The sequence below is a fragment of the Lonchura striata genome, chromosome 2, assembly GCF_046129695.1.
Source record: "Lonchura striata isolate bLonStr1 chromosome 2, bLonStr1.mat, whole genome shotgun sequence".
In the NCBI taxonomy this organism is placed as follows: domain Eukaryota; kingdom Metazoa; phylum Chordata; class Aves; order Passeriformes; family Estrildidae; genus Lonchura; species Lonchura striata.
Window position 1 is genome coordinate 106,305,341 of NC_134604.1, and position 72,089 is coordinate 106,377,429.

Below are 72,089 nucleotides of genomic sequence, written 5' to 3' on the forward strand. Positions count from 1 at the left end.
GAAGCACAGAGGTTTGTGAGCGGGAAGGCGCTGAAGGATCTCCGGAGTGTGTGACCCGAACCGGCAGGGGCACAGCCCCGGAGCTGTGGGGAGCTGATGCCATGGAGAACACAGCCCTGGAAGGTGCCTGCACTCACACTGTGCACTTCCACCTCTCCACCCTTTCCCAGAGCAGTGCCTTGCCAAGAGGTGAGAGCAGCACAGGGACTCCCGTGGTGCTAGAGCAGGCAAAGCTGCCCTCGGTGACAACCTTCTGCCCAAAGTAAGGCAGAAGTGCTGAGGCCAGCCTCACACTCTGAACGTGCTACCTCCTGCTTCCACACCAGAAGCTGCACAGAAGATCCATCATCTAAAATGGGATTCCTGCTCCTTCACATTCATGGGAACAGGATTTGGACCCAGTTAAATATTCAGCAAATGCCTAATGATCAACAAAACAAAAACCCCAAAAGCCCTGAAACAAACTTGCTACAGCTACAAGTCCAAGTGGGAGACCAGAAACAATCAGGCTATGAAGGCCAAAAAAGGCTGTACTTTAAAAATGTTTCCCACTACATACAAGAACAAATGCAGGATGTGATGTTTGTTTAGTTTTATTAATTTATTTTTGCAGGAATCTGCAACTTGGAGTATGCACTTTCTGGAGGTACCATGCATGCATAGCCTCTGAATGCTTTTATACAATTTCATCTCTTAGTAATAAGTTCATTCACAGCATACACAAATCTAGAATGTAGACACCATATATACAGGATTAAACAAGATCGTGTCTTCTTCTTTAATGAAAAAATTTAACAGGGTTTCACACAGCAGGAAGTATGGATTAGATACACTGGTGCCACCATAAATAAATAAGTTTCAAGAATACAGTTTTTTAAAATTGGTTTCAAAGATACTGGAAATCCAGGATTATAATATTGCATTTACTCCATTGATTTCTGATTATTCCAAGAAAAATATTCGCATTTACGGACATATACAGCAATGAAAACCCCAACTGAAGAAATGTGGCAAAACTCAGTCATGTCTGGGTTCATGTAAGACTGACTTTTTGAAATGAAAACAAATGCAGCTGCACACAGAGACAGTACTGACTGTGAGATGTGATATCTGTGCATGCCTTCCTTGTGGGATTTGGAGTCACTGCAGTACAGGGCACAATTCTGTGGTACCAAATTGGCTGTTGAATTGTTTGTGTCCAACCATCCACTTCTCATCAGGATAGTCATGTTCACATTCTAGGGTACACCACTGGATTTTAAAAGAAGGACTATCGTCCTGATGACAAGTTTGTTTTTAACATATATAATATTCTCACATTCTTTTTAAAAACATTCTTTATTGTTTTTATTTTGTCCCCATTTAAACTCAAGTATTTGTATTTCAGTTTCAAGGGATTTTACAATCAATATTAAATGTAGAAGTATTTAGAAATTGAAAAAGTATTTAGAAATTGAAGTGAGAGATGTATAGCTGGGAGAGATAAAGTAACTGAGAGAAAAGCTGGGTTTAAAAAAAAAACTAAACATGATTCAGTAGCATATCATAATCAGAAAGTACTGAGACCAGCTCTTTTAAGAATTATTACACCTTTTCACCACACCTCCCATTTTTCAAGGGAAACACACACATACCACAGACACACAGATACACAATTCAATCTGATCTAAGACTACATTTTACAAAGTACTTCCTTTCCTTTTCCTTTCCCACCCCCTTCCTCTTCACCCAAACAAGACCAATAATTACATCAAATTAAAAGTAGATCCAAAGTTCAGGATTTCTTTTGGTTTACTATATTCTGAATAATTTTCCACAAGCCCCACTCTAAATAAGCTCTGAAAGAACTACAGTAGTATCCTATAATTAAAGGGAATTCATCTTAATAGCACAGTAAATATAAAATAAGCTTTATAAAATTTCAATGAACAGTGAGATCATTTTGAATAACTGAATGTCCAAGTCAGTTACAATCTAGTAGCATGGTTGAGGGAAAGCACAGTCATTAAGGAAAACAGAAAACACGAGTAGTGCATTAACTCAACACAACAGCATCAGCATCCCAACATCCTCTCACACACACACACAAGTTTTATACAATACAGTGCATTTTGTTGCCAGCTGACATTAGCGTTTTATGTGCATTCAATAAATAGTCCATAAACCAATCTTTTTGGTATAATCTACAATTCAGTTGGGGTTTGAATGGCATCACCTGCTTTCAGAAGCAAAATGGATCTTCCAATATTCGAAATACAATTACATTCTAACAAACTAGAAATATTCAAGCACCATGTCAAGTCTTTACTATTAACGTTTGAGTATGGGCATTTACAAGTAAAAGAATACAAAAGAAGGGTGTGGTGGTTTTCATTGCTTGTACAAGCAACAAATGAGAGTAACTGAAAAAACCTAGTAAAGTCATTGGTACAAAGGACTTATTTTTCAATTTAATGGTGCTCACTCACTCTTCCAATGACTATCTTGCTGTGGTGGCAGCCCTCCTCTTCCTCTGGTGAAGCTTGGACTAAGATTTGCAAGTCTCCATGTAAGGTTATTGCAGTTCAGGGCATTTTTGGACTGAATGCATATTTGCACCTCCTCCTTTGAAAGCAGCATCTATTCTGTCTGAAAATGGCACAGCTGTATTTTTGCATGACACCCCTACTCTCATTTGCTGTCTGTCACTTCAGTTGCTATCTTTTTTGTAATTCCAGCAAAAACAAATGCTTTTAGAACTTCACCAGAAGTACAAAGGAACAGAAATTTGAAATAATACAATGGCAAAGGCATCAGGATAGAAAAGCCATGAAGTTACTGGCATTGTTTGGAGTAATTTGTTATACAGCTGATAACAGCAATGCTTCTGCTCATCTGTTTTCTAGTTCTCAGTTTTGTCAAATTGTCCACTGACATGCACAAAATTAATACCTGGCTTTTAACTTCAGCTGACAGTAACTTTCCTACCCCCTTCCACATGTGATAAGCTCCCCTCACAGCAGTGTAAATCACTAGGAAGAAAGGAAAACTGTCTCTGATGCCTTTGACTTAGTTTTGCTCATTAGTGGTGCACATTGATTTCTGGAGATCCTTTAGCTTATTTTAAATTTTGAAGATTTAGTGCAAGAACATATTGAAAAATGCCAGATAAAATATTGGTTCCTCATCTAAGTTCAACAGTTTGGGTCTTACTGTTGTCTTTATAAACTGTGGGGAAAGAAGACACCAGATTGAGCAATGCAGTCAAGATGAGTTTTTCTCCACCCACCCCTTGCAAATGCTGCTTTATTTTAAATAAGGATTCAGACATATGATTGTTCTGCCACAGCTTAGCATGTTACCACACATCGAGTGAATTGTGGTAATTGACAATATGGATGTGGCTGCCATGAGCTAAGAACAGCTTAAAATGAAGTTGTTTTAAACTCTCATGGTAAGTTAATAGCAAATTTTGCTTTACCAAGTCAATTGCCATAATTCAGCTGAAGTGCTCAGCTGCATCTCTGAATTGTGATGAAGTTATACCATAAAAACTCAAATGCACTGTACCAGCCTCTGACCAGTACACAGAACACCCTACACAGCCACACAGTTGTGTCACAGGATCATTCAGCTCCCCAAACCCAAGTTTGATCTCAAAGTATCGAGTGCTTTATTCCAGCCGCCTGAAGTATTCAGATTGAACATCACCTTTAGAATACAGTGTATCATAGGCAGATAAGTACCAGTAGAATTTTCAATTGCAAGTCTTGTGTTCTTTAACCTATGACAAATATAATCCTGACCAAAATAGAAAGAATGCAGTGTGTAATTCTTCAGGATCTGGCATCTGCTATTTTGTACAGGCTGGTTTATTATAATGTGCAAATAAACCTTTACTGAAGAGCTGATTAATTATTTTTCAGCTAACTTTGATCTGGGGCACAAAGTACCTTCTGTGCTGTAAACACTATGAATTCTTCACAAATTAGAAGCTGAAAAGGCCTAAGGAACTGGGTACGAACTCTTCTCAAACACAACCATGGCTGAGCCCAAGTCTTCCAAATGGAATTTGGAGTAGCCTCTGTTTGACATATCTCACTGTGCTGCTGCACAGCACAGGCTCAGAAGGTTGTACAGAAAAGCATCCTTTGAGCTTGGAAACATGACGGCCCAATGAAAGCATGCAGCAGGATTTTCATCTGCAATGTGGTAGAATTCATTCTCGGTTTATTACCAGTGTTGACACAGCCAGGTGGGCACTGTACAAGCAAACAGGATTGTAAGAAATTTCTCTGATTACACTCTCTGTAACACTCACATGGTTCCTCACTGAATCACCTCAGGTCACTATTTCAAACAGCAATTTTTTGTAGACATAAGTTACCCTGAAAAAAAGCAGCAATTACAAATACCCTTCTCCTTGTTTTTTTTTTTTGATACATTGCAAAATTTATCATTGCATTTACCTGTCTTCTTTTTCAGTAGCTTACAATCTAGAAGTACAGGGAGCCTTTGTTTTCCAGCTTGCTGTGGCCAGGTTAAGTCAGCTCTGGCTCTTCAGTTTTTCTGGTTAAGTGTAACACTTCACACCATTACTAAGAGTCCTATACTTTTCTTTTAAAAAACAGTAGGTTTGGGTTTGTTGTTTTTAGAGCCACTAAGCAGTAACTATAACCACAGGAATAAACACCAGTAGTTACTTGCTTTCCTGCATACATTCTTCTCAAAATTAATCCTTTTACATTTTCAGGTTTCATTTTCTGCTTTGCTCACAACAATGGGAAGGAATTTAACCCTTAATTCATTTATTTTCTAGTGCAGCAGAAGCAGAAACTTCCTAACACATTACTCCCACCCCTCACAATATGAAGATTGTTGACTGGCAAAGGCCGGGCAGGTGGACTGAAAGGTTCCCCATGTTTCCTTCTCTTACAGCTGTTGGCTTGAGAGCCTGTCTTCAACCCAGTGCAGCCCCTTCCTGAATTTCAGGTGTATCGTGGCATTTCACACTGTTCACAGCGATTTAGTGCTGGGTGATTTAGAAAGGTGCAGCTACCACAATTCCATGGGGCCCCTTCAAAGTCTTCATCTCTTGGCTGAGTCCGTGGAGTCTGTTTGGAGCTGTTTTGATGCTCTAAAGAAAAATCAAAAGAAAACATTTTATTTCAGAAGGATTAATAGTCAAGGTCACCTAATTAAACAGACTATCTTAAAATGAACATGGGAATCTTTTCCTAAAGCACTAATAATTCAGTATGTGAAATCTGAATATTTGAAATATTTAACTTCTGTAAAGAGCCACTTACCTGTAACATCTTAAAACCAACAGAGAACTCATCCCTGTTAGATCACTGATACTGCTAAAGGTTTAATAGCTTAAAGCATACAAATTTCTTACTGGCACTGCAGCACCATCCTGTTAAGATTTACACACAGCAGTTTATTTCCAAATATTTAACAACAATAACCCTGCTTCACCTGAAAGGGAAAACTACTTCTAACTTAGCTGCTTCAAGCAGTCTTATGTAAGACGTATTATTTCTAGCATTAATTCAGGCTGAAAAAAAAATACAATCTAAAAATAAAATGACAGGCCTATTTCAAAAAAGACAATTGTTCCCCATGCCTTTGAAGCAGGGATATATGTACGTGAATCAGCATTAAAGTCAGTTTTCACTCATAAAGTCAATATGTATACAAATCACACAACAGGCCTTAACCCACAGAAACCCACAATTTTCCATGTCTCCTGACACCACCTCAACACCTCAGGTTATTTACTATAACCGTAATTATCTACTATAAGTAAGGAATACTCCCAGGATGTGGTAACACATTACCTTAGAAAATGTTGAATATTAAACTATTAAAATATTTATTAACATTTACACATACCTAGAAGGTACAGCTAAGATACCAACTGCTAAACATCTGTGAACTCACGTCTAACAAAAGCCAGTAATTTGTAACTGCACACAAAGTAATTCGCAGTTGCTGCCCCACCTGCTAAGAAATGCAACAGACCCTGACAACAGTACAGTGCAGATAGTACTTAAGTCTTCAGAGACAAACAAAGGAAATAAAAGTAACCTTTTTGCTTAGGTGCAGTCTCCAGGCCAGAAGCTGCACAGTCACATCAGCAGGGCTTGACCTCAACAAATTCCTGGTAAGCCAGGCTGTGTGGGCACTCACTGCGTTCCACCGACTGGCCAGATGGCAGCACAGAGCACACCCTTGTCTGCCCACACCCGTCTGTCTGCCCACGCTTTCAACAGCTCAATATTAAACAATATTTATTATTTAAGAAAGAAAAATTTGATGCCTCCGTGTAACAATCCAAGCTCTAAATACAGTACAGCAGCCAAAAAACTGTAATAAGCTGGCAGACAAAACCTGGAAGCCTATTGTACAAATTCTTATGAGGCACTATCTTCCTAACTGCCAAATAACTTACTTCACATGAGTTTTGCACATTATTTTGCTTTGAAATAATACTTCAAATATGGTAGTGCAATTAAGTGAATGTCTTCAAGCACCACAAAGTTAACAATTCCTCAATCAACTGCATGATGACTGCAATTTAAGGTGACTCCAGCCAGGCACACCATGGCTCCCCTGATGCTACTGCTTTTCTGGACACCACCACCTAATGCAGGGAACTCCACCCAGTATTATCTTTTCTTTGAGCCACAAGCAGCAGTTCTAGGCCTTCTGTTTCTTTCAAATTTCCACACAGTAATAATTTTATTACACTGAGGGGTAAAACACTTGCTTCAAAAGAGCGGGAAAATTTCCTAATATAAATTCAAAATTCACCTACAGAAACCTTTGTGGAGTGTTATCAGTGACCAGAACTCATTTACAAACTTTGGAGTGTCAAGGAGACTGTAGGATTACTGATTCAGAGGAGCAGCTTCCTTCCACTAACAAGTGCAGTACATGCTAGTTACAGCAAGAGGAGACACAATATTATAAATCTTATGCCACATAACATTTTCAGGGAAAAGAATAGCTGTTTTTTCCATATCAGAGCATAGGATTCCACACTGATATTTCAGCTCTTTTTTCTAGAAGGGAATAGCTATTTATAATCAAGGTGGTATTAACAGAACATTCATTCACAACAATCTGCCTGAGGAAAACAAGTTGTAGGCAGGATTACTGCACTTATAGAAAAATTTTCTGGTTTGAATTACAGACAGAAAAGTTAAACAAGTAGAGCTGCTTCCTGTCACCACAGGGATTGCTTAAAAAAGAAAAAAAACTCAATGCAAATTTGGTGACGATGCCTGTTTGTTGACCTACCTTTTTTATATGGCTTTGGTGGCACAACAGGACCAGGCTCTATGTTATCATAGAAGTTACATGTGGCTTTCGGATCAAAGTTTCCTGTTGGAAAAGAAAAAGAAAGTGGAACTTGAAGATTATTTAAATGCCTATGCCAGTGACATGAATATCCAAAGGCTTCTTATTTTATAAATCTTCTTATTATAACATTCTATCTTAGCTTTTTCACAAGTTTTGTCACATATTTTTAGTTTTCTGTCAATCATAGTAATTTTTAGCAGGGTAATCCCATACTGAAAAATCAACTCCAGCTCAACATTTTGTTTTGCTGTGAAAACATGTGAATGTATGTCTTCCTACAGGATACTTCCTTGATAAGAAAGGACTGTTCATATCCTAGTCTGTTTGATTCTATTTAAGACAAGTTTCTGTTGCAAAAAAGACTTCTAAAAACCCTAATAAATTTCTGTTTGCCAGTCTTTTGGCTGCAACTTATCATTCAGCTCTATAATACTTGGCCATAGCCTTTGTCAGCAAGAAGTTAAAATTTTAAGTAAACCATCTCCACAAAGGAGGTCTTTTTTTTTTTTAAATGCTCTTGACAAAATCATTTTATGTCACCACTTTCTTGATAATGGAATTTAATTTGGCCAACAGAAGAATTATCAAGTCAAGTTTATTAAGTTGCAACTGATGAAATACCCACCTTTCAGAGGGAAGTTATCACTGTTAATATAAATTGAACTCTAAATAGTCACATTTAAGTACATGCCATACTAGAACCATAGGATCATTTAGGTTGGAAAAGACCACAAAGATCATTGAGTCCAACTGCTATCCCAGCACTGCCAAGTCAATCACTAACCCTTGTCCTCAGGTGCTGCACCTATAGCTTTTTAAATACCTCCAGGGATGGCAACTCTACCACTTTCCTAAGCAACCTGTTCCAATGCTTGACAACTCTTGCCCTGAAGACATCTTCCCTAATATCCAATCTAAACCTGCTCTGGTGCAACTTGAGGCTGTTTCCTCTCATCTGTCACTTGTTACCTGGGAGGAGAGACTCCACTCGCCACAGCCTCCTTTCACATTATTGTAAAGGGCAGTAACATCCCCCTGAGCCTCTTTTTCTCCAGGCTGCCTCAGCCTTTTCTCCTATGACTGACTCCCCAGACCCTTCCCCAGCTCCGTTCCCCTTCTCTGGACTCACTCCAGCCCCTCAATGCCTTTCCTGTAGTGAGGCCCAAAACTGGACACAGGATTTGAGGTGTGGCCTCACCAGTGTTGAGCACAGGGGGACAATCCCTGCCCTGGTCCTGCACCCACACCATTGCTGATCCAGGCCAGGTGCCATTGGCCTCCCTGGACACGCCTGGCTCATGTCCAGCTGCTGTTACCCAAACCCCCAGCTCCTTTTCCCCCAGGCACCTTTCCAGGCAATCTTCCCCCAGCCTGTAGCTCTGCCTGGGGTTATGATGCTTGTTGAACCTCATAAAATTTGCCTCACTCCATTGATCCAACCTGTCCAGAGCCCTCTGCAGAGTCTTCCTAACCTCCAGCAGACTAATGTTTGTGACCATATCCAAATGATGTTTTTTAAAAAGTATCAATTCAATACCTCTAGATTGAAGGAGATCAACTTCTTTCAGTGTACAGTCAACATTTATCTGGAGTTGTCGGTTGAGGCTTCTCAATCTGGTCATTTCCTCAGGCTAGAAAGAAACATTCCAAAATAGTAATTGTGGGAAAGTCAGCATCTTATTTGAAATAGAAATAACATTGCTATGTCTTTGTTAACAGCTTTACTAAAAATTGAGTATAGAGAAGGCACTGAAAGAAGTCCAACTGTCTGGCCTACTACCCCTAACTCATTTGCCCTCAAAAAACATTCTTCTATTGGCATGTGAGGAGGAAAACAGACAAGTTACTTAATATTAAAATTCATTAGAGTAAGATGACACAGCTGAGCTCAAGTTTATAAAACCACACATTACTAAATTCTGTATAAATGGATGACTTACTACCCAGGTTTGCATCAAGATAATCAAAAACAGAATACAAACTGCAGCCCACATTAACTATTACTTGCTTATAACTGAATGAGGTCAAAAGTTTATTCATTTGCATAAACCCAAGGAACTCCAAGAAGCCAAACCTTTTAGCCCAGTATACTTAAATCATTCAGTGATGAAAGATTGCAATTATTCTTAACAGCATAATCAGTTATTTAAGTCCATATATTTGCATATCATTAAGAAACCCTAAGTTACTGGAATGCAAAGCTTTCTTAATGCCAGCATCATCAATCACTAACACTTTTAATCCTAGGATACATTTCAGCATCAGTCACAAAATCACAGAATATTCAAAGTCACAAGGAACTCTGGAGGTCATCTAGGACTTTGCGTCCTAGAAGTTTACCAAATTAGCTTGGCTTCCCTTTGGAAAAATCTATGTGACTACTGCTGACCACTTTCTTGTCCTTCATGTGCCTGGAAATGGTCAGCAGCATTAGCTGCTCAATCACTTTCCCAATGATCAAAGTGAGCTCCAGCCAGTAGCTCCCTGGGTCTCCCCTTCTTGCAGACATCAGTGATATTTGCTCTCCTCTAGCCTTTGGGAACTTTCCCAAACACCATTAATCAACCAAAGATTACCTGCAGTGGCCTTGCAATGACACCTGCCAGTTCCCTCAGCACTCATAGGTGCATCTCATCCAGGATTATGACCTTGTGTACAACTGCTTTGCCTAAGCATTCCCTGACCTGATTCTCTTCCTTTAAAGTTGTACTTTCTTTGCTTCACACTTTTCCCAGGGTGAAGCCTGGGAACCTGGGATTCCTGATGGACTGTAAAGACTGAACCAAGAAGTCCACTCAGTATCTCAAGCCTTTTCCATGTCCTACATAACCATGACCCCCAACTTGCTGAGTCCACATTTTCACTGATCTTCCTTTTGTCACCTGAAGCCTTTCTTTTGAAATCCTGTGCCAGATTCACCTCCAGTTAGTCTCTGGCTTTCCTACCCTCATCCTGGCACACTCAGCACCTCTGTACTTCTCTCAGCTACATCATTGCCAAATGCTACCCTGAAACAGGTGAGACATAGAACAGCCATAGTAGGAAAGCAGCCAACAGCCCTTCTGTGCCTTCCAGCCTACACCTGTGTGCATTGTTTGTGTCAATACAGCCAGTAAGTCTGAGCTGATTTTCTTAACAACTACACATAGTGGAAGCTATTTTTCAGCCAGATGAATTCCCTTATCAGAGCCACACACATGTTTGGGCTAGAGTCATTTGCAGGTGGAAGTCACACAGATAAGAAGAATCAACAAGGAAAATAGATTTCCAACTATTTCAGGCAACACTGCCACTGAGAAGTTATTTGGCACATCCTGCACATACCAAAAGAGAAATACTGTCTATGAGAAGCAACTACTCAAACAATAAAATAGCTTTTTAGAAACAAAAGTTAAACCTTCCTGCATGAACACCAACCTCTATATGGCTAAGTCTTATTGAAAAGACTTGGACATATTTTTATTGGCTGTTGAGAGACCAAGTATATTCAGCTCTGTGGTCCACAAAAGCACATGCATACAACTTTCTGAAATTTTGCTGGGAACACCAAGAAAACTACAGACATATCCATTTCATCAACTACACAAATTAGCTTATGACAAGTCAAGTACTTAAAATAAAGTGTTCCCAGAGACTGAAGACTTTTTTGGAACAGCACTTTATTTTCATCAAAAAAGTGTATTTTTAATTAAAATACTAACAAATTGCTTACTGTGGGAATTGCAGTTGTACAGCTGACTCTCCGAAGCCGTCTCTGCATCAGATCATGCTCCATGCCGTTGACTTCAGTCTTCAGGCGCTCAAGCTCTTCTTTCTCAAGCTTCAGTTCCTTTGCTAACCTCTCCATCCTTGCTCGTTGATGTAACAGCAAGGCTGATGTTTTACATAGAAGAAACAGTTACTAGCACATAAAAACCTGAACACTGAATTCTTAACTTATGTGTAAGGTTCATGAGTGACCCTTTTGGAAAAAGAAAGGTGATCGCAGACATGCAGCCAAATATCAGTGTGAAGATGCTTCCATGCCAAATGAACTACAATTTACAACAAAGGTCTTCCAGAATAAAAACACATTTTATACAGTAACTTGAAGTTGTTATTACCATTTTGGTCAAAGCTTCTTTTTTTGCATTTGGTCTTTCTTGTCTCAAAAATACAAAGGCACCTGTACAAGGAGACAGCTTCTCAGGATGAAACAGCAACCTAGTTATACTAATACTCTACTGACAAAAAAAAATACCAGAGGTAAGATCAGAAGGTAACACACACTTCATACCTGCTGCTCAATTGCAGCTGACACATCAGCCCTGAGACATTAGCCAAATGTCAGTCCCAAACTGTTTTTTTTTTTCACTACTATTACAAACTGTGGTGTAACTTTTAAGTAGTCTTAGCTTTTCAGGGAATATTGCAATCCTCAATACTGTAAGTCCCTAGGGTTCAAAGGTAAAACTATAGAGCTTCAACAAAATAAACTAGACTATCCAGAAAATAAAAAGTTGAGTCAGCTCAGGTGCTTCAGATCTTCGTTTTATGACAGATTGATTTCTCCAACCTCTCTCTGCTGTTAAGTCACTCACTTATTTTCATCATGGTACTGAAATTTATGACTCTCAGTCACAAACTGATGTTGGGGTCCCAGAGAACCAAAGAAAAGAATTTTGACTAGCTAGAAGATAATATTAAATTTCCTAAAGAAGAGCATTTCTCAGTATTTCATCATGATGCAAAGCTGGCAAAGTCAGTGTGATGCTTAATCCTTTCTGATCAGGCTGGTTTTACCTGACTGAAGTCTGCTAGGACAGAGAAAAATAAGACATTTGATGTGGGTATTCAGACAAACATGCTGCTCATATAACAATGTTCCAGCAAACTGTTCAAAGTAAGGACGCTGTACAACCTGCAAAATGCTACTTCATGAAAAGTTCCAACCAGAACGTGCCCTTTTCTTCACCTCATCCAACAAAGGCAAAGGAAAAGCACATAATATCCAAGAATATTAACATATGAGCTAAAAAGAATTAGAAAAATAAGTAACAACATAACAACTTACTGCAAAAGAAGAACACCTCAACCTGTTAGAAGCAGATTCAGCATTCCACACAAAAATGTAGCACTGTAATTTGGATTTTGTATGGATTCACCAATTCATGGCCAAGGAATAAACACCAAAGAGCCTAGCCAAGAATAACACCAGGTGTTTTTACACTACAGGCACCAGAATTATTGAACAGAACTATTCTCTACTTTTTCAAGTAGCGTAAGTCATGCAAGCAGAATTAAGAAAAAAAGTACAGATATCAGACTGAATGATTTTCCACTATTGTTATTAAACCCTGTCTCTGTGTGATTCCTTCAACTTAACATGGTGTGACTACATAAAGAGCTTCACATTATACTCTAGTACAACTCATCAAATATGACTCATATTACAAAGAAGTAAAGTACAGACACCAGAATGAATTTCTGGTTACACTCTTTACAATGGCTCACATTCCAGTGAAAATGAAACAAACTTGTTCCCTAAATTAAGCTGTTAAATATACTCTTTTCTAGGACTCCTTTGTAATAGTAAAGAATAAAATGTTTATTCTTCTATAATTTATTTCTATCAAGAGTTCAGAGTGCAGCAATAAAAAAAAGCTCTGGTAGGTATTGCCACAAATGCAAACACCCCAAAAAGCATATACTAATTAGTTTTATTTGGTTTGCTTTTCAGAGACACAAATCTAGTGGAAAGCACAAAGGCAAAAACAGGTTTCACATTTCAGAACATGTTTTTCACAACTATGTGAAGCTACTGGTATTTTTCTCACATAAATGACAACCTCTGCTGAAGCTGTAATAGTGACACTACCAAACAAAAGACAAGGCCTCAGTGCTTTGACATACTGGCATTCATTTTTACAGAAGAATTGGGTCTACAGAATTTCTAAGTGGGTCTAGGAGGTACAGAACAGCTTTGTTGATGAGTTAGAAGAGCTCAAAACGCAGTAAGTGAAAGAAGAAATCAAGAACTACAGAGCAGCACTATAAGCTCTCACTTCAGCTCTCTGAAGTAAAACAAAGGCTAGAAGGAACAACAGAGGAACAGACTCTTCTTTCGAAACACAAATCCAGAAAATACCTGTTGCAGGTTATCACTCTGTCATTACCCAAATGACTTCTTTGAATGCTTGCAGATTGATTCACTTGTTCAATTTTAAATGTTTCAAATCTATACAGCTGATTACTCCAAGAAAAGCAGTTTTCAGTTTAGGGCTGACTTTTTTTTTCTTTACTGAATTGACAAATTTTTCATTTATATATGACATTAAAACTGTTTTATCCCTGTGCAGCAGAATACACATCCTAAAATTTGTCTGCCAATCTTTTCTTCCTCTTTGAAAACTTGAAGTGGAAGAAGTGAACTTTTAAGTTCTTTGAAATAATTATTTTATTACCTTTAAGAAGTATTTTTATTGACAAAGTTTTTTTTAGCTGCATTCTTATATGTCTCTCTTCTTTTTCATTTAATATTATTCAATCTAAACCAAAAGCAGAAGCTAGTGCTTCAGGTGCTCTAAAACACTTAAATATGGAACAAATACAAAACATAAAAATCCACATGTAAATTTATGACCCAGTTCTTCAATGCAGAATTGACAAAACTGACACACAGTACATGAACAAACTCCTTATCATTGTTAATTGCAGTGTTTTAAGAAAGTCCCCTAACGTGAGAAGTACAGCAATGTTAAGTCCCTTAGAAATTTTTTATGTATTAAACTGAAATTTGGCTATATTAAAAAAAATCAGAAAAAATGGTCTGATTTTTGACACAGTTTCTATTTTTTTCTGTACAAGTTTAAAAATTCTCACTAAGTAGCAAAATCAAGCTGAAAATGCATTTTACAACACTACAATTTGCAGGGTGAAACATTTACCTTGAGTGTAAGCATAGTCGTCTGATCCAGAACTAGAACTTCTCTGATACTTATGGCTTCCTTTTTCTCCTCCAGATCCTGGGATTACAGAAATAGGCTGAATAGGTTCTGGTGCTGCAGAACGCTCTTCTTGGTCCACTAAATTTAAAAGATTCTCAGTCGGTGCTCGACCTACTGTGATTTTAAAAATGGTTGGGTTTGGCTGAGACACCATTACCCGAGGAGACTGTGTTGGTGCACCTGCAGGTCCAGCTGGTTGAGTGTAGGTAATATATACTGGATTAACACTAAATGGAGGTTTGGGTTGTCCCGACATACCTCTGGATGGAGAGCTTGAAGGAGGAGTAGTGGCTGCGTACAGCGGGTGCTGGTTTCGTTGAGATGGTTGATTACTTATAGGTGAAGGGCTTCTGTTCATTGCAGTCCCAGGTCTTTGCGGTGGCTCAACTGTAATTTCTATTTTATTCATGGAACCTTTGGATAAACTAGGTCCAGCAAAAGGAGGAAGGTATGATACAGAGTGACCACCTTGCTTTTGAAAAGTCTGGGATGCCTGCTGATACGGATGGGGTGGGACAGTGGAAGGACTAGGAGGCATGAAAACATGTGAACTCTGGTGACTCAACTGAGGAGGTTGAACTTGGTGTTGAGGAGAGCCAAAGGGAGAGGGACACTGGGATGCCGGTGGGGATCGAAAAGCCGACTGAGGGATCTGGGGTTGTTTTGGAGAATACTGAGAAGGTTGGTAGTTCTGTTGATGCGGATATACAGGTAGAGGACGAGGAGTATAATGTGGAACTGGGCCCTGTGGCGATGAATGCCACTGTGTGTTCTGAGGAGTCTGTCGTCCAGAAGAACTTTGAGATGTTTGTCTAATATAAATAGAGCCAGGAGTCCCATAAAGATTGCTTGGAATCTGTGGAAGAATTTGTAGAGCTCTGGGTACACTCTGTCCAGAGGGGAGGTTTTGTGATACTGTAACAGTAATGGGATTTGTACTGTACCGAGGTATGTGCATATACGTGGGAGGGCCTTGCATAGCAGACGTGTTCATTCCTGGTTGTATGGAAGATGGCTGTGGAGGTGGCTGTGGAGGAGGAGTAGCTGCATTTCTATTCTGGTCATTCACGAAAAATGGATTGTAACTAGGAGAAGCTGCCACAACGGCGGGAGCAGAATGTGGTTCTTGAACTAAGCAAATCAGCTGTTTACCTGCCGTGCGCTGCGGGTCAATGTGTCCATCGCTTGAGCTGTGTACCAGTGTACGACCACCATTAAGTTGAGCTCCATCCCCCGCGTGATAGCTGGTATGAGGATGAATACCCAGATTGATGTGCAAAAGGCTGTTTCTATTCATTCTGGTGTCATCAGGGCTGTGGTACTCCATATACAAATACTTGCTGCTCTCCTGTGCGAGAGCTCGACAACAGGCATCGAGGTTGTTGTTGTTCTAGGAGCAAGAACAGACACCTATTACTGCCACAGAGCACAGGAAAGAACTCAGCCCTCCGTGTTCAACATCCAGCTGAGGCCACAACCAGGGCTGGACACAACTAGGGGTAGCATTTCATACACAGGTTTTGTGAAATAAAGATGACAATTGCTACATGGTATATGAGTAATACATAGCTCACATTGCGTCTGGCAAAATGCTCTGGTAACATTAGTTACACTAGGACATATCAAAAAAAACCCAAGTCCAGTTTCAGAAAAGCAATGGTTACAACTCTCTGCATGCTCTTCAAGGAACAAGTCTGTACAATTAACTATTTATAGTAACAACACAAATCAAATTAAATTAGACCAAAATTGCAAACTCTGAAAAAACAAAACAAAAATGCATAACATTTCAGTGTTTATCTGGGTGATTACTGCTTTCACTTTCAGTTTACTGTTTACATGACTATTCTCTTCACTCAGAAGTTTAAAAACCCAACATTTTAAACCAGCTTTTATTCGTAGAACAGTATTTAATACCTTAACAATTAAGTCAAAATATTGCTTGAAGAAGTCCCAGGGATTCCATAAAGAACATTACAATTCCAAGCAAATTTAAACTGCCTTTAAGAATTTCAGGCTTAAGGCTAAAAAAGATTTATTCATACATCAGTGAGAAACCAAATATCCCTTTTAAATGTTTGATTTGTTCTGTGGTGGTGGCAGTTGAAAACTATACAGACAGTAAATTATGAATCAAATGAGAAATATAATGGGAAATTCCTTTTCCCTTCTTGCCCTCTCCACTAATTTTAGCTTAATATGTAGTCTGTTAAAAGAACAACATACATGATAGCTTTTCCAAGTGAGTAAAATCACTAGAAAGCGTTCCAGATGGTGGATTTATTTTTCTCACCATTTTATCATGTAACAGCCTCCATCAGCTGTGGTTCAGATATTAATTTAAATAGTAGCCAAAGAAAACAAATTTCACTTTAAGTTCAACTAAATCTGACCCTTAGCACCCTTTGTTAAACATGACCCAAGACTGGTACCTTCTGTGACAGAGAGCACCTCCTTCCATGGCCAATGTGTACATATATGCACATACACCCCTGCCTTCCTCAGTGTGCTAAAATTACCATTCTAAGGAATGGACATTAATAATGGCTGCACTTCTATTTTAAACACTATCACTATATAAATTTGTATGCATGTATTACATACATTGCCTTGCAATACAATTTTCAACAGCCACTGTCTGAAAAGTCATATTTCTTTTCTCATGGACTATACCTAGTCAATCTTAATACCAGAGTGAAGATGATTTTCCCAAAATTTCATATTATTTCACTATCAGATGAGCTTGCATAGTCTGTATCTTCTCATATGAAGAGTTAGTACCAAACATGACAGAATAGTCCAGCACTTGAATAGGAAATGCCCTCACTCTACAGACACTTCCTCCCTTGACAACCTTCCTCCATGGTGAGCTCTCCTTCTAGGCATCAGTGATCACTGGGAATATCCAGATATATCACTAAAAATTAAGACCAGAATATGTGGGAACCAGACCTTGTAATAACAACCAGCACCACAATGCCAAGACAGAAGTCTCCAAAAAGTAAACCACTACCATCAGCCACTTGCCATCTAAACAGAACTTCTTGAACAGAGCCTTCAGTTTCCTTAGGTCACTTGGTCAAGGTGCAAGTAAAGAGACTATATAGAGGACAGGCTCTGAGCTGATTTTATTAGGGTCCAGAATATAGTTGTTATTTCAAAGGACCCTCAATTTTTGACAGGTCTAAAACTCCAAACTGATTTAAATCTAGAGCATTTATTGCAAATGGCTATTGGAAATCAACTAACATCTTTAAAATATAAAGTGAGTTTGGAAACAAAATGTATACTTTAAAACATAACAAGTACTTGCTAAGCAAAGTTAACTAGCTATCCAGAATGCCATGTAATAGATACAGAACACCATATGCTTCTGCAGCATTATGGGTTCTTTAATTTTATCAGTTTAAAAATGTCTGTGACAAACACAGTTCATCAAAAGGATCGTGTACTAAACAGTACAGAAGATATGACTGTCAGGATAAGTAAAGCTTTAACTTGAAGGATTTCCCCTGCTTTACATTTGTCTGAAAGCAATTAATTTTTATTTGTATGACTTAGAAAACAAAATGCAAAAATTACAACCCCTATTCTATGTCAACCTACTCATCTACCAGGGACAGGCAGGATGCAAGAACAGCTTTCCAACCTCAGCCATGGCCACAGAAGGCCAAACCAGATCTTGCATGTTTCTATTACATTCCTGATTCCTCTCATTAACTGAAGGTATTCCCAAATGACCACTATTTATTATATGTGCTAGGTTATTATCACTTCCAATTTCTGATTTTAGATGAAGGCAGAAGGATGAAATGGAAAGGAAAAGGAGTGCAGAGAGAAGAACCACCACCTGAACTAGAAAGAGAGAAGTACAACTAAACCTCTGGAGAGCCATGAGAAAAAGATACCATGAAGAGGGAAAACTGTCAGATTGCTAGCTAAGTCCAGCTCCTTATCTTGGAAGGATGAGTGACTGTTTACTAAAACCTCCTCCAGTATATCTATGTTATTTATGTAGCCATCATCAATTAACATCCTATTAGCCACTTTATCATCCATATGCATACATTCACAGGTCACACAGACAATGAAAAACATCAGTGCAAAATAACCTCCACAAACCTAAGTGAGGAATGACAGAATTTTTGTATCTAAAATACAGGCCAGAAATGCAAGTAGTGGTGTTCTTCCAACCTTTTAAAAACCAGGAGAATGAAACTCTATGCTCCACATGTACTACTATAAAGGGTTTTCATCCTGAACTCGTAGTTCATGCCAAAATAAAAGAGACAGACTCTTCACCATACCTGAAGCATGCACTGAGATACCACCCCTTCAGGTATCTCAGGGAAACGCTGCCGGAGATCATGGAGTACCTGCACGTCAAGCTGTTGGCTGCCCTGCGCCATGCCAGGTGGATGATGTTCCAGATTACCAGAGAAAGGAAGTCAACAGGCCTTCCAGTGATTGTGGTCTTCTGAGGCTTCTGGCATTTTCTGTAAGAAAGAAAACACAATCTTTTAAGCCATCACAACTTTTTGTCCTTTCCAAACTGCTTGTGTAGAAAAACTACTATAATGCATTTTAACTACCAAGAGAGACAATAGCTTAAACATAAGGGTGGAAACAAACATGTCTCAAATAGTAATATTAAAACATTTAATATACCACAGGTATGTCTATATGGCTTTGCACTGGAATGTGCTAGTTCAGTTCTTTACTCAGTTCCACTGTGGCATCATGTGTAACTTTAATTATTGTGACTGCATAAAATGGAACTGTTATATATTTACTCCCAGTGAAATTCTGAACAGTCTGCAGAAAAGAATGAAGTTACCATCAAGTACAGATGTCTTATTTACAACATGCCAGAAATAATAGGCTGGAAAACAAAGTAGCTGCTCTATTAACACGGTTCAAACTCTTGTGTCTTTACATCACTACAAATCCAAGAAGTCAGAAGCAATTTTTGGGAAACTAAACAAGAATTAAACAGAATTTAAAGAGCCCTTTGCAGGATTAGAGAAGCATCTAGGGTTTTTGTGAAGTACCTGTTAAATTTATACTAGCATAATGAGTGACAAAAAACCAAAAAAAATCCCCTACACCTCCTTCCATTTCAAAATTTTTGCATTCAACAACAAAAATATTCTATCTGAACTTGAATATCCAAGGACTACTGGAAGGCAAATACAGTCTGAGTCAACAAACACTTTTTGCACGCATGGCTCATGATTATAGCATTAATCAAAAGGCAGCTGATGTCTAAGTAAAGATTCACAAAAACTTTGCATGAGGTGATGCATGACACAGTCCCTGTTACACATCTATCACTGCTAAGCTTCAAAAGCCTTTCCAACAGTAGTGCTCACTGGAATTAACTGTAGAGAATGCACTCCTGTGTTCAAAAAGGAAATGAGAATCAGGTACCAGCAGAGCTGGTGTTTAATAATATATTAGCTACCCAAAGTCCCAAGTTTAAATCATGCTTATCTTGACCTCAGTGCAACTGTGGGTAGCACATGGCACAAGTATTCAGTCAGCTTTTCATTTGTTAGTTCAACTTCCAGCAGCAGCCTCCAGCAGCACAACAGACCAGCAAATTCACACATACCTCTAGAAACTAAAATTCCAACAGTTTCCTTTGGAAGTTTATTTTATAGGCAAGAAAACAGAGTATGTATCTTCAAAGAAAAGTGTCAGAAAAGTGTTCAGGGTATAAAAAAAACTGAAGTCTTAGGGGTAAAAAAAGCAGGAGTCGAGTCCAGTCCAGGATGTGTGGCTCTGCATGTGGACAGCCCTCAGCTGCCACCAGCATTCACTGAACACCACCTGTGCTCACAGAAAGGGTCCCTCTCTGGCCCATCTCACACATTCCAGTACCCAGAATGACACCTGCCACGTCACACATTTTTTAAGATAAATGAGACAAGTCTAAAGAACAGTGAGATAAGTGAATTATCTTGCTGTGACTTAAGAAATATTTCAATAAACATATATTGTACATCACAATTCATTTCTGTCCACTGCAGTAATGCTTTTTTTTTAAAAGGAAATGAAGCTTCCACCAGAAAATTCCTGTCTACACTCACAATAAGGGATTTTTCAGAAATTTTTTTTTTGTAAATGATGAACAAACATTATACTCTTAAAGGCAGAGCATCACAAGAATACTCAAAGAAAACCTGACAACAATCAAGCTCTATGTGTTTCTAGAAAACTCTCTTTATCCCAGGAGGCAAAGGCTGAAATGCAGTAATGAAGAAGTACCCTACCAGAAAAAACTGCAGTTAAAAACTTCTGTTTTAATTGCATTTAATAATAATAATTAAATTGCAGTTAAAACTTCTGGAATAACAAATGATAGCATCTGAAACAGAAGTTAATTAATTATAAAAATTTCATTTGCATGGGCAAGAGCCTTTGATCATTTCTCTCTTAAAATAAAAGTTTAAATGTAACATGGGTGACTAAATGTAACATGCGGACTAAAGATTCATCCTCAATACATTCAATGTTTTTCTACTACAATTTTAAAGTAACAGAAGTTAACTTTTTGTTTTCTAACATTTCCCAAATATGTGTGGTAAGGTATAACACAAAGTAATTGGCAGTTACTGGCCAACTATAAGTTTTATCAAACTTCTAAACACAACGGATAACAAAGTTCCATTTTTATTTTGAGAAGTTGAAGCTTCCAGCCTTTACAGTTACACAGGCAGCCTTAAAAAGCCTACGAGAAACCCAAAATAACTACTATTAGCGTGAACTAACACACAATCATTCTGAAGTCCTTGGATTACATAGCTAAGCTACTGTGGAAATTTGTTGGGGTTTTTCCTCCTGAGCCAACACCACAAAATTTACTATTGTCATTATGTACAAGCCCAGCCTTTTGTCCTACTTATTGTCCAGCATTTTGTTCAGCTTATTCTACTTGACCTGACTACAAGTGAGTGCACATTTTCCACTCTAAGCAGGCACGAACTGGCTGGAATACAATACCCACTTCCCATGTTGCTCCACAGCACACGGCAGGCAGAGAACCAAGTTATTCAGAGAGCCAAGGGCTTACAGCAAAGGCTGCACAGCTGAGATGCTTAGACAAGAACTCCTGCTGAGCCACAACACACTAGGAAAGCAATCCTTCAAAGACTTTCCTCCACAGCATTCACAGGCTAAGGGACACACTGAGGTACCTTACATGGCCAGCCTTGTAATTACTGAAAGTTCAATGCATCAAACACCAACCCAAAGTCAAAATGAAAACAAGATGTTTCATCTGTAGCTTTCAGAGTTGAGTTGAGAGTAACCAAACTCTAGATGAAAAGTATCCCATAAAGATGGAATAAATTAACAGTGCTAAATACATGGCAGTTCTAATGGCAAAACCACAGCATATTGTCACAGAATTGGTCCCTCTGTGTTAACACACAGAGCTGACCTGGGGAGCCACTCAGTGAACCTCAGGGATTAAGCAAACCATGACTCAAGTCCTAAAGAAATACAATAATTTGCCTTTTCACACCTTTTACATGCTCAAATGATACATACATGAAAACAATACCTTTACATTTCAGCTTTTCCTTAAGCCATTTTTTGTCTATTAGGACTTAAGAAAACAACCAACAGTTCCATCAATCCACTGATGAGTAAATAAAATAGAAGAACTACTACAGTCTTGATCAAATATCTAGAGATGGAAATATTTTCTGCTACCATCTTTTTTGAAGCATTATATTTAAAGACACCTAAATCTCCAGGAATAAGAGCCAATTGAAGCTAAATTATGTCAATAAATACTAATTATGTCAATACTATCTGAAAAGGTATAAATTATGTACTGATGTGCAAGCATACAATTACTATGTATGAAACAATTAAGTAATTCCTGAGTGAATTTCCAAAAAACAAGCTACCTGGAAGACAGTTTCTTAGGCCTTAATAATTTAAATTTAATTGTTAAAGAGTTTTATAAAAATAGTTCAGCATCAAAGTGTAAGGAGAAAAAACCAAGAGGCAGAATACAAAAATTTAAAAATTAGTTTACAGAATCATAAATATACTGGGGTCAGAAGCTACCCACAAGGAATATCAAAGTCCAGCTCCTTGCCCTGCACAGGACAGCACCAAGAATCATACTGTGCCTGAGAGCACTGCCCAAACACTTATTGAACTCTGTCAGGCTCGGTGCTGTGACCACTTCCCTGTTCCAGTGCCCAGCCACCCTCTGTGTGAAGAACCTTTTCCTGATACCCAACCTAAATCTCTCCTGACACAGCTTCAGGCCAGTCCCTGGGGTCCTGTCACTGGTCACAGAGAGGAGATCAGTGCCTGCCCCTCCTCTTCCCCCCATGAGGAAGCTGTGACTGCAGCAGCGTGTCCCCTCAGTCTCCTCCAGCCTAAGCAAGCCCGGAGTCCTCAGTTGCTCCTCACACCCCTCACCACCCTCACAGCCTCCTTGGTAATTACAACTCACATAAAACTGAACAGCTTTCTCCACCTTTCTTCTCACCCTCAGTCAACTCAACTGTACTAACTTGACCTGTTAAAACAACTAAATAAACAAACCAAACACTTTTTAGTAGTTTAACAAGCTTCCTCTGCATAATGCATACCCACTGAACATCATACCACTGCCTAAAGGAAGATGAAAAGGTAAAAAGGGGAAAGGGATACAGGACCAAGAACACCACACCACCTCCCACTTTTCAGCACATGTCAGTCATCTGTCTGTTAAAGCCATAACAAGAGGATACCTTCACCTGAAACAGATTTGTAATAAAAGCAAAAGCTGTTCTTGTATAAACAGCACTAAATAAGGATGGGGATTTTACTAAATGCTGTCAATACTGGAGTTAGCAGAGACCATGCTGTGGCACTGCAAGAAAGCTGCCTGTCAAAGCTACCACCAGATACCCAGTCAGATACCAGGTCAGAACTGAAACCACACTTCAAACTCCCCATCACCTGCTCACCATCCAAGCAATACTAACACTACCCTCTACAAAAACTCTTTCTGAAAACTGTGGCAGATCAACTGATTACAAGCAGCAGCTCTTTACCACTGGAATGATTCCACCCCCTGCATCTCTGCTGACACACTGGTTACATGTTTCCAAAGGCCAGGATACGGTCCATATACTGCTTGCCAACAGTAACACATGAGAAGACAAGAAACTAATTAGCTGAGACAACATATTTAGAAAGCACTTTGTTAGACTGAGTATTAGTATCTTTGGGGTTTAGCTACTACTGTAATTTTAACAAATAAATATAATTTCAGCCATTACTGCATCATCACATCCTAATGCACTTCTGTATTTCAGTACTCAAGTAGATGTTAAGGTGTTAATTATTATGGTACTTCCTACAGTGACTGCAAACACACACCAGAAAAGCTGTTGAAGAGCAACATTTTTGTAAATCAGCTTGTCTAGAACCACAACATTTAAGATAAAAATTCAAACCGAGTTGTTTCACACAAAGGATTAAGTACACAAAAAAAAGTTTTTTAACATCCTGTCCCATACATACCTATTATTTAATAGTCATCAATTATAGCCTTGAAAACATGCCCAGCATCTGACCTGGCTGCAGATGCAATCATGTAATCCCACCTCTAACCCTTAAGCAGCCTCTAGAACCACTGCTACCTTAAATTCAAAGGTGCTTGCCTGCAGTAGAAGATTACATTGGCTGTAATTGTTAAAAATAATCATAAACTATTAATTCCAATGCTGAAAAGACAAGATTTGTACACTAAGTTTGCATTCATTTAACTATTCCAATAAGCAAAACCAATTAACTCATCCCACAAATATCACAACACTTACATCAACCCACCTAAAATGTTGGACTGTTCTTGCAGCAAAGGCAGGCAAATTATTTTATGGTAATGTGACACCTTCACAAAGACTTGCTAGCTCGAAGACCTTAAAATCTCAGAAATACTAGAAACAAAAGTGTTTTAACAGTGCCAAGAGCAATTTTTCCTCACAACCATCTTCAGTCACATACTCACTATATAAACGTGATATAAGAGAAACCGCAAGATTATTTCTCCCTGAAACTGTCCAGCTAAAATAATTTTTAGGATTATATATAGCTAGGCACAAATTTCCACCTCAGAAATTAGAATGCCAGTTTGTTAAGAGAAGTTTTCTTTATTTACAGGGTAATACATCCTAGAGCTTTGGGACTGTATTACTTCACACAGTAGAAAAGACACAACAAAGCTTAAAAACATTTTGTCAGTTCATAGAGACTTATAAAGTTCAACAAAGCAAAATCCAAGTAGTCAAGCTTAGCTTTAAAGCTGAGCTCAGCATGCTGCTGACACTGTTCTGAATGACTGGCTATGTCAGTAAAACCACAGCTTCATGGTTTGGCAAGCTGTCTTCTGATGAACAGTCATTCACTTGTGTAAGAGATCATAAAACCCCTGCATGGTAGGAAGGCAATGTGAAGCACAAAAAAGACGTATACAGTAGAATGAAACTAAAAATAAAGCTGACAAGCTATCACTGTTGACCAATTGATCCCTTATAGTAAAGTTATACAAGCTCTCCTGACAATTCCATACCCCTGCCCATTTATCCATACAACAGTCACCCAGATGTGTCATGCAATGGCCTAGAGCAGCTCAGAGTACTGAAATGGAACATTAATCATTAAAGTCAGCATGATTAGGATACTACCATCTTGGATGAAAAATGAGTGTAGAGCAACAAAGTAATTCCTCCTCTTGTTTGGTTTTTTTTTTCCCCAGTAGCTAAAACTTAAGGAATGATCAGTTTTAGCCATGTTTGAAACTCTTTCCACAGACTCTATAAATGAGGAACAGTGCAATATAGTGTGGTGGATCTTTATCACACAAAAACAATATATAACTCTGAGGTAACAGAAACCTGGACAGAGGAAACCCAATTCTGGCCAAACAGTGACACTGCCTAGAAACACAACTCAAACATAAAAAGCCTGTGCACAAGCAAGTTAATTACACAGGTTGTTACAAAAATTCAAAAAATCATTATCAATCACTGTTTCCTCTTAGGCATGTGTTTTATGTTGTTTTGTGTGCTTTAGTATTTGCTTGCTTTTCTCCCTTTAATTACACTCTGCCATCCTTATGGGCCATCCACATTGAAACAAGCTAGTGTTTAGTGTTACTCATGTACTGTTTTCTCTCTTCCATCTACATCACAGAATCATTAAGGTTGGAAAAGACTTCCAAAATGATCAAGTGTAATCTCTGACTGAATACCACCATGCTCACTAAACCATATCCCTGAGTGTCATGTCTACCCATTTTCTGAACACTTCCAGTGATGGTGACTCCACCCTTCCCTGTGCAGCTTGTTCCTATGATTAACCACTCTTTCAGCAAAAAAAATTTTCTTGATATCCAACCTGAACCTCCCATGGCCCAACTTGAGGCCAGTTCTCTTTGTTCTACCTCTACTTATCTGGGAGAAGAGACAGAGCCCCACCTGGCCTTGCCCTTCTCTGGACATGCTCCAGCACCTCACAGTCCTTGCAATGAGGGATCTAAAACTTGTCTTTTCAAATTAAGTATTTATACAGCGACATTATTTATTCCATTTCTTTGGAAGGAAAAGCGGTGAAACTCATCCCTATCCTATGTACAAGTCAAACCTCAACAAAGTAGAATTTACTTTTAATAACTATATTACACCAGGAAATAGTAAAAACTGAATGATAATGAGAAGACAACTTAACTGGAACAATGATACTCCTTTTAGCAAGTAGTTAAGAGGTTCTTGGCCAGTAATTTCTCTACTAAATAAGTCAAAGCATGGTCTGGTTGGGATGAGACCCTCCAAGGTCAGCCCAGTCCCAAAGCCCTGCTGATGGAGCACTAGACCACACTGCTCAAAGCCCTGTCCAGCATGACCCAGAACAGTGCTAACAATGGAGCATCACTTGTCTGGGCAGGCTGTTCTAGTGCCTCACCACCCTCATCAGAAATTTCCTCCTTATGTCTAATCTAAACCTACTGTATCCTGTTTAAAATCATTGCCCCTCATCCTGTCATGACAGACCTTGGTAAGAAGTCTCCCCTAATCTTTCCTCTAAGCCTCTCATACACTGAGCTGCATCACACAGTAAATACTTCGAAGGAACTGATGGCTCTCTCACTCCAGTGAGCAAGTAGAAGCAGCTCTCACTACAGAGGAAAGCTACAAAAGAGAAAGTTTCCAAGGCAGGGGGATAGCTTAAGAATGATGCCACAAATACCAGCTTCCAGAAGGGCTCTGCAGAACACGAGGCACAACTACAAGCTGCAAATGCAAGTGAGTTTGTACAGCTCCCAGATAATCCCGAGGGTAGCACAAGTAACACAATTGCACCCAAAGCTGTGAGAACAATGAACTGCCTTTCTTACGGGGACATATGATCTAGGATTTCTGGCTGAACACTTGTGAAATGAGGCTGTGGCTGGGAAAAATCCTGTGGGAAACAGTACACTGTCAGATCTCCTAATTCAGCAACTTTCTGTGCTGGCCTTGATAAAAGCAGTTTTATGATGATGCAAAAAGTTTTTGGTAGTGATATCCTATTCTGGGAATCAAAATGAACCAGAATGGATACAAGAAAATGTGAAACTGAGCATATACTATAAAGCACTGAAGGTCTACTGTAAATCCATCAATCATAAACTTCAGCTTTTTCTTTATTTTTAAGTACAGTGTGCTATTCATATTCCCAAGTTTACCAACTACTAGAATGTGAGGTTTATAAAGGAGAGAAACTGAGCTAACAAAGTGCAAAAGTACTGGACTACTGTTTCATACACAACTTTTTGAGAAAGTGAGCTTCCTCCTCAGAAGTTTGAGATTAACCACTTCTCAAAAAAGCAATGTCTCCAAATATTGCTATGGACACTGAGTTATCTGCAGAGCATCAGTCTGAATCCTGAACACCACAGCAGGAATTCAATATTGCTCCATTCTGAGATGTTTAGTAGCCCCTACACAAGGTGATTCTCAGCATTAACTCCTACATGACAAATTCATTGCTATGTACTGAACTCACCTGTAACACCTTCGGAACAGGCTTTGTTCCTAAGAGATATTATTTACCAGTCAAAACATGAGTCTCTCCACAAGACACTTCTACAAAATGAAATGCTGCAAGTACTTTTGCAGGACTTCAGATCAGTAAGAATTCACTACAGTTAGAAGTTGCAAAAAGTCTCAAGAGAGAAGTCATAATTTTAAAAAAAGCCCAAACAACCACCAAATTTGGATTACTCACATTGAACTTGTAAAATTTTAGTGTTACCTATACTCATAAATCAGCTGTTACACATTTCAATGGCTAATCACAAAATTAGCCTAAATGTGCCCCTTACTTTTAATTTTTTCACTTTGTCTTGGGCTCTCCCTATTAAAAATGACTACCCTAAACAAATGAATTGTTATCAATAAATCTGAAAGAGGCTCCATTTGCAGAGTAAAAGCAACACAATCACACTGACTGTCTAAGCCTGCAGATACTTTTATAAAAGACACACCACTGCACTTCACACATTCAGGACTATACTTTTTGAATTTTTAACTTTTGTAACCAGTATTTTACTTGGGTGGCTCAGAAAAAAATTTTAGGAAAAAAGCTTGGCTGTCCTCTCAGAATGAGCTGAAGCTGTGCAATAACTACAAAATTTAAATGCACTTAGTCAATCATGCTGCGTTCCAGCAATAGGATGGGTTATAATAACATAACATTTGAAAAACAAAATCTAATCGCTTATGCTACCACAGAAAATTTAATCTATTTTAATTAAAACTTGAAGTATTAGAATTAAACAACTATCAAGGCAGAAAGAAGAGGAAAAACGTTCTAAATCAACTGTTTAAATATCAGGTTTCCTGCCTCTAAATACCCATGAGACTTTTGTGATGGCTTGCCATAGTAGTGTTGCAAACAACAGTTTAAAATAAACAGACCAGAACAGTTTCTCTGTTAAATCTCTGATGCATTTTATTATGACAAATCTTGAAAATACTCCATATTCAATACACTGAATCAAAGCTTTCTACTTTGTTGATAACTGCGTATATGGAAAAGTTTTACAAGATGCAGACAATTTCTGTAACACACCTTGCCTTAAACATTTACATTTTTCTGCATCATTGAGAAAATGATCACAAAGTATATTTACACCATAAAGTAGAAGTATTCCTTTTTCTGCAGACACAGGAGACACTGTAATTAGACTCTAGAATTAGACAGGAGAGACACTAATTTCAGGTTAAGTGACCTGTGTAAGTTTATTAGCAGCCCATATAAGTGACAACTCTGCAAAAACAACATCAATTGCAGACTGCCTGCATGCTTTATTCCCCACATTTCTACACCCAATATGGCCAGTTCAGAAAGGAGATAATGATACCAGGAAGCACAACATTCAACACTGTCTGGCCTGATGACCACCAGCCTCTCCTCACTTTGGCTATTGAAACTAGAAGAAAAACTCCAGACTGGAAAGAAGTGGAGTGAAGGGATGACAGAACCACCTTTCAGGATCCACAGCAAACACAATTGATGGAGGACACGACTCTTCACACATGAAACAGAGGAGGGAAGCAGACAAGCACATATAAACAGGAACAAAAAGTAAGAAACAAAAAAAGCTGACAGAGAAAAAAAACAATGAACAGACAGGAGCCAATACAGAACAACAGTACAGAAAAATATGAACCATGTTCACTACAACAGAAAACATCAACTTCCATTTTTAAAGTTTAGAATTAAACTTTGGTGACCCGACTCTGTAAATTTCTTCGACATGAATAATTATTATAAAATATGATTAACAAGTTATGCAGCATGCCTGTCTTTTCTATCATTCCAGAAGAATTTGTTAACGTAAGGAAATCTAACATGGACCTTGCTGATTCTGTGGTATCTTCTGACAAGTCTTTGCATGAACACCTGCTCATGGGAGTGTTGCAAGACAGTCACATAACGAGGTTCCACACCACGTTATATTAATGTTATTTATGTTTATTGCAATATAACATATTGACACATTGAGGTTATCTGTGATCACACCTGTACATGTAGAGGTGCCCAACCATGTCCCATAGTCAGGAACTGCTGTGCTCAATATCCTTGGGCAAAGCAGGAGGCACCATAAAATAAAAAATTATCTGCCAACAACATAAATACATACATATAGACATGGGTGTGTATGAGCTATATATATGTATATATACAGGTGTCATATACACCCTAGATTATGCATTTTACATCTTTTTTTTCTTTTTGCTTTTGGGGGCAGAGACAGAAGAATGCCTTAAAATTAAATTGTTGTTTCTACAACAGAAAGTTTCTGCAACATCAGGCCACAATCATCTTCTATTAACATTATTTCATCTCAGCCCCAGATGGACTTTCTGGGGAGATGTGCCTTAGATACTACATGATGTAGACATTTTGAAATGTTTTCTTACTATACCGACTTCAGCATTCTCTATTAAAAATACTAATGGGATAAAAAAAAAAAAAAGTCTGGTGAAAGGAAAGCTGTTTCCCCTCTTTCCTTAAACTTCCCATATGTTACATCTGTTGCAGGAAGAAGCACTAGTATGTAAGCTAGTGTTTAAACAATCAACACTCAGATAAAGCTGTAGCTGTCCAGTCTATGGAATTACTTGAACAGCAAATCTCTGTGAGGAAGCCCCTATTATTTCAGATGCACTTGCTCCATCATCTTGGGCCAGAAATGGGATAGGCCAAAAGAGATAATGGAAAGACTAGGATATGAATACAGTTGTTCATCCTAAAATGCATTGATGCATTCCTGCCAAAATTCTTGTACAGCTTCAGACCTTGAAGAGTATTCAGTATCTTTACTTAATGAATCCTCTTCCTACAGAAAGCTCCAAACCACGTGGGTTTAACACCTAAGAAACTACAGATAACTGCAGGAAAATTACAGCCACCTTCATGAAACCTTTTCATGAACAAAATTAATTTCTGCCTAGAGTCACAGAATGGGTTGGGTTGGAAGGGATTTATTTTAAAGATTACCTAAATCCAAACCAAATGCCATGGGCCGTGACACCTTTTCACTATATTTATATAAATTTGTGGATGCGTATGTATACGTTTGTTAATATATTTTATTATTAATATTTCTTGTATTTATTGCTTCTCCTAAATTAAAAACCTAATAGCTATTTAGTAAATCCTTCTGTTCCCAATTCAATGTAGCATCCAAAGTTTACACATTTGAAAAAAACAATCAATACTTATAGCTAGAATATTCTATTCTAGTAATGGAGCAGTCTTCATATTGTCATATAACTTTCATACTCTTCTGTACACTCTGGGCAAAATTTTAAACTGACTTTTTCCTAACATTTATTCTAATTTCCTTATTTTTCTAAAATTAAATTGGAAGATTAATTAATTATAATCACATGTAAGTCAGCTATAGTTATATAAAGGCACACACTTCTCCTAAAACCCACACATTAGCTCTCTCTCCAAGGCTTTAAGTCATGACTTTGGTAAGTTAACCAAAGCTGTGTTTGCAGTCTGGACACCTTAGTTACTCAACTCAATGACCAAGCCTGCAAAGGCAGGTTGGCAGGATTCAGGTCATCAGTCATACCATTTGTTTATTTCTGTTGTCTGACACCAGGCCAGAAAATTTCAAATCCAAGTGATGAGATTAACAATTCCTGGCTGGAGCATGTGTAGCTTTTTACATACAGCTGAGCATAAAAGACCAATTTTATGATGATGGAGCTGGATGCTCTTTCACAGAGCCTGTGACTGCAACCTATAGCAAGAACATGTTGAACAACCCTGTGGCCTTAGAGTCAGCCTTGTGGTATACAAAGTAGAGAGAAAGAAGTCCTTGACTACTAGGGAGTCTTTCTACAGCTGACTGATGGTGAAGTTACAAGTAAATTACACTTTCATCAGGTAGAGATACTGGAAAAAAATGGTATAAATCTGAATATGAGACAAAATGAATGAAGCCCACCTTCTGAAACTTTCAGGAATAAGTAGTACTTGACTCTTCAAAACATTTCACCCATAAGTCCCTACCCTATTCACAATTTCTAGGATATAATTTCAAGGTATTTTTATAATACCTTATTTTTATTCTACATGACAAATATCCTTCCAAATATAAGTTACACATACAAGTTAAACACTTTAATCAATCAGCATCTCTCTAAAGCCAAATCATTTCCACACTGATCTGCCTTACTGTACTCCATTAAGGTTGGTAGGATAAACTGGACTGATTTCATTTCCCTTTTAGGAAGCTATCCTCATAATCCTGCTTTAGAAGAAGAAAAAACCACTAGGGCTCAAAGGCAGCTTCAACCTAAAATAGTTATTAACTCATTCTACTCTTAAAGAGGTTTGGATTATTTCACTTCTCAAAAACAAAAAGATGTTGTCCCAGCAGATCGAGGTAAGTGCAGCCTCCAAAACCCGTGTCCTTCTTTGTTTTAATAGATCTCGCTCTTCTTTCAGGATTTATGGAGTTTTGTGGGTAACCCAGTAAAGCAATAGCTAAAGAACTATTGAAATGTTCTCTGCACTACACTGAGCTTGCTGTGGTATTTGTGCTGTGCTCAGGGCTCTTCACCTCCATCAGAAGAGAAGATTGGAACTGACACCCACCCAACAATCTGACTGTTTCAGATGCACTGCAAGAGCCCCAAAATCTGTCTTTCACCTGGTATTTCACAGTGGTTTCCTTTGCTTAGATACTGCAGCAAAGGAAGATATGTGGTATTAACCAATCCCCCAGCTTCTTTATGAAGTGGGAGTGTCCATATGGTTTGTAGAAAGCAACAATGTGGAGCATGCCTAGCTCTTCTCTTAGTAACTAAATATCAACCTTGTCAAATCAGTCTTCTCATTTAACTCTCTTGAGTTTTAGAGGGGAATCATGTACAGAAAACACAGAGGGGAAAAATAAGAAAAAAATCAAGGTCTTATCTTCCCACATATACAATTCAGTCTTATATACAACAGGAGGTTAGACTAGAAAATTCTAAAGTTTAAAACAACTTGCTGTCTCCCCCTGGCCAGCCAAGCACAACCACCACCAGAGCATTCCCCTGAGGCCAGTGACACAAAATGCCTGCCCTGGACAAAGGAGAGCACAAAGTGAGAGATTTGTACATTCCGGAATAAAAAGACCCCTAAGCAGCTGAAAGCAAAAATATATTAAAATAAGATTGTAATCTGATGCCTTGATTCCAAAATCATACCACAAGTAGTCACACCCTCTGCTTCACCAAACAGCCCAATGACTCCTTCAGAATTCTCACATTATTGCAAACAAACTTGGCTCAAAGCATTTACACAACCCAGACTCAAGTGTAAGCTTCGGGTTCTCTCTGCCTTGAAAGGAGAGAGAAGAGAAGTAAGGAGATGAAAACCTTTGACATTTTTACTGCTGTTTAAGCACAAGCCTTATTTGATTTTGTTCTGAGTCATTCCTCCCCCACAGGATGGAAAGCAATGCTACACGTTCAGTACGTGAATGGCCAGATAAACTGAGCAATACCATAACAGACCTGTTAAGTCTGACTATAAATCATATGCAGATTTTCTGTTCCTTCTAACTGCTGGAGAAATATGCAAATTAAGTAATTGAGAACCTCAGAGAAGCATGTTCTTTGATCCAGCATCAGCTTTAAAAAAACAAAGGTAATTAATGCTTTAAAAAATCCCAGACAATACAATAATTGATGCTTATTTTCACGACTATTGCACAACACCAGTCTTCTATTATTCCATTATTAGTGTCCACTACTAGTTAAAGTTTGGGGGGTTTACTGGCTGAAAAATACTGATTTTTTTTTTTAAACAGTATTTACCTGAGAACCACAATTAAAGAACCTCCAGTTACCAGATTTACATTATAATACCATCTCACCCAACCTTACTGATTCTCTGTTTCAGCCACTTTCCAGAAGGGCTACTGGGCTCCAGTCAGGGAATACGCAAGACTTTGGATACTCAACACCCACTAAATCTCTACTGCTGTCTGCACAGTTTAGCCTATGGAGTTACTCTTAACTCAAATATTATTATGTCTGATTTTCAGAAGGATTAAAAGTAAATTTCACACAAATTTAAAAATTTGCAGAGGACAATGCACATTCAACTCTGTGCATACTTCCTCAAATACACAATCTGTGTATTTGATAATTTGTCAGATTTCCACACCCAACCATTCAGAGCAACTTTCTACGTATTTGAGACGTTCATGAACTGTGCACAGTGCACAGACAAAACACCCTAATGAGAAACTGCCTTTATAATAACACATTTCCAAGTACATATAAGAATAAAGACATTCCTTCTGTAGTTATACATGCTCAATTCAACTGAACCAAGTCCAGAATAAATACAAACACATAAAAACCCCAAACAGGCACACAAGCCACAGGTTCAAACACTGTAGTATTGATCTTCTACTTTTTATTAATTTTATAGAAACTTTCAATGACATCACAAAAAAAATCATATAAGCATGATAAAATTCTATTAAAAATTCTCAGTCTGAATTATTTATTACAAAAAGCAACTTCTAAAATTCAAATTATTTTCAAATAAGAACCAACTATTTGAAGGAAATCTCATTACTAGAAATCAAAAGTATGTGTTTCTAATTTACAAAATTTTTCATGCAACTATTTTTACCTAAGTAAAATGGAACTTCCAAATTTATTTTACATTTTAAAAGCAGTTCTTAAATTAATAGCATAAGACAAATGTATCTCTAACAAAGACTATGTAATAAACTGTCCTGGTTTGACAAGGAAGTAAGTTTTCCCAGGAAGTTGGGATCAAACTAATCAGTGGTCAGATTTGGATATTGACACTTGGAGTGACCACTGAAGGTATATCCTAGACTGGACTGGAAGACAGTAGAAAGACAACATTGCAGTGAATTCTGGAATATTATAACTACTAAGATGCTATTGAATGTTACCTCCGGAAAACAAAAAAAAAATCTAAGGTCTCAAAAGTGCAAAATAATTAACAGAATGGAAAAAAAACCCATCAAAAATTACAAACATACCACACTCAAATAAATACCAAGCTTCTTACAAAATTTAACTGGGAACACAGGGGCTGCAATCCATTTCCCCGCTACGCAGAGACACAGAAATATGCAGTTACAAGGGAAAGACAATACTGAATATCCAAATTCATAATTTTTTTTGTCCAGCATACAGAGTCACAACTCAAAACATCAAGGAAACAGTAGTCCCAGCAAAAAAAAAGGTGGTTTTGATACTGCTGTTGAACTCTGAAAAAACATTAAAAAATTTAAACAAGTGCCTATTAGGCACAGAAACCCTTTAACTTCAGGAAATAAGCTGGGGTGGTGGTGGAGGGGGGAATCTTTGTCTAGGGAAATATTTACCATCATAAAATGCTCTCCAATAGCATCTCTGGGTTCTTCCTCAAGAGAAATTGTCACAAAGGAAGTCTCATCTGGCTATTTCATAATCACTTTAAACCAGTAAAAACACAATAATTCGGAAGAAAGAATTTGCTTCTCCTTTCCTTTCAATGCTTGCTACTCCCAGCACACCACCACAAATTTAGAGACCAAATAGCAACATGGACATCACTAAAGCCAAACTTTGATTTACCAACACTCGATACTCACCCAAACTGGATCAGCTCCCTGATTCCCCTCAAAAACCCCCAATATCTTGTGTCATAGACAGATGCAAAACTCTGAGACAGAAGCAGGCAGCCAGGGTGAGAGAGAAAGAAGTGTCAGATCAAAGTATCAGGATGAGATCTGACCACAAAGACCTCAGAGCAGACTCTTGCTTCAGGTAAGGCACAAAATCTTATTAGAAATTAAGACCTGCTGATTAAGAAAGCAGTCCAAGTCCCAGTTTGAGGCTGAACTCTTTGATTCCATTTAGCAGTTTTCCTGTTACTCACAGGAACCTCAGCGTTGCAAGGAACTATGCAACCAACAGTTCTGGTTGCAATCAATATATCTGGTTGGTCACACTTTACCCAGTGATTTAGACACTGAAAACATGTAAGATTTGTAGAAGTTGTATTTTCCATGTTAAATTATAGAAAAACCAGCATCTCCTTGAAAGCCAGATGATCTATATTCAAGCAAGCCAGAAACCTAAACCTTGGACTGGTGTTGATTGTTCTCAATTTCCTGAAAACCTGTCTTCCTGAATCTTCATGTTCTTTTTTTGTTTGGAAGAACTGGGAAAGGTTCTTAGCCTTGACCACAGGAAAAACAAAACCATCAAACCAGATTAGTTATGAATTTCAGGGATTAGCAAACATGAACCACAGAACAGAGAAAATAACCTAAAATCCAGGGCAAATGATACAAAATACAAATATTGTGACTGAAAAATGTTAGCATTTTGAGATACATAGAACTCATATGAGTTTAATCCAGTATCATGTAAGAATTAGAACATACATCTAAAGACAAGTTTGCAATCCTCACAGATCTCTCCTGAAAAGTTATTCTGCAGAAAGACTTATAATCACAGTAATATAATCAGAAGTTACTCATCTTTGAGTACTTAATAAAACTAACACAAAATTTGATGTACTTGAAAATATGTGTAATAAAAACCTATTATAATTCAACATTGAGGTTTGCACCAGTAAATTCATTTAATGTTTAAGCAGTCTTTTTTTCATAGCTAGTAAAATCATTAACCATTAAAGGAACCCAAATTAAATACTGCTTAGTACAAATGCAATACAGCTATTAAACTACTTTTTAAGAATGCATTATTAAAAAAAACCACCAAAATACTCTCTGAATATTAAAGAAAAAAATCCAGTTTTTTGGTATTTGCCTATTGGATAGTTTTCTAGTGGCATTCTGCCACACTGTACACGCTATCACGTAACCAAACAACTAAGATGCTCATAGTACAGAATATGGGACCATTAGTACTAGTGAACAAATAACTCCAAGCATCAAATTTTTCTCCTTGCTTGACTTTTACTATAGTTTAATAAAAATTAAGATTATTTATGATTATGTAACATGCTTACATAATTCACAATCCTACTATACACAGAAATAACTTGCCCTACAAGTGTAAGTATACCATATACTCACTGGGAAAACAAAAACACCACCATCAACCCCCATAAAACCAACTACAGTGAAAAAAACAAAACAAAACCTAACTCAGAAAAGCAGACAAAAGAAAGCCCTAAGCAAGTATAAATGCATTCCCCTTAAGAATGTAGAGTGTTCATTTTCTGAACAGACTAACAAGCCTGTGCCATAAGTAGTTTAACTTAAAAAAATGAGTGCAGCTTACATAAGCCTGTGAAAGTCAACCATTTTTACTCATGGCACTACAACCAACAGTGGCAAAAAAGTTCAGAAAGCAGCACTTAGGAACTAATTTGAAATACCTACAGTCCTTACCCCAAGGCTGACTCAAAATATTCCATGAATTGTCAAGTGGATAGCGTAATCCAAGGATTATGCTCAAGAGAAGTTATTCAGAATAAGCCCAAAGCAGAAATTTGCTAATGTCACAAGGACACAACTTCTCATGTAAAATACATCTGTTCTTTCTGGAATTGGTGTTCTAGCACACAATCAAAACATAAGAAGAAGCATATCAAAATGTCAATGTCATAACTACTTTCCTCTCACCTGAATCATAGAAATTCTAACACTTAAACCTATTTCTTTATTTTCCTCTTCTAGAGCTCACAAAAGCCTTACCTTTCAAAACTTTCAACAAATGAGACATTCAGAGACTTTATAATCACATTCTTTAAACTTCTTTACAGGAAGCAGGACAAAGCAATGATCTATGATGTAGATTTTAACAGGATCCAGTGGTGGGGGGGAAGCACATAAGGACTGCTTGGTTTTGGGGGATCTTTCTAAAACTCAAGTCACAGAAGAGAGTAAAACTTCTTTTGATCCTTTCCTGTCAGTTCCCCAACACCAATTCCCCTTCAGCTGGTTCTCCAAGCCATCAAATCCATGAACTGACACCCCAAAGGCACTATGGCTTCACTGAGCCCAGGACTGGCAACAAGAAGTTTTCTCCACCTCATCCAACCACCAGGAAAGTGAGCAGAATCTCTCTTCCAGAAGATACGGATTTCTTAAAAGGTAAGAGAAGTAGGAGCTCTTCTTCCATCTCCTCTGTGTTTCCAGGACAGGACTCCTCCATGAAACTGGAGACACCAGTTCACCACTGCTGTGTTTCAACCTCTCCATAACAGACATGAGAACAAAGTGCACTGGGATTTCTGAAATCAAAACCCAAGAACTGAATGGTACAGATAAGAACCAAACAGCACAAGCTCCATGCCTTGATCACATCTTGGGTAACATATGCTCTGAGAAGTGTCATAAATTTTTGCTGCAACTTTTACAGAAAAAGTGTCTCAGTTAAGGCAAAGCAGCTTTCAAGTGACTGAGTGTTCCTACAGAAATAGAAGTACTGTTTATCACAGTCCCAGAAATGTCTGTGTTGTTGGTACTAGTGCCTCCATGAGTAACAACAACAGAGATCACTGAAGACGCCTCAGTGTCCACATTGCTATAGAGAGATGTCACTCACCTGATGGAACTAAGACCATCAAGACCTGCTGCACAGAGTTGCTGAGAAGATTCTTTCTTCTCTTTGGAAAACTTCAAGTTTTCCTCTACAGAAGCCACTTCCCTCTTCCCCTTTTCCAGACCCTTTACTCCTAGATCAAGGAACTTTATTTCAACTTAAATGATTTTTAACTATTTCTCTTTTTTTTTAAATACAGTAGATCATGATTTCTGAAGACAGACCAAAATAGCTGATCTTACTCAGGTCTCTCTTAGGCCTAAGGCTACCTTCAGTCTCATTTACCTCAAATCCCAAATCTTGAAAGGGATTGGCAGGTAGAACATTTACTTGACTTGGAACTTTCTTTAAAGCAAAACAAGCATTTACAGCATCTAGAGGCTGGGTTTCAAAAGCAAAGAGGCAGATTTCATTTAAGAGCACATTCTGCCATTTATGAACTTAATTCAGCTGCAACAGATGTGATACAAACTCTCTTCTTTGTCTGACCTCTCTTTCTTTAAACTGGATATTCCAGAAAACAATAATTAAAAATGCTTGTTCCAGAAAGTGCCAATGAACTCAAACCAACACAGAAGGAAGCTGGATGTGAACAGGGATAATTCTCAGTTTCACTGCTTCCTATTGAAAGCAGTATACATTAAAGAATTACAGCTTCGCTGTAAGAGCAGGAGAAAGTACAAAACTGCAAACATATTAGTGAGCAATTATTCAAAAAGTTCTTAAAATGCATGAAGCATTCAATCCAACAATGAGATTTGTTGTGAAACACCTGTATAAAACATTGGTGCTCGTGAAGTTGGAGCAGCATGCAAATTTTTATAACCACGCTTTCATGATGCTGCCCAAACAGCAGGAAACAGCATATAGGACTAAAATACCTGTTCCCTTGTGCTGTCGATTTGAAGCTGATTAATGAGTTGAAAAAAATCCATGTTAATAATACAAAAGCACTGACAAAAGTGCTTATATATAATATTGTGTAATAGATATAATATTTTATAATATAATTATATATATAATTGTATAATATATAATTTTGTGTAAGTGTTCTGAATTGAGCTGCAACACTTACTCAGCAATTACTGAGGTCACATTTGTAAATGTCCAGATAACCCAGCAGCTAAAACTTGATTTTTACCAGGAAAGAACGGTAAGTGACTTTTCAGCAGAATATCCAGAAAATAACTTACAGGTTTTTAACACATTCAAATCAGCAGTGAGAAGATATTTAATGTAATGCTTGCTCATAGAAATTTAACCTATTCAGATTTTTTGAGCAAATATGAAATAATAGAGAAATTGTACCAAATTAACATTTTGTCTTGTCTGATCCAACATTAGCAGATTACAGCAAGAATTACTATTCTTTCAAGATAAACATAAGAATTTAAATAAAAAAAAGCAGATACACTTTAATGCAATGCTCTGCAACATCCTAGTACCTGGCTTACTATTTCTGCAAGCTGATCTTCAAGAACATCCACATGAAAGCCAAGTTCTACATTTCTTTCATAACTTGCACAGCATCTAGGTAAAAAAAAAAAAAAATCAACCATCTCCTATTCATCAACTTTTAATTGATCCAATGCCCAACGCAAAAGAACAACACAAATCCGTAACTCTTTCAAGTGCTAGGAAAAAATGCCCACATCCTGAGTCAAGCCAAAGCATGCACACTCCCCACTGAAGACAAAGAATTACACCTGAGGATTTATACCAACGTGACAAATAGCATACATAGAACAAATCAAACCTTTTGCCAGCCAATTTCTAATCCAGCTGTGACAATAAACTAGGAAGAGTTGTTCAAACAGATGGAGACTTGAGGGCAAATCACCCCAAAATATAAACAAGGAATAAAATAATGCTTAAGCTTAAAGCTGCAACAAGATTAAAATACCAGCACTGCTGTGGTTCTTTTTACCAAATCTGGTAAGAAACAGTCAATATTGAGTAGAATTTATTAAATTGTATGTTTTTTTTTTTTTTCCCGCCTCAAAATACATGACAAGTAATAGGGTTTTTTTTTCCCCTAAAAAAACTCTCCATTTGTCCCTAGATCAACCCTGATTTCACAGAAATTGACCCACTTTTCAAATTAACATACACTTAGTGGATATGCAATTTCATTTGAAAGAAAGTATTTCATTTGGAGTGTGGAACAAGACTGATTGAACAGAATTTGCTGAAAGGTGTTTTCCAGAAAACACTCTTAATGATCCACCAGCAAGCCCACATACAGGTAGGAAAACACCTGTACCTGAGCTGTGACATCGAGGCTGCTAGACACCACCACAGCAGAGTGAGCTCCCTCCTCTCTCTCGGTCTTGCTCTTTGTGACTTTGCTTACAAAGCTCCCTGCTTTAAACAACCCTCTGAAAAGAGCAGTGATTTTCCTTACAAAAGAGCCAGATTAGGACAAAACCTGGTAATTCAATGCTTTTAAAATACCACTACTTTGAATTCAGGCCCTTAATAAAATAAAGCCCACCAGGAAGTGAAGAACTAATGCTCCTTAAAAACACAAAACTGTATATAACCTCAACAGAGATGGCATTTTTCATTTTTACTCTGTAGTGGTATGCTGGCTATCTTAAAATACCTGAAAAAGGAGTAACATTGAAGGTAATCAATGGGGTGTAAGAATATTGAAATGTTACTTCCACTGTGATGTTAAGCTGAGACACACATTGTGATCTATCTGGTATAATTAATCTTCAAAAAGAAGAAAAGAAAAAATGCCAAAGAATAAAAACTCACAGCACAACTTGAATTGTACCAGCAATACTGTGGCATTGTCTCACCATATTACATACTGGATTTTGTGACATGTGAAAATACTCCAGTGATGTTTCTTCTGAAAACTGTGCACATGAGTCTCCTGGATACCAATACCAGAGTGTCACTTCTTAAACACTGACTTAGACAGCATAAAAGTTGCTGACCAACCACCCTCCTCACACAGAACAGGAGACACCCAGCATGGATATCCAGTACCACAGAACCACCTACACTATCACCATTTGCCTGGAGCTGAAGAGAGCATTTTGTTTAAGTATTATGAGCACATTCCCAGTTTGAAAGCCTTTCAAAGGACAACTTTGACACTTGATGGTTTGGCAGACTACAAGAACCTATTGTAGCAGTGTTTTCAACCAACACCTTCAACATTCACACACACGAGTCCAAACAAGTATTTCAAAACTCATCTTCCCATTTGCGGGGAGAGCGTCACACGTGAGAACTGGCACCATGACATCACCACACATTCAACTTCTGCAAAATGATTCTCAATCTCTCACAAAAGACAGTCAATACTGCCTTTTGGGCAGTATTTTAGTCTACTATGCCCACACAGAAATAATCCTAGAGAAAATTTGTAGTATATAGAAAACCAAGAGTTCCAACCTGGGGAAAAAAAAAAAAAAGACAGTAATAGAAAACTTTGCCAGAGATTTGAATGTAAATCCCTAATATCAGTTTACTGCACTAGGCAGCACCAACATTTTTCAGTTCACCTTTATTTTTCTGTTAGAGTAAAGACAGGGACAGGAAAAGATACTGCAAAACCACAAGTCACAGATACTTCTACCATGTATCTTGCAGTGAAAAGTAGCCAAAAAGGTGCTTATGGTTTCAGCCTCTGTATGAAGCCTCTCAGTTCCACACTCTATTTTTCACCTGCCTTTTAACCATACCACGTAACAAAAATAACTTCCACTGCAAACACCTTTAGTTAGACTTGCACTTATGTGTGAGCACACAGGCGCTGCACCTAGTTCAGCTCACAAAGAGGGAACAGCAGCATCACAGATGCTCCCAGAGCAGAATGTGTCACAGCATAGTTGAGATGGATGACTAAGCACACTTAGACTTGACGTTACCCAAAATTTACTAGATTCGCTCATTTACTCAATGACTCAATCATGAGCAAAATACCTTGGTGTCAAAAAAGTAAATCAAAGGCTTTTGCTTGTGTTGCTGATTTTGTTGAAACACTGAAGCCTATGAAAGTAGGGATTTGAAAATCATCCCTGTTGAAGACAAAGCGCTTTGAAAAATAATTCAATAAAATATCTTAGGTTTCCTATTTATTGTGAGCTGCAGTACATACCCATGTAACTCTTGCCCTAACCAAGAATACTTTTGCAGGTCATATATTGAGGCTACTTATGCTGTTTACAAATACATACAAAATGAATCATCACAGGTTTGAAATCAGGAGAAAGTCTCTGCAGACCAGTGCAACCAAGAACTTCACTTAAGCCCTACATAATTATTGAGAGGGGACAGAGGAGAGTTACTATTGGATAACCCAAAGAATCACATCAATGTACTCTCCTGGATGACTTCAAAGGAGTCTTTTTCCCTTAGGATTACCTTGACAGAGAGACACCAGCACAGACATCACCAAAGCTGGCTGAAAGTCAGATATGTTTCCACAATATCTATTCAACTTATCTAGTCTTCCTCAAGATCAAAAGTCATGGAAAGAAAAAGGAGCCTCAGTGAGATTCAGGAAACAAGAATGGACACAGATGTCACAATACCCTCATTACATTTACCTGTAATCATTATATGTAAAGGTTAGGATGCAAGATGAAAAAAATACATCACAAAAGTATAATTTCATAATAAGAATACACCATACTTATCTGGCTACCTGTGTTTAAATCAAAAGATTCAAGATTAAAGGCAGGCTTAAATGCTGATTTTTTTATTCTTTACTAATGTGTGCAAAATTTGGTATGTTGGTAATTTTATGGACAGAGACAGTCTGTATATACATTAATACAGGCTGTTATGGAAATCTTCAGATTGCTTCTGTCAACAGACACCATTCACAAGGCAGGACAAAGTGCAAGCTTTAACAAATGTTGTGAAATACTTTATTTTTAAGAATCCTGTTCCTCTCTCTCTCTCTACAAAGAGGAAATGAATTTAACATTTCTTCTTTTTACATGAAATATGTTAACTGCAAATATACTTAAGAAGGAGCAGAAGAAAGCATTGCTTTTCTTGCAGAGCTAGAAAACAAAGTTACCAGAACAGTGACTAGCCTTTGACCATGCAAGCTTTACCTGTAAGTTTTAAGAGTTCTGTTATACCAAGTCTTCTGGAAATATTAGTGATCAGGTGGACCTGCTAGAGAACTTAAGGCCATAAAGAAATACTACTCAATTTTGTCATAGCAAACACCACCACTAAAAACAACAAACATATACTGACACATCAGCTGGATAGGCTGACCTGACCACTCTGGAGATTTATTTAGAACTGAAGAATAGCATCTTCAGACCTGTTAGCACTGAGACTTTCCATAACAATTTTATGCTTGTTTACCTGAACACAGTGTCTTACTTTAAGTTTTTCCATTACTTCCCAAGTGTAGCGTAGCTGAGCCATTCCATCTTTTTGGACACAGGGAATCTCTACAAAAACATGAAGTACAGATACTCCCAAACCATCTGAGCAATTGTCTCTCCTCTCCTTGTTTTCTCCTTGCCAAAGCCAGGGAAACAACGGCCAATATCATGTTACAAGTTATGTTTGAACAAGGGGAAAAGCACAGCGACTGCAGAGTCCTACACTAACATCGAACAGCATAAATAAGAGCTGCATCCATCCACCATATCCACTTACATTAAAGAAACCAAGTGAAATGAAAGGCGAGTTAATCTTCCTCAGAGCCAATACAAGCAGTCGATAAGATCTCAAACCCGACCTGAAGCAAGACTCTGGACAGAGCCTAGCCAAGGCCTTGCTACCTTTGGGGGCCTTCTATTCCTAGAGCCACGGCACAGCAGCAGCAGCATCGCGCTGCAGTCACGTCCAAGGGGCAGTGGCAGCGTTTACCTGTGAATCCATTTGCTTTTTATTAATTAATTTATTTCCGCGCAGCAAGAGCAGCATCAGTGGCTCAGCAGACAGCACAGCCCCAGCCCAGGGGACACCCGCACGGGATCCCCGGGCAGTCCGCCCGCCTCGCTCCGCCAAGGGCTCCAAAAACAAAGACCAAAGTTTTCCCTGCTCGGTGCGTGGGAGTGCGGCAGCAAAACAGGAGCCAGGATCAACACGAGCCGCCTCCCGTCACCACACCCGGGCCCACGCAGGGCAGGACAGCCCCTGCTCCCCGGGCAGCCCGTCCGCGCCCCCGGCACGGCTGCAGCCGCTCCCGCAGGGGACGGGGGACACCCACAGCCCGGCGGGATGGGGAGCGGGGCTGTCCCCGAGCCTCCCCCACTGACCCCCGGCCGTGGGGCGGCCCCGCCCGCCCCCACACCCACCCCCCGCCCCTCTCCCTCACCGCCGCCCCCCCTCACCGCGCTGCGCTGGGGGCTCGGCTCCGGCTGCGGCTGCGGCTCCGGCGGCTGCATTCCCGCCCCCCGGCTCTGCCCCGGGCCCCGCCGCGGGGGCCCCCGCGCTGCTCCTGAGGAAGGGGAGAGGGGGAGGCGGGCGGCCCGGCGGGGAGCGGAGGCTGGAGCGGGTGGCGGGGTCCCGGGGCAGAGCGCGGCCGGCGGCGCTTCCGGGCTCAGTGCGGGGCGCTGGGGCCGCCGGGCGGGGCGGGGCCCCGGCTGCGCCCAACGGCATCCGACATGGCGCGGCCCGCGCGCGCCGGACCGCGCGGCTCTCGCGAGACTCGGCGGGCGGAGGGGCGGGGGGAGAGAGGGCGCGGAGGCGCGCGGCAGCGAGCGGGGGAAGGCGGGGCGGGGCGGGGAGAGCCGGGGGCTCCTCGCGGCGCGGGGGGCTCCTCGCGGCGCGGGGGGCTCCTCGCGGCGCGGGGGGCTCCTCGCGGCGCGGGGGGCTCCTCGCGGCGCGGGGGGCTCCTCGCGGCGCGGGGGGCTCCTCGCGGCGCGGGGGGCTCCTCGCGGCGCGGGGGGCTCCTCGCGCCTTCAAACGACACTTCCCCGCAGCCGGGGCAGGACGCACTGCTGCGGGCTAGCCGTGCCTGGGCACCCTCTAGAGAAGCCTGAGCGTGGTCGTGCGGGAACTGAGGAGTTTTTTTCTGAGTTTTGACGGCACCGCGTGGACGCGGTGGTCGCGGCGACAGAACCGCAGCGTGTGTCGGGCCGGAGCGCAGCCGGGCCCTGGCTCCTGCAGGGCCGTCCCGGAGCGCACGGCACGGGGCTGGGACGGCTCCGGTGAGGGGGGCTCCCTGCTCGCTCCGGACGATCTGTTCCAGAGCGTGTTCTCACATAGCATGGGGTGGCTCTGAGCAGGAAAACGCTGCTGTGCTGTGCTCCCGCCCGAGTGGCTCATGGTCCTGTGCCAGTCCAAGTAATATTTTTAGTCCCTCTGCTAGCAGGATGGACTCGGGGCTGTCATGATTAATGTGGATTGATCCAGTGTGAACTTTTAATTGACATCTACGGAGGCTGAAGGCTTCCTGTTGAGGCAGAGCCTTGCAGATGGTTTAGTGGGTGTACACTGATTTTTCATCCACACGCTGGGTCTTGAGATTACATTTGGTTTGTATGCCAGCATATACTGGTCTAAAGCATCTTTCCCCACATCATAAAGACCATTATTTGTGTTTTTCTGGATTTGTGTGTGTGTTTAGATATTTTTCTTTGTTTAAACAGCATCTGTCATGTGTAGATTTTTTTAGTCTTTTTCACTTTTTTGTCTTTTTTCATTTCAGAGCCACAGAAACGCCATTGCACTGATACCAATGAGAGCAGATGCAGAGCCCTGTAACCACCTTCTGTCTCTCTCTGGTAGAGAATTGGAAGAGCAGGGGGCACGTGTGTCTTGTATTGCCATTACTGACTCTCCACGTCACCTTCTGTGTGCAGAGGCCTGGGCTCCTGTGTCAGAGGTTGTGTGATTAAGGAATTCCTGTATTCTAATCTCCACATTGGAAACATGCCAAGCCTGACTAATATTTCTGGAGAAGCAAGATGCAAAACTGGAAGTAAACAGGATCTTGGTGCAACAATACCTTTATCTAAACGAGTTTGATTCTTGTCCTCTGATTGGAACTATTGTCAAGATGCTGAAGTGCATATTCCTCAGCGAAAAATCCATAATTTCCAAATATGAGTGTGTGCTGTTAAGGCCAATGAACAGCTCCCATTGCTATATGTAGTCTCACCTAAAATGTAAGAAACAGCCCTTGGTACAGCTGTTGATGTTGTGCACATGACAGTCTCTGTGCCCTGGCTTATATGAGCTGGCCCTGGCTTCTTCAGCATTTTTTGAGTTTTCCAGCTACTGTCTTAATTCATCCTGTCATTGCTGGTTTCAGATTTTTCAAGTGGACACCTGAGTCACTTGGTCACTGCCCCTCTGTAAAGTCCTTGTACTACAGCTCCAGCGAGTCCTGGTAAACCACTGCAGCTTCATACAAGTGGGCTCCATGGCACCTTTTCACTTCAGAAGCAACCAGTGCTTTGTTTTTGTTTGGAAATTATGCTTTTCCACTGCAATTCTCTGCAATGGACTAACAGAGGACTCCAGAAATTGCCTGACTTTTATCCCACTTTCAAAGCAGGAGCGTTCCAACAGAAATTGCAGACACTCCGAATTTTTCATCTACCCTTAGCTAGTTGTAGGCTTGAGAGCAGGATTGTGCGACTGGGAAATTAATCGGTCTTGTCACAATTAATCATAGCACAGCCAGGACTGTGCTCGAGAATTTAAGGAGAAAATCCTTATGGGTATTAGGTGCTTGATCACCCCAGAAATCAAAGATTGTGTATGTTCTAACTTTGCTGAACACATCTCTGAAAGCAGTTAATTTTATTGCTGATCCAGCTTTTCTTTCTCTTAGCCATGTGACAACTACAAAAATTGATTATATGGAAAAGTAATGTTAGGAAAGCGCTTAATGCATTTTTAGCTGCTTCTAATGGGATTTAGCAGCTGGAAACAAGGAGAGCTGGCACTGAGTAATCAGGGCTGTTCTTAGACAGCTGTGTGGGAACCAGAGTATCATGATTCAGAAATAAATCACCATTTTTTTCCCTGTATTTTAAAAAACGTAGTATATGCAATGAAGAATTTGAAAGCTAGCCTTCAATACTTGCAGTTCAGACAGTTAACTTGAAGTCAAATGGAATTCATTGTTAAATCCAGTTCTGCAATAACTTCTAGATGAAAATGCCCCTGGGTTCTATGTGATTTTTTTAAATTTAATGCTTATGGCAGTTACTGCTGCCCATCTTTGAAAGGCCTCAGGTTTAGATTTAAATTCCATGCTACATTAATTTTTAAGCAGAACAAAAATGTAGTTATTTCTGCTCCCCTTTTCTCTTTATGAGCAACAAACCAAGAGACCCATTTTCCTATTTTGGAAGAAAGCAATTTTATGCATGTTTGTGCCTAGGACTTGCACTCAGAAAAACGTCTTGGTAAAATGGCCCTTCCATAGGTTTTCTGTCTGAATAGTTCCTATACTCGGTTCCATTTACAAATTAAAAGCATGATTTTCAACTTAAGCACTGTAAACTGAGTCTTGAAGCCCCCTGTTACACCATGGTCAGTGTTTTGCCACTGAAATGCACCAAAAAAGTTTATTTGGTGGGTGATGCCTAAAGAAGAATACAATCCCACTGTGTGGGAATGGAGTGCATCCATTTGTCAGAGTTTTAGTCAAAAAAAACAGTTATGTTTTTTGGTCCTCCTAAAGTGCTTTAAGTATTTAACACTATCATGAAAAGAAACCCCAACAAAATAGGAATGTGTGCCTAGAGTAAGAAGGTACCTTTTATTCTCATACTATTTTCCTTATGGAAGGAAATTACTTTGGGATAAAATCTAAGCAGTCATATATAGGTCTGTGGTAGTACTTTGTGTTAGTGTCAGGTCCTGCTGACTCCTGTAGCAGTTTGTATTCAAGAAATTGCAGAATTCAGGGTCTAAGCAGGATTATTTAGGTGGAAGCCTATGGAACTGGAGCTCACAGTCAAGGATATCCTGTCTGTGATAATTTTAATTCTGCCTGCATATTCTTTAACAAGTCCTGTGCCATTGGTTTGTAAGTCTGCCTCACTTCTCTGTGTTTCATTACATTTAAAGAGTGTATCCTTGGCCTTTCCTCACCTTAAGGTGAGTTCTATGCCCTAAAAACAATTTCTAGAGCACAATTCATCTACTAGATTCCAAATTTAATCAAAACTTTTTGGAATTACACATAATCCTTTGTACCTTGCCTTCTGCTAAAGCTGTTTGCGATGCTGTTGTAAAGCTGTTTTGACTCTGCTGGATACCCTGATTATTTTTTCATTTCAAATTGGTGTCAGCCATGTCACTGAGGTGGCAGTAGAAAATGTTTGTTTTAAAAGGGTTCATGGATCAAAAAGTTGAGCTCCAAGAAGATATCTTGGAACTTACTAGTAAACACTGCAATAGTGAAACTGAGAAGTCAAAATAGACCTCTGAGAAAATGGAAAATATTCCCAAGAGCAGTCTAAAATGTCATTGTTTTATCTTAAAATAGAATCTTTTGCTGCCTTATGAAGTGCAGATCCAAATAACTGCAAGTTGTTAGACCCTCAGAAGGATCTCCTGACACAGTTTGGGGGACCTGTTGGTGTACGTTTAAGTGTGCATGTGTGTCCAGGAAAGGATAAGGCATTACTCCCCTATTATTCCTTTTTCTCTTTTCCCCTTATTCTCCACTTCAGACATAAAACACTGTGGTCACATTTCTTTTGTACCAGAACATTTTCAAGGTATGCCTTTTTACTCTGAAGTTCTTCTTTTACTCTGAAGTGAGTGCCTCCAGCAGGCAGGGACAGAGCTCTGCTGCTCTTTGGGAATGGTCTCCTGACCTGGAGAACAAGGCAGACACTGGGAAGAGCCCTAGAGCTGCTCCCCCAGGGTACCAGCCCCCACCTCTTTGTTTGCTTGCAGTCATCACTCTTATTTTGCAATTTCCATAATTAAGTTTGAGGCTTTACAGATTAGTCTGTGATGTGGAAGAACTAGACTTTTTGAAGAACAGATGCTTCAAAAGCATGCTTAAAACTTAAGAAAATTTCAAGTGTTCCTTTGCAGGATCTCCTTAACTGCAGTCCTGGCATAGCTGTTGTCGCCAGAGCTGTTAAGTTGGTGCTGAAAGACTGATGAATTAAATCAGTCTTGTAAGGGATTGGGGCATAAGTGTTCTCAGTGTTTGAATAGGATATGTAGTATGAGGAAAGTGAAAAGACATCCTTGTGTGTATGCCTTTTATGAGCATGCATTTTTGATGTTAGGGTTCAAAGTAATAATTCAAATGGAATTTGTGATTTTTTTTTTTTTTTCTGAAGTGACATGAAGACTGTGTTTCTCTTTTGGATTATATATATATAAATATAATTTATTCCCTTGGGGGTGTTTTTCATTGCTGTTAATTTTGGTGCTCTGGTCAGATGTAGTTTCTGAATACCTAGAGTTCCCCGGTGGTAGCAGAAATTTAAATTAATGACATCATTTTCTCCTCCTGTGCCAGTGCTATTGTGTGGGACTGCTGTATTCTACCAAATGAGCTTCCGTTTTTATCTTAGGCGTGGCTGTCCTTCCGCAGTGCACACAATACCCTGGTTTGAGTCCATTGTGCCATTTATGTCTTACATAGATGCACCTAGACTGGAGAGTCTGATTTGTAAAATTGCTTTTAAGGGCTTTTAAATTCTTGAGAATGAAAGAAACACATTTGCAAATTACCATAATAGAAGACTCTGTGTGCGTTCCTTAACTCAGGATAATTTGGTGGTTTGCAGTTCCCTCAGGATCAGAGTAGCATTTTTGCCTAATTCTTGTAATCAGATCTAATAGTATCAGGGTGTTTTTTCCAGTTGCCAGATTTTTCACTGAAGTGTGACATTTGAAAAGGAGATAGTGCTTTTGAGTTGTACTGACTGCTTGTCCAAACTCATCATCACATACTGTCAGTGGCCCAGCCATTGCTCAGTGCTGGCTGATCCTGTGAACAGAACAGGGGCAGATAGCAGATCACCACATCACATCAGATTCGGTTGCTAGTGAAAGCAGTCAGAATGGTTGGGGCAGAAAAACCCAGTCTGTAGAAACAAAATACTCATGGGAATGTGAGAGAATTCTGATAGAAAGCATTACTGCCTAAGGATCACTCTTTCTTTCTTTCCTTTCCTATTCATTTGTTGGGTTAGAGGGATACAAGGGGTGTTACAGCCCTGTGAGTCATCCCAGAGGGAAGGAACAGTGTGTTTGACTGTGAAGAAAATACTTTTATTCTCTGTTGTTGTATTCCTGGAAAGATGCACAAGTGTAATCGAAAATGATTTTCAAACCACACTCTGTAATACCACACAAAGGTGCAACCCTGCTGCGGGATATGAGTGAAAACCAACTACTTACATGAGGTTTGGGCAAGGTTCCTATTTATTATATAAAATACAACAGATTTCATTCTGTGATTGTTTTGATTGTATTTTATAGCCTGCTATGGAAAGTTCATTTCAGCCATGCTGAAATATTTTGGGCCAGAAGTAAGAGTGTTGTGTGGGAAACACTTTCAGCATCAGTCTATTGAGTCAGCACTTGCAGTATCTTTACTCAGTAAATGATGGGGCATAACCACACCAAGTTTAATCCAGCTAGCATGCAGTTTTACAATCATACAAATATAGCACTTTAGGTTCTAGTGAGGGCTCACAAACATCATATATCTGTATTATATATAGATATATGTAAGATTTTCTGCAGGTTCGTAGAATCAGTGATGAAGTGTGTACTGCTGAGTCTGGATTGCTCCTGTTTCTAGCTAGATGAAAGTTAATGTGAATGTGTTCACCACACCAGAACCAGCTCTTGTGCAGGAGGCATAAGCAGAGAGGCTGCAGTGGTGTCATAATACAGACTGAGTTAGTAGCCAAAGATTAATGTAATTGATGACCTACATGTGTTCCTAAATAGTAATGGAGAGTTTTGTCTCAAATCACTGGGCAAAATATGTAACTTCTTGGAAAGGGAGCTTTAAGGTAGAGCCCTATAATTAAATATTTTAAAGTGTCTTGGCTGTTGATTTGCATTTTATGACAACTTGCAGTAGTGCAGAACAGCCTACAGCAGTTCTATAACTTGGCAGCACCACTTTTGGAGAAGACTGGGGTGGTTGAAGAACACTGGTACTTTAGGGAGAGTTGGTGCTAAGTTTTTTAAAACACAGCTTGTGCTGCAACACTTTATTGAAACAGTTCCCCTCAATCCTTGAGAAACTAACACTTGATTCTGAAAGCATCTGTGACTCCTGTTCCAAACTCCCTTCCCAGGACAATAATCAGTAGAGTACTGACCTCCCAGCAGCCTGGGCCATATATGAGCATTTTACAGGCATAAGGACAAAGAAAGGCCAGGGCAGAGCACAGGACAGTGTTGGTGGTGCACAAGGACTGTGCACAACATGACCTCAGTGATTTTGCAGCTGGGACACCATGGACTGGTGTGTGCAGCAAGGAGAGTTTTCAGAGTCACTCGCAGACATTTCTCATGGAAGAGCTGGGGACAAACAGCTTCTACTTCCAAACTGACACCAGGTCATATGTGGGTTTTTTTGCTGTTAGTTAACTTGCTTGCTGAGGGCACTAGTTTATAAGCAAGGGACTTCTCTTGTCCCCAGGCAGCTGAAAAGCACTGGCCCTTCTTTCTGTGTGCTGCTGGGGTCAATGGTGTTGGTGCTTCCAACACTTCTGGTGCAGTGAACCACAATTGAAGTGGAATAGGAAGTCAACAAAAAATCTTCTTACATCTGTCTTTTTGCTGAGGCCCTTTTGCCAGCTTCCATGGATTCCTTGGTAGTAACTTTAAATCCATTAAGCCACACAGTATCAAATAGTATTAAGCCACAAAGTATCAAAGTATTAAGCCACACAGTATCAAATACTATGATTATCTTTTGATCCACAGACCATTGGCTTTTTCCAGTTTCAGGACTGAATATAAAGCATATGAAAACAGAAAGCATATCCTGCTGTCATCAGGTGAAATTAGATTAAGGTTTCCTTTTTAGGAAATTCCAGATGGTCTACAGAAAGGTTTTCCCTGAGACATGAATAAAAAAGATTCGACACCTTCTGCTCTCTTTGAAAATACACACTCCTGAAATTCATTACACCATTTTTATCCTTAATGAATAGAAGTAAATTTTCTGAAGACAAGGAAGAGCTTCCTGCTGCTGGTTTTGTATGGAATACTTAAATTTTATAAAACTGGGCAACTATTCTAACATGCATAACTTAAAATATATTTGTTCTGTCCTAATCAAGGCTCTCATAGTCCAGCCTTCAGTATTTTTTTCTACACAGGTTATCAGAGCATGAAAATGAGTTCTGATTAACCTTCTGTCAGGTACTGCAAGAATAAGAACAAGCAATAAAAGGACAGAAAATTCCAGCAATTCTCCTGAGTTATATGACCAAACAAAATCTGGATGGGTGGGGTTTCTTCAAGCCAGTAGTTTGGAAAGTTGGGCAAAGTTCACAGGGGGCAGAGGAAAAAAAATCAACCAGAAAAAAAAAAAAAAAAAGAAAACAATATGAATGCTGACTTTCAGAAAGAAATACTTCAGGGAACTAACTTCTTTTAAATAAACCTTTAACTGGACAGAAACTGAATATCTTTTCCAAGCCATGTATTTTCTTTTGTGTCAAATCTATGCCAACACAATAGTAAACACAGTGAATGCAATTTAAAAATAATTAAAATTTTCATTATTACAATGAAATTAATGGAGAAAAGAAAGTAAATACTTCATATTTCAGTCAAATAATATCAGGGAACAAAGTGAAGCAGTAAATGAATCAGGGTAAGTATTTCACTTTTCACTAATAATAGTGTGACTTTAAAAAATCATATTTTTCAACATCTGTGAGAATTGTTTTCTTAACAAACACTTCCAATTATATGTGAGACAAGGTAGATGCTCCTTTCCAAAGCCAGATAACTATGTATTTTTAATTTATGTTGTCACACAATCCTTTATTGCAGTAAAACACAAAGCAGTTCTTGACTTTTTTCACATCAGACAGCAGCTGACAACCACTGCTATTGTAGGTTTAAAAACTTACTTTTTTTTCCTGTCTTGTCCCCAAGGAAATGTTTTGTTTCAGAGTCTTCATGTGCCTTTGAACATGTACCGTCAGCAATATAAGAGCTGGAATGGTGTTAGTCATCCTTGGGTTCAAGGATTCCACTCCAAAACTGTTACCCAAAGTTACCAGGCTATATTGCATGTGGTTTCAAGTGAAAGCCATTCAGTTTTCCACTAATTGGAAAGTGCAGTGAAGTTTAAAGAAACAGCTGCTTTTAAAAACGACTTTTCAAACCTCACTCACACAGGATCTGCTACTTGTTAACATTCAAGTCAAGGCGAAATTATCTGTGCTTCCTTTGGCACAGAAGCTAATCCTCCTGCATCGTTTGCATGGGAAGGCAGCCAGGCCCGAAGCGCAGACAAAACTCCGCGCGTATCCCCGGAGCGAGGGTTTGCAGGACGCCTGGCCCTGCGCCTTTCTTAGCAATGCCATCAATCTTCTGGAAGCCACCAGCATTGGGGAGGCTGAGCTTTACTGCTTCTATTTCCTATCTCATTGCAGTCTTTCAGCCAGAAGATGTGTTTGCCAAGGTGTACATAGAGGGAGCTGGTGTAGTTCCAGACGTGAGTTTGTGCTATTGAATTCTATCAGCACTGCAGCTTCACTCAGATAAAAATGCTACCAAAGACAATAAGCTTGCAAGGACTCACAAAAGCTGTGTGATTTGCTGTTTGGTTTGGTTTTGTGTAAGGATGAGGCAGGTTTTAGGACAATATGCAAATGGGACCAACATTAATTATTTTTCAAGTAACTGTAGAAAAATCATATTGTGTACAGAAATTAATTCTTAAACCCATCACAGCTGGTTTTATTTTTAGATTTTTTAAGGAGCACATTTAAACCTAACAAAGCTAGAAGATTTTCCACTGATGTGATGTGCAGAGACTCAGTCCCTTAATATCTGGGAAGAAAATCAAGAGAAAGATATATTCAGCTTAAAGAGAATTAAGCATGCAAAATCTTCCTTCCTAAAGGTAATTTTTTTCTGGACTTTCTTCTCTGTGACTTATGAACATGTGCAGCTTTTCCTTGCTGTGTAAGTTTTGGTTATTAACGACAGGAGCCACAGACATCAGAGAAACTTGTACTGTCAATTTGTATTTCCATTTCAGCCCTCTTGGTTGCCATTGTAAGCTGAGAGTCTTATCTTGATTTTACTACGGCAGGCCAAGTAAAGAGGGAAGATCAGGGTCAAAGTGTGTATGGGGCTGGAATAGAAAAATTTCATGGCCATTTAATGCTGGCAAAAAAGAATACACAGGATGGCTTTTCCTTAAATAGGGTGAAAAGTACATGCATCAGTTCTACTATAGTGTTTGTAATACTTGTCACCAAATCTTGAAATTTGCTTAGAAATTGTGAGGAAGTTTAATTTTTTTATTGCTTGTGATTTTGCCAGTACAGTAAGTAGTTTTATTGAAACGTTTACTTTCCAAAATATAAAACACCTTTTTTTTTTGCTCTCCAAGTGTTCATTTAAAATAGACAGTTTAGCTTATGTACAACGATTGCTTCCTAAACAATAAACAGCAGAAATGTACTTCCTAACAGATCTCCTATTCATCCTTCCCAAAGTATTTTAAGTAGATAATTAACACAGGGTAATTAAAAGTATCTTCAGTCTCTGTAATTGTACAGCCTATAATTTTTCATAGTAATGTGATTCATTTTATCTGAAGTTGTTCAACACATATCTTTGGAATAATTTAATTTGCATGCCTGGTTGGTACCGCCTTCCCTCGGTTTCCTTCATTTTGTGAGATGCTCAATTAGTCACAAGTCTGAACAGACAGATTCAAGCAGACTCACAGTTTGGAGTACCCCTTGCTCACTGTAATCCTTTCTAGGACTTAGAAAGCACAATATTCTTAGGGCTAAACCTCCAGTGCAGCAACACAGCCCTCAATTTATAGATAGCAAACCAAAAGGGAGCATTCAATGGTCATCACTTTCCAGCAAAAGGAGGCAAGCATCCGTGAAGATGGAGGAATCTGTTAGCCATGTGTATCTTTTTCCACAGCTTTACAGAAGGCTCAGGATATTGACATCCCTGTTCTCCTCATCACGAGCTTCTGTATGTTCTCTGGCATCTTTTATCTTTTTCTGATAAAATTGCTAGGTGAATGCAGATGAGAAGTATTTTACTTGCTAACCTATCTACATTGTTTCTGTCTAAATGTTTTAACAGAAATACTCTTAACAAGAACATATTTTCTAAGTGACTGTCGGTGTGGTAACAATTCTAATTCAAATAATTTAGAATAATGGACCGTGTTCTTTATTTAGCTTGGCATGAGGCTCTTGCAGAGAATAAGGTGGACAGAAGTATTTTCATGTTGTCACTGTGCTGTCTGAATTCTGGGCTAGATTGGGTCTCCTTGCTCAGGCCACAAAGCTCAAGGGTCTAAAGTCATAACTGTATCAAATTCAGAATCCATGTAAGAAAAATAAAATTTAACAGACCTTGGCACTAATGTACACTGCTTTTGTCATGGGGTCAAAAGTCTCTTTTGATTATATTTTTGATAACTCCTTGTTATGAACTGTGTTGCCCAAAGAGAAGAAAAGTGTGTTTGTGCATGGGAAAACAAATTGTTCCAGCCATGACTCTTCAGAAACTCTTATATTCTGTGCCAAGTCCTGCATTCCCCAGGCCTTTCATACTCATGAATCATTTCAGTAAACCTTATTCCTTCTGACTTTATTTGATTTTTCTGTACTGGGATGTATCATAGTGGATAAATGTTGTGTCATTACTTTGTCCAGTGGTCATTTTCTCTCTGCTTTAAAAGATCAGTGAATTTGGTTTTCCTCTTCCATTTGATCATGTAATGAAGCATTTGGATCTTTCTTAAGCATCATAATTACATTTTTTTTTTTTAATTCCTTTGTCACGTTAGTTGCCACACACTCACATGTTTCTTTCCATGGTATTTCTATTCCACCCTATCAGAATGACCAAAGCTCAAAGTATCAGTGAAGGACATAGTGAGGAGGATTGAGAGGAACAGTAGCCAAGAAACTAGCCAGGATTCCAGTGAAGAGACTGAAATACCAGCCTTCAGTATATAGAAACACTTCTCTTGGACATTTTTAATGTTTGCAGGGATCAAAGTTTGAGGTATTTTATTTGTTATCTCCAAAAGTCTCTTGGCAACTAGATTCCCTTTTTTTAATTTATAACATTTCATGACTATTCTGACAAACACTGAAGATGTAATAAAGAAAAAATATAAGGTTCCTTTTCACAGCGTATTTTGTTCACCAGAAAGGGTGCCATAGATTGTACACCCTAAGAAATCTGTGGCATGGACAAGAAGCAAATTGAATACATTGTTTCTGTGGCTTTCTCTTCCTTTTGGCAAGGGATGTGTGAAATTCCCACTTGGTAGAGACTCAAAAGGTGAGCATATTTAACAAAAAGGTAGATGTAAATAGCTGAATCCTTCATTTCCCAACCCAGGTTGTGCAACTTTGCTAAATCAGAGGACTGAGTTTGTGTGAGATCTATGATGTAGAGAGAGTTATTGGAAATTTTTTACTTTCAAGTGCTGATAATACTTCTGATAGAGTCCAGGACCAAATTCAGAACACATTTTGATACAACATCATCAGCACCAAAATAACCAAACTTCCAGGAGAGTGGCACTGTGACTTGCACATGAATGGCTGTCAGCAGATTTGAGTCCAGTTTCATTCTCAGATACCAAGCTGAACTTAGAGATCCATCACCACTTGGACACACACCCTTCTGGGCCAGTTCCTGCTGGCAGTTCCTCCTAGTCCCAGAAGTACACATTGGGATTGCCTCTTGCCCTAGGGAGACTCAGGCTGTGGATGTGCCGTGGTTTTCAGGGACTGAATCTGTAGTGATCAGCTGACTCCTTTCTGATCCTTTCATTGATACTGCAGTCCAGTGCACATGGCATCACATCCACGTGACAAATCTGGAACAGAGCTGGCTTCCCTGCTATCATTAACTTCAGTTCATCACGATGCTTCAGCAGCCTGCCAAGCTCTCCAGTAGTAATGGGATAAATATAACCAGCTGAAGCAACAACACGAGGGTAAGAAGCAACTTTATCTTGCCATTTCAACTTTACACTTTGGAAAAGGAATGACTGTTCTGAACAACTATCACAGCAGTTGCTGAAATTAGCCTGAGCTGTTGATGGTGACAGGGCTTCCAAAGGAGACTTACGGCATCCCAGTGGATTCACATTTTATGTACGTCAACTTGTAAATGATTGGTACTTCCTTTTGGCATTACAAGGGATCAGCACTAAAGAAGCTACATAAGCCAATTTCTCTCTTGTATTTGATGCAATTGACTTTTCAGACAACCAGGCCCAAAGTACATATTTAATGCTTTCAGTGCTAAGTTTTTAAATTCATTTTAATGGAACAGCTTCCTTGGGTTTGCCCAGGATTAATATTGATATAAATAAAGGATACCAAATTAGGTTCCTAAGCGACCATCAAAGAACTCAATGCTGAGGAAGAAGGGCTAAATACTTATCTCCACTGCTGCAAACCCAAACTCATACCAACAAATCAAAGTAATTTAGTTTGACAGGAAGCTATGATACCTAACACAGAATATGTATAGCCTCCAGCACGCTCTGTGGGAAATCTCTACTGACTCCACTTGTGGCACTGAGAGCAAAATGTGTCCCCTGTATCTATAAGAGACCAGCAGCCTTGGAAAAACAAATTAGCCTCAGTCTGCAGTCTGTATGTTAAATGAATGAATTTTTGTCACACTTCCTCCAAGACTGCAGATAGCATGGGTAGGTAAAGGGTGTACCTGTGCTTCTCGTTAGTCACTCAAGGATGACACCTTCTATGTTGTGCTTGTTACCATTGCACATTAATCTACTTTACAGTTTTATGTCAAACACTTTTTTGAAATCCAAGTAGATTATGCCTATTAATCACTTTGCCCAGTCTGTGTTCCTTGTGATCTCATCTCTTATTAATATCTTTAGGATCTTGCTTACCACCAAGGTCAAACTGGTCTATAATTTCCTAGCTCCACCCCAGGCCTTTTTAAAGAGGGTTGTGTTTATGTTACAGTGTCCTTCAGTAGCTGCTTCATTTTCAGAAGGCTACTAAGAATCTTCCACCTGTTTTGTATGTTTTTGATTTCTAAAGTTTTCTAGAAGTACTGAAAATATTGCTTTTAGTTGTTTTAGTTGGCCCTTTTGGTGTTAAGCCTGTACTCTTAGTTAGAATCTTTCCACATTTGACACCATCTCTTCTTTCTACATAGATGGTAGCTCACTTCAGTTTTTATTTACCTCTTTGTAGTGTAAAGTTTCTAACTGCAAATCGAAAAGCCCTCATCCTTTTCTTATTTTTTTTCCACTTCTGTGGGCATGGTGATTCTTTTTATGGTCAAAGTGTGGGTAACATACAGGATTGCTTGGGCTATAGAAATATCCTTGATTAGATTCTGTTTTTCAATGGTGGAAATAAAAAAAAAAACCTCAACTTGTATTAATCACTTTCTGGCTCTTGTTGTATCCTGTCTTCTCTTTATATATCCATCAAGTTTGAAAGAAGTTCATTAGAGGCCAAACCATTTGACTTTGAAGCTTTCAACACATCTCAAGCATAGCAAGGGAATTTAAAAAGCAAAAAGAAAGAAAAATTGCAGCATAGTAAACAACTATATACAGATTACAGGCAAAAGCTGCTTGAGATGAGGAAAAATTATCAGACAGAAATAATATTTTAGTACATTCTGTATGTAAAATCTTTGTCCCCATTGGAGAAATTACAGTTGAGTCGTTGAAAGTGGTGTCCAGAAAGTTAATTAAATAAATAGCATCCTTGCCAATGGCTTCAACAGAAATCCAAATAGACTAAAAGGGCTATCAGCAGCAAATGCTGTACCTGATAATTAGAAGCCAAGGCTTTGCTACTGTAATAAGTCATACAGAGAAGTCTTGACTTCATTTTGTCAAGTGTATGTGTGACATGAGAGTAAATATGATATTTCACTGGAAATCCTTATTAGAAGTCCTTCAAGAGAACGAAAATATATTTAAAATAAACCATGGAAATTTGCTTTATTTATTTCAAAGGAAAACATCTTGCTGTTCTAAACTTTCTTACCCTGATCATTTCCATCAGTGATATGAGTAAATATATATATTTGACTTGGTTTTGATTTGGATTCTCTCAGTTCTGAGTGAGATTGCCTGTTGATGTTGTATGCAGAGCAGTGCAGATGAGGGCATAGAACATGCCATGTATATGGTGTCAGCATTCTCAGCATGTTGCATAGCTTCAAAGGCATGTCACAAATTAAGATCATGTTTAATGTACCGTTGTCTTCGCTGATGCTTATGAAATTTGCCACTGGTGTTACAGCTTTTTTTTTTGGTTTTGGCACCCTGTCTTTCCATGAAAGAGTTTACATACGTGACCAAGGATGCAGCATAATGTCTGTACCTTTTAAAAAAAAATATGGATTTTTACCAGCAGTAACTACCAATATGGTGCAGGATGGGGCATGAGTGGAGTTTTCAGCCCTTGCAGGGAGGGGGAAATGTTTGGGCAGGAGTGGGAGCCTTCAGTGGATCAACACTTGGTGCAAAGCTCGTGTTGCAGACAGGAGTTTGGCTCCTACCACACATGCAATTAGGAGGAGCAAGGACTTTTAAAGCAGGAGCAAAATCCATCTGACAAGGTGCAGCAAAAAGAGTGTCTTTGGGAGGCTTCAAACCTAATAAGGACAGCTTGAAACTGCTAAATTACTCTATGATGAAGAGCAGGCATACAGTGTTTAATGTCATGGTGCACCATGTTTAGACTGATTTCAGAGAGGCCACACACTTAAGCTGAAGTACGGGTAAGAACCGTGCCAAAACTGAAACCTAAAATCCCTTATTTTTTCTTTTTTTCTCTTAAAAAATGAGTAGCTGTATTTTCTTTTCCTGTCCTTTACACAAATACAAATGACCACCTGCAAAAGAGAGGGCATAAACAGCAACTCATGTATTCGCTTATATTTGCTTACTATTCACTTGAGGAGCAGAAAAAGGGGCTTAAGTCCCTCACGTTGAACAAGCTCAACACAGTAAAATCAGTGAGTTCCCAAAGCTGCTTGATCACTACACCCATCAGAGGGCAGCAGAAACTGCAGAACTGGCCAAGATGCTGCTTTGTTGCTTTTAGTTTCACACTCAGGAAGAACCAGAAAAGAAAAAAAAAAACAATTTAAAAAAAGAAACACTTTCAGAAACACTCTGGTGAAAGCTAGATTGGTGCCTTATTTTAATAGCTTTGAAGTGGTCGAGTGCAATTTTGAGCACAACAATTGCCAACATAGCAGTGTAACTACCTGTTGGTGAGAGCAGCTATTCTGCATGTGGTAGTTAGAGAATTAGTAGTGAGGATATGAAGCCATGTTATTATAATGGTAATTAGGGCAAGGATATGAATAGTCATTACAATGATTAAACAAAACATTGTGGTAGAAGAAAACCAGACTGTTTTTTTAACAAATTAATGTTTGGTAGCATGCAAATTTAGATGAATACCTTCAAATAACAAGGAAAAAAATATGTTGCAGTTTGCAACAGGGATATAGAGGTTTGTAGTGACATTTAAATAACACCTGTTGGAAAATAAAAGGATTATTCCCTAATTTACAACAATCTAGGGATTTCCAATGGTAATACATTTTCAGAAATTGCATCCACAGTAATAAATTAATGGCATTCAGAAACAATAAAAAACTGGATTTAACATGGGATACAGAGACTGTCAGCCTAATGATCTCTCAAAAGGTCTACTGTGTCATGCAGAAGGTATGAAATTAGTGGCAATAATTTTTTTCTGTAGATGACACCTCAAATTAAGTTGGGAGCAGAAAGTGAATATAAATAAATGATGCATTTTTCTTGCTACTTATCTGAGTTATTAACAGTATTTTGAAGTGCCTGAAGTAATTGTCAGAAAGTACGTAAATCCAATAAGGTTACTCTGAAATAAACATTGAAAGTATTTCTGTGTGTAAAATTTTATTACTGTGCCAAAGAAGCACCCATGAGAGGGATGGAAACAGGAGCAGAGCTCACTGTCTGTAATAATCTGTGGATTGCATACTAATCTGGACAGCTAGTTCATCTGCTTTAGGAACTACATGCAAATTCTCACCCAAATCTGATCTGCCTTCCTATCTGAAGATTTTTTGGTGTATAGTGTGTACAGGCAGTCCTGGAAAAGCACAGAAGCCTGTTCTGGCAGCTCTAAAGGCATGGAAACCAGTTAGTTGAAATGATTCAAGCAGCCTCTCTTCACTTCTTCCCTCGAGCAAAACCACAAATCAGAGCTCAAGGAGAAAAAAAGCAAGAGATCCTTCCTAGGAGACAAGAAAGGTCTGTTTTGCAAAGGATTTCCAATCCTTACTGCTTCAGGGGTGTACCACTCACTCGTGGCTTTGCTGACCTTGTTTCTTTTAAAAATCACATCCATCATCATAGAGCCTTCATGCTCTTTGTGTTGGATCAGGCAGGTGAATTCACCTCTCCATCCAAGGCAGCACCACAGTGATCTCCTAAACTGGGAAAAATATAGTTTTGTGACAAGGGGTAAGGATTTGAGGAGAAAAACACTAAAGCATGTCAACTGCAGGGTTTCTGAATTGTGCTTTTTCTTTGTATTTTTAAAAATATCTTGAGAATGTGTAATGTGTGGGGTTGAGGCAGAAGTGCATCTAAACACAATTTACCAGAAACTGTGTTTCCACAAGAAATGTTGTTCATTCTTACAGAATTTGTCCAGATCCTGCGAATTTAGGAGGGAGTCTGTGAGGGATTTTGCTTCTGGTGAAAGGCAAGATCTGGCAGTTCACTCTTCCATCTGCTTGCTGACATCAGTGAGAACTAGGTGACAAGTGACATTATTTCTCATAAAAGCCAGATGCAGTTCAAAGATGCTGCCAATAAACAGTTAATTCAGTTTGCTGCTGTGGTTTTTTTCCTCACACAGTGGTACATCACACTGTTTGAATATTCATTTCCTTCATTTTCAGCTCTGAGTAAATGAATACACCAGTTTTCACTGTCCGTAATTGATGTAATTACCTTTGTCATTTGGATAAGTTTTAAGCAGATGAAAGGATTGAAGAGAGGATAAGGGGTTTTTTTTTCTTAAAGTTTTTACAATAAAAGTAAACCTGTAATTTCAGTAAAGGAAAACAACAGACGTTCTTTGTCTCACTCAAGGGCAGCCCTTGGAGGCTGCAAGCAGAACTGGCAAGGATGATGTTTTCAGTGCTGTCATGAGTGGCAGAAGGAGAAGCATGTAGAATTGTTATTTCCCCTGAAGACTCAGAACACAAAATAGTTTAAAGCTGATTATGCTTTAGTTTTTTTGCTCAAAAGGTTATGAAAGACAACTAGAAATCAGACCTTGGGCAGCAGCATTTGCTCCATAAATGACACTTATCATAGATAACTGGTAAAGCATCTTACAAATGTGTTGTATTGGACTAGCACCTTGTGTATCCAATGCTGATTTTGCATACTTCTAGGTCCATCTAAAATCAGGATTGTGTCATTTTAATTTTTATGTTCATAAAATCTGGAATAGCCATGCTAGGTAGCCCTTGGTGTAAATACTGCTGTAGATGAAAAATGGTGATCAGCATTAGCAATTCTCTCATGGAAGGATATTGTTAACTCAGCACAGCTAAACTAATAGGAATTATCTCTATTGGAAAAAACATTTGAGAAGTGTGAGGAGGTCCTGGACCAAATGTATCTTCAATCTTTTTACAGTCCCTGTCAGGGACTGTATTTTACTGCCAGTCTTCACTCAGTGTTTTGTCAGCATTTCCTCATTACTGTTAAACCTGTTGACTTCACTGACCCAGGAACTCTCAGCAAAGAATCCAGCAAGCAATTTGCTTTATCCAGGTCTTAGTCTTAATGAAGCTGTTTGTGACATGGTCATCATTTGTGCTGCCCCTCTCTTAGCATCTTTGATTAGACTCATCTGATCACTCTGGAACTGAACATATGCACAAGGCTAAACCTTAGGTCATTGATGTTGCTGACACAGGCAACATAAGGCAAAGAAGAGTGGGGAAAGGGATGAAACAGAGAGCTACAGGGAGGAATTGAGAATGAAGAAGAGGAACACCTGCAGTTGGTGAATTTGTAAACTTTCCTGCCTCAACCTTAAAACTTAAAATTGAATGTATTTTAAATCCAACACATAACAAATATATTTCTATCACTGCCTCATCATGTTTCCTTAATTCCTAGTAGGTCACAAAGTTTTGTTCCTAAAGAAGCTTGTCTCTCACTTTCAAATAAATTTGTACATCACTAAGTACTTCATAGATCGGAAGTCAGTAGGGGTTAGGAATGTATACCAGGGTCTTTCATTTCTTCATGGTTAAATGAACAGTAATGAATTTAGAAGCTAAAAAAGCAAAATAACAGGAATTATCACTTGAGGTTTGAAGAGTTTTAGTAATGCAGTATATACACCGGTACAAAGACTATGACAATCTTTTCTTTTAGCCTCTCAGAAAAAGCATTTAAAAAGTGAATACTATTTGTGACAGAAAAATGGGCAGGCTAGTTCTTATTTTTTTTTTCTATAATATCTGTTATCTTCTTCCAACATGGGGAAATATTGCTGTTGATCCTATAGTTCTGAGTTCACTAGGCAAGGTAATACCAGTGAATTAACCCAAGAGATCCACAGGCACGGATTTTCTGGCTTTTTATTAATTTTCCAACTGAAAAGTTTTCTGGAGTTGTTCTATTAAATTACACTGTCTCCCTCTAGTGACTGTTTCTGTCTGTCATCTCAGGTTTAACATGGAATTCTCAGACAAGGAATTTTTTGCAGTTTGTCTTCAGTCTGGTACCACCCCATCAATGCCCCAGCACTCAGCTGCTGTTATTGTGCCTGTTAGGTTTGCAGTGTTGCTTCTGCAACTGTTAGTGGAGCCAAGTCAGGTTTAGGAATTCTATCTTGCACCACAGCAAAATTCAGTGCTGTGATACACCAGCAGTCCTTGAACCAGGGAGTACAGGCACCCCATGGAGCAAGTGCACGGCAGCCTCTGGATTTCTTTTAGTGTCAGAGTAAACATCAAACTGAAGGACCACATGCTGCTGTCCAGCAGGTTCCATAGCTCAGAACATTGAAACCCAAAGTGTTTTCATTGTGTTCTTGAATTGCAAAGTGGGTGGCTGACATCTGCTCTCACCCAGGAGCCCTAAGTTTGCAGTTCAGCAGGTAGCACCTGCTCCATTGACTCCAGTGATTTTAATTCTTTGCCATCTGGGTCATACACCAAACTTCTCAGCATCCTGCTGCATTAATATTGAGCATTGTTCTCCTGTATTTTTTATTAGAAATTTTATTTTCACAGGAACCATCTGGAATCTGAATGTATGGGCCATTATTATATCTGCATTGAGAGGATTTCATTTGCTGGATTTCAGTCCTGCCTGACTTAGGGCTCTTGCAAATCAGCCACCTGAATTGGGTTGAATTGGGTAATTTTTGGAGTCCCCATCCACCCCAAGGTTTTGTAGTGGATCTGGCTTCATGCATGTGGCAGGGGGGATTTGAAAGAAATAAAGGATCATTTTCCTCTAGTTCCTTATCACAGGCATCACTCCCTGTATTTCCATTTCCATTTCCTTCAGGAGATGTAATTAGTTTTCTAATCCAGACAGTGATGGAAGATTAGCAGCCTGCTTCAGCATCACCTCTACCTTTTTTTCCAATTTTTGTTTTTTCTCGTTTTCTTCCTGTAGCTGTTTCTGCACCTGCCTTAACAACAGTAATAATTCAGCTGCTTTCCTTCCTTTTCTGGCATCAGAGAAAATGCTGCCCTATCTCTGCACCCCCCCCCTCTCCACCTTAAGCCACATTTTGTTCTAATTTGTGCAATTGTTATTGGTCCTTGAGCCTCAGCAGAGAATTAACTCCTTGTTGACAGAGTAGAAGTTAAAGATTGCCTAACCTAACACCACCTTCCTGACTAGACCATGGCACTAAGTGCCACATCCAGTCTTTTCTTAAACACCTCCAGGGATGGTGACTCCCCCACCTCCCTGGGCAGCCTACCCCAATGCCCAATGACTCTTTCTGTTCTTTCTGTGAACAACATTTTCCTAACGTCCAACCTAAACCATCGCTGGTAGAGCTTAGGAATATGTCTTTTCCTGTCACTGTTACCTGGGAGAAGAGCCTGACTCCCACCTGGCTACACCCACCTTTTAGGGAGTTGCAGAGAATGATAAGGTCTCCTCCAAGCCTCCTTTTCTCCAGGCTGAACAGCCCCAGCTCCCTCAGCTGCTCCTTACAGGACTTGTGTTCTAGACCCTTCACCAGCCTTGTTGCCATTCTCTGGATATGCTCCAGCAGGTGCTGCTGGAATGCGCAGTTCCAACAGGGGGATCCCCTGTTTCCCTTCAGGCTGTTCCTTTTAGGAGGGTGGTCCCATAAACTGGAACACCCAAAGGCCTGCAGAGGCCATTGTGTCACCTATTTCTGATCATCAGATCTTGACCCACAGCTGAAGCCTCAGGCACCTCTGGAGACACTTTGATGGGTGCTGGGTGACAGCCCTGTGCACACAGACCTCCTGCTTTTCTCCCTGCACTCCCCTTCCAAAGGGGAGCACTGCCTGTGTCCCCCAGGCTGCTGAGAGTCACTCTTGGCACAGGCAGAGCTGGCTTTGGCCTGGCAGCAGTGGAGCTGCAGGAGAGACCTGGGAGAAGAGGGAAAATGCTGCAAGGGGGAGTGGGGAGGGAGGACAGAAGTGTGAGGAACAGCCCTGCCAACAGCAACCTGAGAGCGGGATGAGGAGGAGCAGAAGGAAGATGAGGAAGCTGAGGTGCTCCTGGCACCAGAGCAGGGATCTGTGCACCTGTCCCAGAGCTCCCATGCTGGAGCACATGGACATCTCCTGAAGGACGTGTGCAGCAGCAGCAGGTTGATCCTGAAGCACTACAGCCCTTGGAAGGGGCCCCATGCCAGAGCAGGGGACGAGTATGGTGAGGATGGAGCAGCAGAGAGGAACAGTGGAGTGCTCCCAGGCACCCTGGGTCCCAGGGAAAAGAGATCAGAACCTCCCTCTCCCCTCCTCAGCAAGATGTAAAGAGCAGTGAAATCACCACTGAGCTCATTCTTCTCCAGATTAAACCCCTCACACTCCCTCAGTCACTCCTCATAAAACATCCCCAAGGCTGGTGTCTGTCCCCAGCTGGATGTGGCTCCATTCCCTACCACGCTCTGGGTCCAGCCCCACAGCCAGTGTTTCACCCAGCAAAGAGCACACCATGAGTTTCTCCAGGAGTTTGACATTAAAAACAGTGTTAAAGACTTGACTAAACTCTAGGGAATCGAGACTCTCAGCCTTTCTCATCTGCTGAGTGCATCATCTTGTCCTGAGAGGAGATCAGGGTACTGTAGCAGGGCTTACTTTGTCACTGTCACTTTTTCCCCATCCAGTAAAGGCTGAAGGTTCTCCTGGGCTCTTCTTTTGTTGCTAATGTAGTTATGGAAACAGTTTTTATTGTCTTTCTAGGGCACTGGCCAAATTAACTTCCAGTCAGACACTGGCCCTTCTGATTTTCTCTCTGCCCAACTCCACAAAGGCTGTGTAGTCTTGCCAACTGGCTGTCCCTTCTTCCAAAGGTTATAAACTCTCTGGTTCTATGTGAGGTCCACCTGAGTTCCATCCAGAGCCCCAGCTGACTGCACGAACTGTGACTGGGGGGCTCTGGTGACATCAGAGGGCACAAGTGCCCAGCTGTCCCATGCAGCTGCAATCCAGCTCACTTTTGCCCATTTTCAACCTGTGCTCAGTGCTCCAAACCTGCCTAGCTCTGAAGAGCAAAAGGAGTGTGCAGTGTTCATGAGATGACCTTTTGAGTTCAGGTGTGTGCAAAAACAAATTAGAAAATGAAGAAGGCAGCAGGAAGTGCTGGGTTATCCAGTCGTGTATTGTTGTGATCTCCACTGAGAGATTACTTCAGTGTATTGGAGAGGAGAAAAGTAAATGTCAGATCTTGAAAAATAATATCCTCACCCTACCTTCAGAAAATTCATTTTAGTGAAAGGAGTCATGAACTGAAAATCATTAGACTCAATGGATAGTTCAGTAGTTGGTCTCATTAACCAAACACCCCTCTCAGTGGCAGTGGCTGTAAGCCTGCAGCAACCTTCAGCACTAGCTGTGTGCTGCAGACATGAAAACAGAGTTTGGATGACTGCTTTAGCTGCTTTTATAGATTTTATACTGTGTTTTAAGAAGCACATGGGTCTTGAATTACTCAATGAAAAGACATTAAGTAAAAAATTAATTTTACCTGTTACCTGCCTTCACTTTACCTTTTTAAATCTTTTTTCCTATTTAGTTGTCTTATACAGTTGTCTTTTCAGGTCTCACCTGAAAACTGTATTAGAAGATAGTTTTAACATCCTTTGTTAAATTGATGTTTGTGCTATGTACTTTGCAATCTGTGTCAGTACAGTGCAGGATCAGATGAATCATCCATCCTCTGCTACCAGGGGGCTTCTGACAGAAATGGTGGCATGCAATGACATTTTTCAGACACTTTCAATAGAGGTGTGTAAAATCATTTGTATATCTGCTCTTTCAGAACAAAAAGCCTAACATGGGAAAGCATTTTTACTTTGAGCTTCTGTTTTGTCTGTGTTAGCAGTGGAAAGTAAACACAACTTGCATTTGTAGCATGTATCCAATTCTGAGCATTTGGAGACAGATTGGTACTCTTGGAGAAGTTCCACTCATTTATAGAAGTTCAGTTCTGAAAAATGTCTAAATTATCAGGGAGGAAGGCTGAGGCCAGTTGCTACACAGACTCTTCCAAAACTGTAGGATTTGGCTACATCTCCCAATCCCCATATCAGGAGTGGAGGTCCAAACAGTGCAGTTTAGCTTTCTCCTTGGCCACACATCCATGTGTTCATTTCTCAGGTTCCCCAATTTAGGTGCATCAACTGTGAGCAGCAATAAATAATAATCACTTGCACTTTGACAGCAGTTTCATGTCAAAAGCACATTGCCAAGAGGCAGCATTGCCTCAGTTTCACAGCTGAGAAACCACTGAGGGCAGCGAGCAGTCTGGATTTCCTGAGCCAGACAAGAGGATCATTCCCCAGTCCCAGTGTGCTGAGTTTTCCTGTGAAAAGGTGCTGAAAAGAAGCCTCCTTACAGGAACCAGAGTGCCAAACTCTGAGAAGCTTTGTAAGCTGCCAGTGCTGTCTGGCTGACTTGTCCTGCTGGACTTGTCCTGCTGGATAAGCTTCTGGAGCAAGAATTCTTCCTTTTATGAGGAATCATACCTATAGTTGCAGAGTTTGTTCCCTTTTCCCTGACACCTTGAGGCTGTAGCACAGTTTCCCATGGACTGAAGTGGAATACGAGGCAAGACATAAAGCATTTATGCAGTCTGTATGTTCCCCAACTCTCTTCTGTGTTTTATTTTTCTTTCAGGTTTGCTTGATGTTTCTGACTCCTTGTGAAAAATAGTTTCTCTTCAATAAAAGAAAATCTGATGGTAGACTGAGACTCAGGAGTTCTCAGTTGTATGGTGTCAAGTAAAAGTGGGCATCCTGTGTCATCATGGATGTGATACTTGTGAGAGACTGAAAACCTGAAAGAGTTAATGTAAATTTGAAGAAATTAGTCTCAAACACTTCATACAAGAAAAATGAGACAAAGTGGGGTTAGAAAAGAGGGTCTTTTGGAAGTAGGATAGCATTTCTGGGGACCAATTTCCTTATCTTGGTAACTATCTCTAAAAACAAGTTTGAGACAGCATTGCATTTGCCTCTCCGGCAGGGAGGAGGGGAATTTACACCACAACAGCTCCCAACCCCCTTCTATGTTCAAGAACAACAAAACGTGCATATGCTACAAATAGCAGAGCTGAGGAGGCTGTGTGTGTACCCACCATCCAGAGAAAGTGGACCAGAGGCAGCAGTGGAACCCTGGTGGTGACCCAGATCTTTCTTCTCTACTGCTGTTTTTCTATCTTTCCTTCTTCCCTTCTTCCACTTCTTAAAAGTTTGATTAGTTGCTGCCTGTTCAGGAATGTTTAAATCATATTTGGAAAATTCACTGTCAACCCCCTAATGAGTATTTTTCAGCTATAAACAAACTCTGCTGTTTTAATGCTCACCACTTACAACATTTGAGTGGGTGGATTTTCCTGACAGTGATCAGGACATGCTGCTGACACCAGCATGACCCTTTCTGTCATACTTAATTTTTTTTTACAACCAACACTTTCCCTTAATTCCCTGAAACAGTTGCATCACAGTGACTTAAGCTTAAAATCAACAATAATGACAACTTAATATCAAACAATAATGACAACTCAAAGCAAGCCTCAAGGCTTGAAATTTTTGGTGCAAATGCTAAAGCTTACTAAATGCATCTGAAAAAGACATTTCAGTCTGGCAACATTAGCTGGGCACAATGATGACCTTGGGTTTCAGTGACAAATTCATACTTAAAAACAGCAGTTGCAAGGAGCTTGTACTAAAACCAAAATCAATTGGCCTAGTCATTACACCACTAGGGAAAACAACTAGGGGAGGATGAAATGAGAAAGACCAAAGGAGGGTGTTAAGCCTGACAGCCCAGTAGTCTTTGTCGTTGTTTGAGATCCCTGCTGGGTGATCTTTTCACAGAGGTAGGTTTCTTTTGAAAAAAAATTTATTAAAAATGGAGGAGAAATTAGGTTGGCCATTTTGTATCAGGGAGCGTGTTCCTGGATAATAAGTTAAACCAAATGCAGATAACTGATAAGAAAGGCCTCTGGCCAAAACTGTTGTTATTCTGTGAGCAAAAGAAGAATAAATTAAGCTTCCTAAGACAGCTACAGTAAATATGAAGTTATTGCATAGATTAGTGTGCTAATGATTTTTGCACCTGCCCTTTACCTGTGACTCCTTTTCTCTAGAATTAACTCTAATTTCAAAGACTCAGCACATTGAAACAGCCTCTTTTTGTTACTGATTTTACATTTTTTCTCTTTCTCTTGATCACTTTCTTTCCCCACATTTAAAAAGCAATATTCAGACTGTCATTATTAAAAAAAGTTGAAAAATACACAAGGTTTCAAGTATAAGTACCAGAGAAGTTTTCAGTTTCTCTATGTAATATATAAGATTTCTTTTTAATTCTAACAATGTCTGTGTCGCTGTTAAATTCAGTATGTTCTCATGCTCAAAAACTTCTGTTTCCATCCCTTTAAGGCTAGTAAAGGGTTGTTAGGATTATGCCTGAATGCCCAGTGTCAGAGGGCCACTGCTGCCTGTGGCCTCCCCAGAGTCTTTGCTCCTGGTCAGGCATCTCTGAACAGCAGCAGGGCAGAACTGGTGCCTTGGGTTTGCAGGTGGGCTGAGATAAGGCTGCACCTTGATGTCAGTCTGTCCCAGTGCCACTCACAACAATGTAGTGAAGCACCACTGCATGCTTTGCTTTCCACCACTGGAAAATAGAGATTTCTTTTATAGGAGACCCTCTTCAGCGTTTCGCACAATTGGAACAATATGGCCTGGGACAAGTAAAAATATTTGGTTTTTAAGCAGAGAGATAAAAAAAAAGTGCTTCAACAATAACTTAAAAATATTCATAGTTCCATGCATTTTGATTTGGTGCCTCCTTTTTGTGGCTTCCAGGCCAGTAGTACCCAAAACTTCTGAGACAGAGACAGAATCATGGCAGTGTGATGTAGGCACTTCATGCTACATGGTTCTCCACCAGCACTGATATGAGAGCATCATATAAGCCTCAGAGAAAGTACATAAAACTTTTATTGGCACTAATTTGACATGGATTACCTGAGAGCTGTATTGGCATGCCATGTGAGCTCAAACCAAATCTTTATGCCCTATTATCCCCTCAAGCCTCAGATGCATGTTTGCAGTTAGAGATGAGGAACCAAGTGTCAACAGAACAAACAGAGCAAGGATCACATTGTCAAGTATTCCTAAAATGTTGATTTATTCTGTCTTTCTGTTCATATTCCATCTCTGCTTTTAACCCAGACCGTGTTCACCTTACAGAGATTTTCTCTGTAATAAGTATCAGTGAGGCTGAGCTTCACATCTGTGACCTGCAATTCCTCTGCTGCACTAAGGGTTATATTATGTTTGTTCTTACTGTTTTGAGCATCAGTAGTGCAGTAAAAAGTTTGTGTTTGAATAAGCAGCATAGCTTTGCACAGGATATGCCAAAAGACAAGATCATAAAATTTAGCTTCTGCAAGGAAATATTTCGAAGAATGCAGGTTCAGAAGGGAGCACCACAACCCTTGCAAAACTATTCCAGGGAGTGCTCATTGTGTAATGTGAATGGGGTTTGAATTATACTGCAAACACCTAAACATTGCAGGGCACAGAGTATTTGCTAGTACTTACTATACTGAAGCAAAGTATAACCAAAACAGGTGTAATGTAGCTCAGAAAAAGAAGAGGTTGTCACACTGACATGGCAAGGGATGACACAGAAAACCAGCAGGGGTGGGCAACTCCCCATGCAACAAAGAAAGAAAAAAAAATCATCATATAAAAGCTTTTTCAGTTTTGTGGTTGTTGTTCTGTTGTTGTTTAATTGAAATCTCTTATGTTTTACCTACATCTAAACTGATAAATTTTCTCAATTTTGAGGCATTCGATCTGATCTCTCAGGAAAGATTTGGCCAGTTAGTGCCTGGTCCTGCTGCTGTTATAACCACCAGGGGACACCTCAGAGTTGGCATAAACCAGCAGGGCTGCACGGACAGCTGCACTGCCTCCAGGCTTCCTTAATTGCAGCCAGTTTTGAGATGCTTTTTATTTATGGTAACTTTGATAAACAGGGATTCAACAGGAATTGCTTCTAATGCCCTAAATTGATTAATATGAAGTTTATGCAATGTTTAGTGCAAAGTATTTATTTGACTCATAATTAAATATAAAGTTATGACAAAGAGTGATCAGGTCAGTCAGGAGGGGTTATAACACAACTGTAAGGAAGTCAAGGTTTCCCCTATGCTTTA

The 72,089-nt window shown here is 39.5% G+C and overlaps 1 protein-coding gene across 2 annotated transcripts; it reads right to left on the reverse strand.

The window, feature by feature from the left end:
• Positions 1-577: 577 nt before the first annotated feature.
• Positions 578-44,416, reverse strand: TAB3 (TGF-beta activated kinase 1 (MAP3K7) binding protein 3). Of its 2 annotated transcripts, XM_021552971.3 has the most exons (8): positions 44,287-44,384; positions 39,406-39,490; positions 18,644-18,832; positions 14,277-15,726; positions 11,063-11,223; positions 8,888-8,981; positions 7,288-7,371; positions 578-5,116 (listed from the first exon to the last, which is right to left on the reverse strand). In XM_021552971.3, exons 3-8 carry the CDS (start codon positions 18,743-18,745, stop codon positions 4,968-4,970), a joined length of 2,040 nt encoding a protein of 679 aa, XP_021408646.1. In that variant the 5' UTR covers positions 18,746-18,832; positions 39,406-39,490; positions 44,287-44,384; the 3' UTR covers positions 578-4,967. The 2 variants fall into 2 exon arrangements, with proteins under 2 accessions (XP_021408646.1, XP_021408645.1); XM_021552970.3 differs by lacking the exon at positions 39,406-39,490 and having other exon boundaries at positions 44,287-44,416.
• Between the last annotated feature and the right edge of the window lie 27,673 nt (positions 44,417-72,089).

Excerpts from the sequence above, each read along its gene's own strand:
- TAB3 (XM_021552970.3), bottom strand. The coding sequence starts at position 18,745 with ATGGCGCAGGGCAGCCAACAGCTTGACGTGCAGGTACTCCATGATCTC. Across the intron at positions 15,727-18,643 it reads TATCTCAGTGCATGCTTCAG|AACAACAACAACCTCGATGC; the intron begins GTATGGTGAAGA and ends TCTTGCTCCTAG. Across the intron at positions 11,224-14,276 it reads CGACTATGCTTACACTCAAG|CCTTGCTGTTACATCAACGA; the intron begins GTAAATGTTTCA and ends GTAAAACATCAG.